The 72,089-nt window shown below is 40.6% G+C and overlaps 3 protein-coding genes across 4 annotated transcripts; 1 reads left to right on the forward strand and 2 right to left on the reverse strand.

The window, feature by feature from the left end:
* Positions 1 to 14,644: 14,644 nt before the first annotated feature.
* On the reverse strand, positions 14,645 to 25,198 carry exoc5 (exocyst complex component 5). Its single transcript, XM_078276818.1, has 18 exons — positions 25,004 to 25,198; positions 24,513 to 24,607; positions 22,544 to 22,691; positions 22,224 to 22,418; positions 20,779 to 20,843; positions 20,507 to 20,535; positions 20,298 to 20,407; positions 20,022 to 20,066; positions 19,790 to 19,930; positions 19,623 to 19,705; positions 19,317 to 19,526; positions 19,042 to 19,189; positions 18,813 to 18,921; positions 17,445 to 17,565; positions 17,224 to 17,310; positions 16,994 to 17,102; positions 16,572 to 16,787; positions 14,645 to 15,274 (listed from the first exon to the last, which is right to left on the reverse strand). Exons 1-18 carry the CDS (start codon positions 25,028 to 25,030, stop codon positions 15,086 to 15,088), a joined length of 2,127 nt encoding a protein of 708 aa, XP_078132944.1. The 5' UTR covers positions 25,031 to 25,198; the 3' UTR covers positions 14,645 to 15,085.
* A 41-nt stretch (positions 25,199 to 25,239) lies between these two features.
* Positions 25,240 to 31,727, forward strand: ap5m1 (adaptor related protein complex 5 subunit mu 1). 2 transcript variants are annotated; one of them, XM_078276819.1, is made up of 8 exons: positions 25,241 to 25,489; positions 25,622 to 26,282; positions 26,384 to 26,611; positions 26,694 to 26,833; positions 27,799 to 27,884; positions 27,987 to 28,099; positions 29,921 to 30,017; positions 30,098 to 31,727. In XM_078276819.1, the coding sequence occupies exons 1-8, from the start codon at positions 25,422 to 25,424 to the stop codon at positions 30,178 to 30,180; spliced, it is 1,476 nt and encodes a 491-aa protein (XP_078132945.1). In that variant the 5' UTR covers positions 25,241 to 25,421; the 3' UTR covers positions 30,181 to 31,727. The 2 variants fall into 2 exon arrangements, with proteins under 2 accessions (XP_078132946.1, XP_078132945.1); XM_078276820.1 differs by lacking the exon at positions 29,921 to 30,017 and having other exon boundaries at positions 25,240 to 25,489.
* Positions 31,728 to 40,264: 8,537 nt separating this feature from the next.
* slc35f4 (solute carrier family 35 member F4) lies at positions 40,265 to 57,752 on the reverse strand. The gene is made up of 7 exons (XM_078277880.1): positions 57,524 to 57,752; positions 42,978 to 43,278; positions 42,296 to 42,515; positions 42,066 to 42,191; positions 41,762 to 41,954; positions 41,045 to 41,134; positions 40,265 to 40,506 (listed from the first exon to the last, which is right to left on the reverse strand). The coding sequence occupies exons 1-7, from the start codon at positions 57,750 to 57,752 to the stop codon at positions 40,265 to 40,267; spliced, it is 1,401 nt and encodes a 466-aa protein (XP_078134006.1).
* Between the last annotated feature and the right edge of the window lie 14,337 nt (positions 57,753 to 72,089).

The raw sequence follows: 72,089 nt of genomic DNA on the forward strand, positions 1-72,089 counted from the left end.
TGGTACCAATAAGAGCCTCCAAGTGGTCGATTTGGGGCCCGGGCCTCCAGTAGATGGGCCCTCCAGGGGACCCACTCTAAATTAAATCCTCTGAGGCTGCCAGGCTACTATGACGCTTTCTGTGTGCCCCACGCCCATTCTTGACCACTGCCTCCAGCCAGCCTCACTTTTGTTCCCCAAGAACAAGTTTTCCTCCTTAATTAATTCAACAAAAAGTAATTAAACCTTTGCATTTTGCCGACAAGCCTCGTCTGCCCCCACCCTCACGAGACACAAAGAAAAGGTAGTATGGAGAAAGGGGGCGCAAGAAATTAAGAACACTCAGTGCCAAATGACCGTCGGAAGCAAAACAGTATTAGCCCCCTGAGTTAGTAGCCAGGACTCATAATAAAGCAATAACAAGACCAGGCATAGAGCTGAGATGAATGCTCTGCGGTGGTAGTGCAGGTTGTATTGTTTGGCGGGGAGGTGGAAGCTGCTGAGGTGGACGGCCCCAGCCACAGAGCCCGCTCTTAATTTGCTGAGTGATGTAAGCCCCCAGGGGTGCGTGTTGTTTGGCCCTGAGGGATAATAATGTACTTGGCAGCTTCTCCTCGTCTCCCCTGCATTCACCACTTTATGTGGAAATTGAAAAAAAAAAAAGTTTCCTCAGTACTTATTAACTGCTCTTAAAAGCTCATAATATATATTGTTTTTATTTTCATGTATTAAAAAACATCAAAAGGCTGCTTTAGCACTGAGTGTCTCCAGTGGTACAGACAAAATTAACTTTTATAGCATGAATACTTTAATTATGCATAAATCTAACTAATCAATTAGTTAATTGGCTGAAAAGTAATCAGCAACTACTCAATATTTTTTTCATTTGTCTGTGGGTATATTTGGACTGTTAGTGGGACAAAACAAGCAGTTTGAATATGTCACCTTGAGCTCTGGAAAATTGTTATGACATTTTAAATATTAAACAATCGATTAATCGAGAAAGTAATCAGCAGATTAATCAATGATGTAAATGATTGTTAGTTGCAGCCCTACAAAGACATACTGTATAAAGTATACGACATATAAATATGCCTTTTTTATCCATATAATCAATCTTTTGAAATTAACTTTCCAACATTTTATAGTTTTGTATGCGGTTAAGTAGTATTAGTATTTTGTCTAATTAGTAATAATAGTGATAGCACTATAACTACTACTATCATAAAACTAATACTCAAGAATAAGAAGTTTGAAAAGAAGTAGTAGAAGAAGAAGCTCTTTGGATAAATAAACGGCACCAAAAAAGGATATACTGGATCAATCCTTAAAGTCAAAAGTATTTCAACCGTAAATCACAAGGTCAGTGGTGGAAATCAACAAAGTACATTTACTCAAGTATTGTACGTAAAGTACTTTTACTGTACTTAGTTATTTCAATTCTTCCAAGCTATTTTATATTTCTACTAGACTTCCATTTCAGAGGTTAATATAAGACTTTTCACTCACTACATTTATTTGCTTTAGTTACTTGTTACTTGTTACTCTGCACATGACAATTTTACAAAACGTGATCAGTTTATAAAATAGATGCATTTTTACAGATTACCCAACATAAAATATCAATTTTAATATAATGTATAAAACAATACAATACTTGCAGGGCCATTTTTCAGCTTAATTTACTATTTTGAATACATTACATTTAGCTTATTGTACTTTTGTACTTGTACTTAAAGTTACTATGTAACTTTTAAATGTTTCTGAAACTGTGTAATTTTCCATCCGATGATCATAAATGGCTGTAACAGCAAACAATACTAACAGTGAAAAGAACGCTATTTTTATATAGTTTTTATTAGTGCCTCTGCCCGGGTCCGATTTTCCTACAAACTCACAATATGATTTACAGCAGGTAGCTGGCGCTACAGAGTACACATTCTGATGGGTCACAGATTTCGGTGTAATACCGGAAAAGTCTGTGTTATTGTATCCAGCCAGGTAAAAGGTAGCAGGAGATTTCTTTATGTAGGCCTAATTGTATTTTAATTTGATTTAATAAGTTATCTGCTGTAGTTATGGCTGATACTGGGGCAGGGCCATCACAGAAAAGAAGGAAATTAAACGAAGAACAACTAAAAGCTAGAAGGGAAAGGGAGAGACAACGGGCGAAAAACCGAGTCAATCTCGGTCACTTTCAACGGATGGAGACAATTACAGGATTGTAAATGGTTAAAATTTAGATTGCGCGATGTGGTTGTATGCCAGTAGCCTAGATTAAATTACGTCCCCCTTCCATTTGGCGCGTTTTATTCCTTTTAGTCCGTGTTTGTGTTGGCCTACTATTTTCTTTTCACTTGTCCCGCTATACTTGTGTAAAGCGTCCTTGGGTTTCATGAAATGCGCTATATAAGTTATCACTATGTTGGTTGCTACAACAATCAATACTTAAGACACAGTGACAGTGATATCTGGTTTAGCTCACAATACATCCAAAGTAGGCTAACTACGACTACGATGCATGTGTAAGGTATTCTCTAATTGTAAATGAATGATTTTCTGTCTGAGCAAAGAATTCATTGTAGCTATATGACCTCCCGTTAATGCTAATAACTCAGTAATCTACAGTGGGCAATACAGCACCGTAAAGAAAAGATCTTTACGACAGCATGTGTGGTAAAAATACTACTGCTTTTGTCCAAAGAGGCCGCTAGACTCAACACAAACTGAAAAGTTACATATAGCCACTTTAAGTAACATTCTGAATATATGAATTGTAATTGTAGTTTTACATTGTGGCATTAATACTTCTACTCAGGTAAATAACCCAATTCTTCCACCACTGCACACGGTTTGTCTTTCCAGCAGCCAATGTGAGTTTGTCCCCACTAATCCACAGTATACATGTTTACGTTCTTTAGACCCCTCTAGTAATTACCTCAGTGTCAATGCAGCACATGACCCATCAACACTTCACTTGCATTCTCAGCATTTCAGTATTCAATATTCAATATGAAGCATATTCAGTGTGATCAGATTATTTACTGTTTAAATGCAAAACTACATGAAATTTGGATTTTTATTCTCACTGGAGGTTATAAATGATTTATGGCCTGTACTGGGTGTGGTCTGGGGATGTCTTGATGGTTTGTCAAGTAAAGAGAAAAGTTGGTTAAGCCCATGTCTTTGAACTGTGATGTTGGGTCAGACAGCCAAGGCAGATATTTGCCCAGCAAATATTTTAATCCCCAACTAATCACTTGGTCAGTCCAGTGGGTGGAGGTTTGGGGTTGGGGGGGGTATGAGGGGGGCTTCCGTAGTGGCCTGGCACATTCTTCCTGTCACTGACACGCCCTTTTTTCCAAGGGGATTGTGGGAAGAGTCAAACAGGGCGACCTCTGGAGTGAGTGGCTGGATGGCAGGAGGCGTTGACTTGGGCCATGCAGAAAGGCCACGTGGGTGCATGCATGTGGCACACACATCCTTGCTGGCATTTACAAATCCACCTGAACTCCACTCAACAATCGGGTGCAATCAATAAGAGAAATGACTCCATTTGTCATTGATCTAAATGTGAAATCTGAGATAAATGAACTTTATGAGTATGCGTCTCTTTCATCTTCAGCATAAACAACCCTGCCCTCTAGAAGCCCCACTCTTTCTGCTCTTTGGATTACATTTCCTTTGAGTGAAAATGCTGTGCATGCACCGCTCACTCTAAACATTCTTTCCACTGATGCAGAGGAACACGCTCTCTCACGCTGTGGCACTCCGGATTCCTCAGCCATTCGGTGACTCTTGGCATTTGCTTATTATCAGAATATTCTTAATCATAGTGGAGACAGTGCCAGTGGAGAGAGCGAGCCGAGAGAGACACGTCAAAACATCTTCAACCGTAAAGGACCAGACAGCAAGCGTGATGGGCAAATTAGTCAGAGGCACTGCCTAAATGGATGGTGAGGGCACAGGGGGAGAGATAGGGAGTATGAGTGTGTGTGGAAATCAGCGAGGGAACAGAAAACAGAAAGAGAGGAACCTTCTCTATTTCACCATTCAGTGGTGCCTCCTATTCCCGAAGCACTTCGCCAGATCACAACCCACTAACTGATAGAGAAATAAATTAAGGAAAGGCTGCTCAAAAAGATATGATTCTGAAGAAGATTTAAGGAGTGGAACTGATTGTGCATGTCTGATTTGGGCGCTTCAGAGTCCGCACCCGGGGGGCTTGGCTTTCAAAGCTGAGTGACTTGCACGGAGAAACACTCCATTAACAAAGTTCAGCTCTCCTCTGAGCTCCAACCCCCCTCTCTTCCCCCCTCACCTCCTTCTCCCACTACTGAAGACCTCTCCCAGGCAGCACAGCTTTTTTTCTAATGATGTTTTAGGGTGCCGTTCCTTAATAAGTAGGAAGAATGTACATAAGAGAGCAAACAGATGACTGATGCATCTCCAGGCCGGTTGAAAGGATAATTCCAGTTTATTACAACTTGGGTTGTATTTTCCTAGTTTTGGCCATTATTTCTTTCAGTTATGATAACATTGTACTCACCAAGTTAATTTCTATGGGAACTTTAGCATCATGGTAAAATGAAGTTGTTGGGGCAAGAAACACAAGCCGTCAGATGATTAGACAGATTGTTAAAAATCCAATAATTTAGCAGTTATCAGTATTTGCGCCAATACTGATGTGACAGATCCACATTAAGCTAACCGACTGCTGTTCAAGCTTTAGCGTACAGATATGAGAGTAATTGATCTTCTAATTTACAGTCACTTTCATCAAAAAACTGTTGAACTTCAGTCTTTTAATTACCAAAAGAAATGAAGGACAAAACTATTAAAATAAGACCCAAGTTGTAATAAACCTTAACAGTTCTTTAACGGCTTTCTCTGCCTTTTTTTTTTGCATCAGCCCTGTCCACTTTAGTGATGGTAACAATTAATTTGCATACAGATTTACAGAATTGTGCTAAAGTTCAGCGAGACAGAGGGGCATTGAGCAGGCAGCATGGAGGAGAGCAGTAGCTTGGGTCCCGAGTCCCAGGATTAGAGTCATGGGACTAGGCAGAGGCAGGACCATTACCTCTGAGTGGAAAGGCTCAAACCCAGTGACTCCTTCTTAGATCAGATGGAGAGAAAAAGACTCAAAAAGAAGAGAGAGAAAGAAGCAGAGAGGGATAGAAGGAGGGGGTATGCGTCCGAGAAGAGGATTGCAGAAGTGCAGAGCAATTAGGTGTGGTGGGATGGGGAAGATGTGTTTTTTATGGTCAGAAGAGAGTCTCGTGATCATTTTGAAAGAGTGTGTTCATAATCTCTATAGAGGGGTTACTGTGGTGAGAATGATTGTGGTAATGGAGGTCAGTTTCTGGCTGAGGAGCCTGGATGGCCATGGCCACTAAACTTCATTTAACTTAGTCCTGAATCCATCTGATATGAATCCCCTAAAAACCATTCATAAATCCCTGTATTATTCCAGTGGGTCTGTTATCACCTGAATATGTTGCAACTTTATCACTCAGCTCATGTCTACGACTGTTGACCATTAACCCCTTTAACTTGTAAATATGGCATTGGAAATATTTGAGTTTTTTTGCATGGGCGAGAAGAAGGAAGAGGAAGCTAGGTGAGTGTGGATAATCGAGCAGTCTGCAGGCATGGAGTCCAGAGATAAGTGAAAGAGTCAGAAATTGAGTGTGATGCTGAGGCGAGGGCCGGGCCCTTTATTTGATGGAGAAAAGACGAAATGGGGAAAAAGGAGAGGAGGATGTCTCTGAGGAGCAGAGATAGACGCCAGCAGAGCGAGGGACTCAGAGACAGAGAAGGGGAAAGATATGGATAGCAGGCAGCAATTACTGAGACTGACGCGCCGTGTGTGTGTGTGTGTGTGTGTGTGTGTGTGTGTGTGAGTGTCAGTATGTGAGGAAGAGAGGCACAGAGCGAGCAGGGGGAAGAGGAAGAGGGAGGATTGAGATCTCTGCCTGCCTGGGCCCCTGCTGACTCTCGTACAGGCAGATCACAGGCTCATCATGTCAGCTCTGTTTGTGGAAATCCTCCCTCATCAAATGACAAATTTGCTACACGTTTACCTTTATCAGATCTGGGAAGAGAGGCAGAGGAGACGAGCGAGGGGAAAAGGTGTGTGTGTGTGTGCGTGTGTGTGTGTAAGTGCCTCTCTCTGTCGCTGCTACTGTCGAGGGGCCAATTACTTGCTCCTCCGAGAGCAACTCTGCCATCTCAGGCCTTTCATTCAGCCTCCCGCTCTCCTCCTCCTCGTCCTCGGAAACATCTGTCTCTGAATATGCAATGAGCATGTCAAAGAGAGTACACCCACGTCCTGTACAAAGCTAATATTTGCTAACATCAAACCTGTCTGTTCTGCCTCTAGTGCCGTGTACGCCGCTGGAGCAGGATGCCACCGGTGCTGCTGGTGCTCCCCCTCCTGCTGTAAGATTACCGGCCTTGTTACTGACACCATGCCTCGCTGCCCCCCCCGCTTACTCTTCCACCTCTCTGCCTCCCCTGGCCATCCTCCTCTTATCATTCAGAATGCCCCTTTTTCTTTTATCTCCTCTATTATGGTTTAATGAACAGGACTTGGGCCTCATCAGCCTTCTTGAATAAACATCAATATTGACCCAAGTTTTGCATGTCAACCTAGGCTATCTGGATTTTCATGGCTTGTCGATAATGAGTACATTTAAACTGCCTTTACTTGCCTTTCCTAAATAGGAAACTATTCAGTATCTTCTGGTATTTTATTGGCTTAACTATCTACATTGAGGACAAGCCTAAGTTTAGAGAGATGTGAAGATTTGATTAAATCTATAGGTTTTTGTCGTTGTGAAAACAACTGTATTTAAAGGAGTACTATTCTAATAGACTTCTTAATTTATTTTTCTTCTATGTTATTTCAGGTACATTGACTTTGCAGATATTTATCTTATTTGTTATTATAATTAACAAGAACTGTTAAATAACTAGTGGACGCTAATTTGCAGTCCCCCTTCCGGGATAGGCTTTTGAATTCAGGTTAAAGTATCCATTATAAAGCAGCTAAAAAAAAACAACTGCTACATCAGATTTAGAATATAAACAACAGAACAGATAAAAAGAGTCAGACATGATTGTGTATGCACTATGTGTGCAAGAGTGTGTCGAAGAGTGTAAGTATATAGGCATACATCATGTGTGTGAAATGGATCAATTGTTCATTTGTTTAAGCCACTGTTTTACTTCTGTTGTGAATATTTTAAATGTTGAATTATTTAATTTATGATACAACAGACCATTGATACATAACAAGTATTAAGAATTCATGAATATTGACGTTTGTTCAGCTTCGTTCTCCATGCCACTCCTCAACCCAACCACCTCCCATCCCCACCCTTCCTTCACTATTAAAAGAGTGCTCTACCGATGACATTGTCGGACTCACGATGGACAGTTTAAAACAAGATATCAAGATAATGATAAGATATCATATGATATAACATTTGAAGCTGCAAGGAAAATAAAGAACACCTCTCGATTGAGCCTATTGATCCTAACCACAGATAACTCTATCCATGCACTTCACCATCGATAAAGTTTCCAGCATCTTTAAAACCTTGATTTTTATTATTAGCTGTCTTGGCTCCCTCTTCTTGAACATTTGATTTGCTTTTGGAGATTTTGGGAACCAACGCTTCATGAATGAGATAGGAGAGAATAGCGAGCCAGAGAGGAGCTGCTTTGACAGGATACACTCTCTCTACACTGTATCTGTCTCTGCTGACTGATGAAGATTAAAGAGACAGAGACACAGAGAGAGGAAGATTATAAGACTGCGAGAGAGAGAGAGAGAGAGAGAGAGAGAGAGAGAGAGGGTGAAAAGGGAGAGAATGGATGATAGCAGGCTGTGAGAGAGAGAGAAAGAGAGAGAGAGAGAGAGAGAGAGAGAGAGAGAGAGAGAGAGAGAGAGAGAGAGAGAGAATTTGCATAATGTCCTCCACCACAGTAAGTCCCTGAGGCTAGCCATGCAGGATAACAGAGGACCAATACTCTTAATTCAATCTCTTTATTTTTCTAATACTTCAGAAATTAATAATTTGTCCCCATTCCACCCACAGCCACCCCCTCTCGTCCGCAAACCACCGTGAGCGTTGAGCTGAGCTGCCTAAGTTTGTAACTTTAACCCAAGAAATTGATGTGAGCAGGCCTTGAGGCAGACCTGCTAATGAATGGATAGAGAGAGAAAGACGAAAGTTAAAAGATGGTCTTTTATAAAGTAATTTAAGAAAATCCTGTTAGCTGGATCAAGTACAAGAGTATAATTTCTCAAAATGGGAAAAAGAGGAGCTTTCGCGCCTCTCCCGCACACTTAATAACAAAATTAAGGAGGTAAAAAGATAAAGAGAGGGAATCAATTAGGCCAGGCCTGGTAAACAGTGCTAAGAGGGTGGGATGGCCCATGGAGGTGGGATGATGGGTGCGATGCTGAAGTGCTCACACCCTCAGGCGGCCTAATTCAACGCCACCTCCCACACTGACACCCTGGATGAGAAGTGGGCTGGGTGAGGAAACTCAGGACAGGTAGAGACACACAACTCTGTCCATACACCTGTCCTCGCTGTCATGCTAGATTTAGATTTTTTTAGAGAGGAAGTGCAACAACACACATTTAATTTGCCCATTTATTCCTAAATGAATCTTACATTATTTGTTTTTTACATGTAAAATTGTGTGACTCATACTCAAACATATATGATTATGTATTCCCTGCTGTAGCCTTCATTCACTAGAGTACTGCTCTTTTTTATTAGGTTCATGATGACACTATCATTCCCCTATGGCGGAGGCGTGGAGAGACACCTATCAAGTAGACAGCCTGTTAACCAGGCACTAAACACACTGGAGATAAAAGGAGATTATCGTTATTGTTCCAAAGGGGAGTCCTCTGTCACAGAGACTTGGCCAGGCTCAGTCAGTCAGAGAGGAAGGAAGGGATGTATGGATGGTACAGTATGTTGTGGTGGTGGTGGTGGTGGTGATTATTTAGGGGGAAGAGGCTCCCTCACTATCTCTCCCTTCTGTTGTAAGCATAACCTTGGCAGCACTGGCTCGGGGGCTCAAAATCAGATAAATATAGATGAGGGATATTTGACATTTGTTTTGAAAATGACACCATTGTTCAAAATATTTTAAGTGTGGATTTGTGTGTGCATGTAAATAGCTGCATAGCAGGGGCTGTGCGTTTAATGCAATCTTTTGTTAAATCATAAGGTTTAAACCCCTTAACAGCTTTTGTTTCCCCTTAAGTAGTTTTGATAAAATCATCTTATTCCACACTGTGGGTTAGTTTCATACACAACTCTTCATAAGACGTATGTATTGAGACGTAGATGTATTGTATATATCATACACTGAATGAAATTTTCAAACCCATGTTTTCATGCTTTTATGGCTGCATAATTTCTTTAAATGGAAATATTGTAGATGTATCATGCATCATTTATACACTTTTGAAGGTCCACTAAAATGTAAAGATTTTGGTTGCACAACATGAGTTCATAATATCTGACATTCTTGATCGGGAGTATCTCCTTTAAATATCACATTATCATAATATTGGTTTTTAGTAATTATAGGATTACCTCACACCTTGCATCTAGCAATATTCATACAGAGATACAATTCTTATTAAATTATTTTTCCTTAAAATAATATATTATATTATATTTTTTTCTTCTTTGGGAATAACTGAAACAATATAAAATGAAATTACTAGTAATTCCAAATTCATTTGTCAGTATTGGATATACTGTAATTAAATTACAGATAGAAAGTGGTGTAATTTTGCATTTATAATACTCATTATTTAAAATTATAATTATGTACTACTATAAACATTATATTAAATGTAAAAGACTAAATTAATAAAGTAAAGTAAATTAAAAGCAACATAAATGATTATGAAATCTTAAAAATCCAAATATATGTGCATATGCAGTATTAGATGATATCTAAGCATATCATTTATTTATCTTACATTATAAATCTCTAACTCTAATTTGCACCTTTACCTTACACTGAAATGTGACCTCGTTCACCTTATATCCTGTGTTTCACTTCTGTTACTTCCTCAGTAGATAAAAGCGAGGATGGATGGTCTCTGTGGGCATACCAAACACTGAGCATTATTTGATTCAGACTCCCCTGGGTGTTATGACTGAGAAATAATTGTACATATTTGTATTTGTTTCTTTTTCACTGTGGTGTGCTCTGGGTAATTCTTAATACCTTCCAGAGATTATACGGTAACTCCCAAACTCCCATCATTATAATTAAGCCTGACTTGGTTATAAAATGAGCAAATAGCAATTTAGTTTTGCATCGTGTGAGGGAGCATCTCTGTGTGTTCCTACGTGTTCTTTACATTTCTGAATATACTTGTGATTGTGCCTGTGAGTTTGAATATGCACAGGCATTGTGTGTGTGTGTGTGTGTGTGTGTGTGTGTGTGTGTGTGTGTGTGTGTGTGTGTGTGTGTGTGTGTGTGTAAGTGCTACACAGGAAAGGCAAATATAGTACAGGGATGTTTGGTTGAGTATGGAGACTGCTATCATCTTCCTTCTGGCAAAAAAAGAAGAAGAAAAACCCCCACAAACATTCCCCCATCCATTCTCTTTCTCCTCCTTATTCTCTATCTTGCACTCACTCTGTTCAGCTTTTTCCTTCTCTCTTTCTGTATCACTTACAAAGGCAGCCGTTTCCTCCAAAATGAGGCCACGTACGGAAGGTATGCAAATGAAATCATTGCTCGTGGATTAGAATGGGACACCATATACCCTAAATCATGATTGTCAATCATGGCTGGGGATTAAGGGATATGGGCTCACAGACCTAAAAAAGCAACATTTCCCCCCCTAAGGCAGATCCCTATTGTGAGGAGCTCTATGGAAGAGAGGGCTCCACAGGCAAGGAGAGCAACACTGGAGCACTAGTGCCCCCTTCTGTCTGATGTTCACCACACCATTTCATCATCAAACACCAGCCAGTCTGAACAGAAATAGAGGCTGGCACACACAAGCCTATTCATTTACATTCACTGTAGCCGCAGGCTAAAGCTTGATTAGACAAATGCACATGCTTTGGTGATGCAGTGTTTCATCTTCAGTGGAGGAGAGAGAGACCTCATTTGTTTCTCTGGCATGTGTGCAGGCTTGGTTCAACATCAGTGGGTTAGGAGGGCCATAGGCCTTACAAACAAACAGATGTTTGTTTGCCCTGTGAGTGAATGTGTTTAACACTGAAGTCCCTTAACCATCAGAATCAATTTGTTCTTTATACTGTCACTGTGTGATTTTAATATGTTAAGGTAGAAAGTATGCATTTGTATGTGTATTTGTACTGTACATCTGCCAATTTAACAGCCAGTGGGAGTATGTTGTATGATTTTAAGCATGCATGCATGCATGTATATTTTATCAAGATAGCAATACAAATATGCATTTTTGCACTTTTAATTATAACGTATATTGCTGCTACTGCTACTACAAACACTACTAAAATGATAGTCATACACTTTAATAATTATGAAGAATAATACACGAGTAATTTTACTTACAGCTTATTAAATAGGCTTAATTTGTGGTAAATCAGGGCTCCATATTTCGGAAACAGTGCAGCTCCTCACACAGAGACATGTTTAGTGGATTGTGTGTGCAGACCCTGGAGCCCTCAGCTAGAGTGCCAGTCTGTTCCTGTGGAGCAGTCAACCAGACAAACCCAGCCAAGAGAGAGCAAGGCACAGGCACCGAGCCAGGAAATAGCACTGGAAAACACTCCACTATGGCAGAGAATTATAGTAATAGTGTTCTTATAGAAGAGAGCGAGAGGGGGGAGGGTTTAAAAAAAGGACAAGCACAGCAGTTTAGCATCATTAAAAGGATGGTTGTGTATTATTGCGGGAATCAAGGGAGAGTTTCATTAAGCCCCATCAGACTAGACCTTGATAATGAGAAAAGTGAGCAAAGGAGGAGAGTTGGCACTGTTCACATCCTGCACAGTGCAGCTCCCGGCTGCCCAAGACTGAAGGTGGTGCGGCACCTGTGCCATTTTGGCCCCGGCATCGTATGGGCAGGAGGTCAAGGCCAGGGCAACATCTGCATCACATCAGAGGGCCTGGCTGTGTGCCCACATAATAAAAGTCTCTTACAGAGAAATCCTTAAGAATAGATTTGAAAAGGACAAAGTGCTTTCTGTGGTTACTCAGTTTATTCTTAACTCAACAGCACAGTATTATTTTCATGATTTAATCAAGTGTTTCTTGCAGCTAAATAATCAAACAGTTGACACTGATCTGTTTCATAATTTAGGTCAACATACTCTGCAGTGTCTAGTCACAATTACCTGACTAATTTTAACAGGGGGATCCTTAAACCATCCCTGTCTGTCTGCTACAGCTAGACCACCTGAGTCATCTTTCCGATAGCGTAAATAAACCACCGAAATTGATACGAGCAGCCAGCACACTAAAGAGCAAATCATTATGCATCATTAGGTGAAGATTTAGTTTAAACGTGTTTAGCTGGAATTAAGCAAAGCTGTTGTTGACATGGATTGACTGCTGTAATGCTTTATTGTCAGTGCTCCAGGAGGCAGAGGGAGGGCCGGCCTAGTTGGTGTAGCAGCAATGCGCCGAAAGCAAGGATTTATGGGATGTTGGAGGACTAGCTGGGTGTGCAGAAAGAGTGGAAAGACAGCAAAGTATGGTTGGTGATTTGGCAGAGGAGACAAAGGGAGGGAGATGTATGAAAAAGGGAAAACAAATGAGGGCATCTGTGGTCAGTGGAAAAGAGGATTGAGTTGCAGAATTTTGAATCTTAACGTGAATATGGTTGTGTAAGTGTTTTTACAGACTCACATGAGAAGCTCCCATATAAATCTAAAGATCAGATGATTTGTGCTCCAAATGGCAAACATACTGTTTCTTCAAAACATTTGGGTTGGGGCCTCATTGTAGGTTTCATTTTTTCCTGTTTAAAAAACAGGTGGATTATTGGATAGGAGTCACTGTACAGGTACAGGTACTAATTCAAGGCTAATCACTGTGATATTAGGAAGGTTTCCTATTATCTGAATGACTACAGGAAACATACTGACGGTGCTTATTAAGTGTTATTGGCTTTATGGAAGGATGTGGATGAGTAAAACTTCTGCAGATGGAAAAAGCCTCAACAAAATATAGAATCAAAGGTGGAACATGAATAACTTGTCCATGGTCAGTTCAACCACAGATACGTATCCCTCTCCTGTCCTGACGCCCCTGTGTTTGTATGTGTTGGCGTCTTTAGGTGTCTGAATGTGTATGCAAGAGCTGCTCAAACCAACGAGTAAGAGAGGACAGTCTTATCCAGCTCTCCAGTGTTGACAGTATTACTAATCCCCTCCACCTGCTCAAACACCCACCCCAAAAAACACATCCCTCCCCCTCTTTCATGTGCCTGTGCTGGGAGTCCCTGGGGCCAGGCTGCGCCTCTGCCTTCGTCTCCACACCAGTTATCGTCGCTGGCCTGGCTCCGCTCCCCCAACCCCTTCCTGCACCACGCACATTAATCGCCGCAAAAACAAATAGTTTTCAAATGTTTGGAATAGACCCACTGTTTGCATCAGGGCCTAACAAAATAATTTTTACAAGCTATCCAGTTGTGATTAGGACTGAGAGAATTGAATTTATGTGGCATTGATAATATTAATATTAGCCTAATTAATTATGTTGTTTGAACTTGCACAGCATCGTGTGTACCTTCTACACAACACTAACCAGCCGGAGCTGGAACTGAGCTCTCAGGCGTCTCTATCTCCCCGGCTCTCCTCCAGTCCATGACTACTGCACACAATTCATCAACTCGTAGATATCTAATCCCCTCTGGCTCTGCTCACTTCCCGAAGTCTAAGAAAGAACTTTACTCTGGTGGCAAGAATTCCCATGAATACATGATGACTTCCTCAGAAAGGCAGACTTCTCACTTTGAAAGTGACATTTGTTTAGAGAACTGGCCAAACTTTCTATTCACAGCTCCCCATTTATTAAGGATGACAATTATAAAATGCAACATATTTTTAATGAGTCACTAATTAAGGTAATCAGCAGTACAGTGGGAGCAGCAGCTTTGCGTAGGAGACATTTTCAGGCATCAGGGACATGATCTGCCTTCTTGTTTTAGTGCAGAAGACAGTGACTGAGACCAAATAAGCCCTGTGTGAAGAAGTCCACTCTAGTTTGTTTCCTTAATCAGCAGAGGTGAACATGTCAATGTCCCCTGACTCAGAAACACTGCAGATCCAGCCAACAATGTCTTTGGACTGTGTGCACCACTGGATGAGCAAGTGTTGATCTGTGCAATTACAGAGACACATATTCACTGACCCATCACACCAGTCATCTTAGCCTAAGAAGGGACCACCCAAACCTCCAGAGAGGTTCTCAGACCTGTTAGTAGTTCAGATCACACTTCTCTGTGATGGCCTCTTGACCTGTACTTTGTGGTCAGAGGTCAAAGGTTAGAGAGGTGGTCATGGGTCCCTTTTAGCCAGACAGAGCTCTATATCTCATGCTTGGTTGGAGCCGTCTCTGTCAGGTCCCCTGAACTTCATTACAAAAGGGTAGCTGTTCCCAACACACAGTATATCTGACGTTACAGCGTGATTGTTGACAGTTTCTCTTTACAGCAGCTTTAGGGACTATACCTGTGCACAATTGCAGCCACAGAATTTTTATATTTGGCACAATCGATTTTTGCATAAGTACAGAAATCAATGCTGTCATTTTACTTATATGTCAGAAAATCTTAGCCATGGTGGTGGATTAGTATTTAAAAACAAGTGAAAATCTTAATTCAATGGACATTTAAATGTCCTTAGTTTGGAGAAATAAACAATGAACAAAGGTAAAATGCACATTTCCCACATTTAAGGAGCAGTCTCCATGATGTACAAAGCAACCCCAGTAAAGTCTGTATGCTGGGGCCAGGCTGATGCATTCTCTGAAGCAGGGATGGGTATCTCCAAGGTGCATCGTCTCATCAAAGCATGGGTTACTGGACGGAGGGCAGTGAGGTGAGTCATTAACTGAAGTGTCGGCCCAGTCTGGCTGAACGGTAGTCCACTCTGAGCTGGACGAAGGCGTGCAGGAGATTTCGGTCCAGATTGGTGAGTTGCTCACCTGAACACACCTGCTTCAGGTTGTCAGGGGCAACGACCAGGAGGTTACAGAGGGCGTGGAGTGTGTCAAAGAGCTGCAGCACCAGAGGGACCTGGAGAACAGACAAGCACAAACACTATTATACTTTGTAAACTATAAACACCAAGGTATTCCCTGCATACACACAAGGCTGTCTCTGTCTCAACGTTCTGGTCTAAATTATAAATCACAGGTTGCATTGTATTGTGACTTAGTGAGCAAAACATGATGTAAACCCTTTATCTAATGCCCATATCTCTACGGCCACAATCAGGGCTGTAGTCAAGTCCACCTATGTCGAGTTCAAGACAAGTCCAAGAACAGGACTAGTCGAGACCGAGCCCAAAGAGGTTCGAATTCAAGTAAAGACCGAGTCCAAATGAGAGACAGTCAAGACAGAAAAAAAAGAATCCTCTTCAAGACCACTTATGTACCTCTTCATAATTTTATTTATGTGACGTGAGAAACAGTATATCTTCTATTTTAAGATGATAATTTTGCTTTATTATTTGTAATAATCAAAAGTGCAGGGTAACACACTATAGGATCAAATTAGGCCAAATTATTATTACTTTAATTATTAAATGGAAATGTTCCTTATTACTTGTCCTGAAGAATCCATAGTACAAAGTGCATGCTGACATTGTGTTTGTGGCCAAAATGAAAATGATTGGAGCCTGATGATTGAGGTATATGATGCTTATACCAGGCGACCAATGTCAATGCCCATTCTAGATGGATTTTGAATTAAACTAATACCCGTTTACTGAACGAGCGTGCTTCATCAATGGTTTTGTTTTGAAGGAGGAAGTTACTTTAGAAAAACAGCATATAGTGCTGGACTCGGTTGAGACCAACTAGAATATTTGGCGAGTCCAATAGCAGAGTCCGAGACAAGTCCGAGTCTAAATACCAAAGAGTCCAAGACAAATCCGAGACAATAGACTCTGGACTCAAGTACTACAGCCCTGGCCACAATGCTTGACATGCCCCATCTCCTCCATTCCTGCATCTACTTGTGTGTAGTGCTGATATGACTGGACAATTAATCGTTTGGTCAATCGACAGAAAATCTCTCAACAAGAATGTTTTATAACTTAATCATTTTAAGTTTATCAAATTAAAATGTCAAACATTTGAAGGTTCCAGGGTCTCCTACGTGAAAATTTGAAGTTTTTTTTATAATATTTGTGCCATTTTAAGTTGCAGCCCTTTTTGTACGTATTTGAAATAGTTACAATTAGAGCACTCACCTAAATTGACCTAACCTAATAACAAACACAACAAGGTTCTTTGTTGGAGGAGCCATGTTTTGCCCTGTGACCAGTGTATCCTGGACCTATGCCCCCCCCCCCCCACCCCCCCCTCACCCTGAAATCCTTGGCGCATCGTCGGTATTCAGCCACATCACAGATGGCCAGCATGCCTCCCATTGAGCTGTAGCTGTACTGCTGTAGGTGCTCGTGGATGAGCCGGTGGAAACGAACGCCCAACTCCGTCAGCACTGTGTCCACATTTTTCCCATCCATGGACTTCCGCACATGCTCCACCTGCCGACTGACGTAGACGCATACCTTGGAGCAGGCCTGCCAGGCGGGAAGAAACACAGGGACACATGGACAACATGCTGGTAAAACAACTGACAAAAACCAAAGGCATTTCAAAAACTATCAATGTTTATTCTAAGAACAACAAGATAATCGGATGTAAGTGATTTGAAAGTTGCATATGCTGATTTGTTTTGCTTTGCATATGAGCTCAGTGGTGGAAGCTGAGGCCTTGTATCTCTTACTGTAGTGTACTGGATCATGACGTTGTTCTCGTCCTCAGGCCTGAAATCAGTCTTCTTCTGCTCTGTTGCCAAGATGTGCTTCATTTGTCCCACCATGCAATTTATTGTTCTGTATGTAGCAAAACAATACATTGGAAAATGTTTTAAAGACCATTGATTGTTCTATTATTGGTTTTTGTTTGCACGTATGAAACACGTTACATGTAACAGCAATTTGTAAACATACTGACCTGTCGATTCCTGTGTCCAGTTTTACTTCCATCTGTTCAATCACCTCTTTCTTCTTGTGCAGGCACTCTGCCAACTTTGGAGATGAGCTGGAGACATTTTAAAAAGGTAAAATCAAATAAGTATATAAATCTAAAAAGCATGTGATGATGAGAGGCAGTGGCAATAGAATAACCAAATACTATGGAATTTATATGATTTTAAACTTTGACCTAGAACTGACCTTATTAGAGGCATGAGCTGGTCATTAAACTGCTTGTCAAACAAGTGGAAGATAGAGTTCGCCTGTTGAACGACATCCAGGAAGTACAGGTTGGCATTCTTGGCATCTGATGAGGGAATTGCTGTAGATCAAAGAGAAAAGGGAGAGAGAAAAGGCCAGAAAAAAAAAAAACCCAAGGGGAAAGGATAAATCAATATGATTCACATAGGGCAGAAAACCACTGTTGCCTGCTCTCTATGGGTTGATACCACAGAAATATGACGTAAAAACATTTACAGCAATGTTCTGCTTCTGCATCAGACAGTGAAAAGAAAGCAATCAAACTACAAGGACATCAGTGTTGAATTTCTTTGATGAAGAATATACCTTATGAACTGAGCACTGGGAGATGAATAAACATGTTTAGTTCCACTGTAGCTGCCTGAAACTGATAAGCTAGCTCCTGTATTCAGCTACATATAGAATGAAAGAAATGCCACAGAGGCACCACCTGCAGTGCATCAATGTAACTCGGATCATTTCTCTTTTGTTGTTAACTGCGATACAATTTGTTGGTTGTATCATTAAATGGTATCCATAGCAACAAGCATCATCTGGTTCATGACAAAGGGTATAAACAGTAGTAGGCACATGTAACTTCCCTGATAGTGTATTATTTTATGTAGTATCTATGGATGAATGGCAGTACCCAGATGTGAATTTTACAGCATGTGTTTCCCTTCAGGTGACAAAGGCAAAACAACTGTGGTGACATCGCATGATGCCTCTTCATCAGAGCAAGACCGATTAGGTTCCTCCACATGCAGGTAAGAAATGGAGCTATATTATAATAGAGATATTTGCCAGATATTTGCCTTCAGGTAGTCATGAGTAACTGGTAAGTACACAAATGAAAAAGCCACTTTAGAATCTACATAGTGAACCATCTGTTCCAAACTCAAACTGTTTCTCCTTGTTTGTTGCCTGGATAGAATAATCACTGGATTTACAGACAAATAGAACCACTGACCCAGTACATTACTTCCCAGTTGTCCATCTTGTGTTTATGTAATACATGATAACTTGTATTGTGATTAGAGTATCATCCAACTTGCATGGAGTTGACTGCTGTTATCTACTGGAAATGTTACTTTAGGAGTTGACAAGGACTACCTGAATGCACAGTTAGTTTTAGTCTCTACGACACTGGACTGTCTCATCTAGAAAGGAGACATAGGCTGAGTCTGGCATTTGGGCCCTGTGAAGGACACACATTTGTGGCCTGCATCCCTCAAAGAATCCATTCCCTGATTTGGGACACAGCTAAAGTGAGCATCCAAACATACAGCAAGTACAGGTTACGGTTATACTGAGCAGAATTGGATGTACCTGAGAGGCCAATCTCTAGGGCGTAGTCGATGTGTTCCACACACAGATGGTCAACCAGCAGCAGGAAGATCGAGAAGGCGTTCTTGGGCAGGTCTGAAGGATCTGAAAGCTGTGTCACCCCAAATGGAAAGAAAGGGAACACGTTTAACTATTCTAGCCCAGCAGGATTTTCTCTCTAAAACTGCTTTTCTCAGCAGAAAAAAACCCAACTTATTTTTAGCAGCCTCACCTTGTGGCATCTCTCAAAGGCATGACGCGTCTCCTGCAGCAGGTTGACAACGAGCTCTGGGGACAGAAAGGTCTCCCCATGGGTGTCTATGACAGGGCCGAGGGAGAGGTTTGTGCGCTGTCTGATCCGCTCCTTCAGTTCTTGGATACTGCAGAAAGACACAGATGGTGATTCTTTTGTTACACCATTATTATTTTTATTCTTCTGTAAAACATATTCAAATAATTAATCCTATCGGGTCCTGATGTGGGAAAAAGTGAGATCCAAAATCTGACCTGCCGGTGCCAATTAGGCGTTTCTGGTGATTCTTGGAGTCGTAGTAGCGCTGCAGAATCATGGCACCTCGAGAGCGAAGGTAATCCCTCTCCATATCAATGTAGCTTTCCAGGTATGAGGAGAATATGCTCTTAATCAGCTTGGACAGGAAAGTGTGCTTATCTGAGCCCAGGTTGAACTCAGTCAGTTTGGTGGCCAATGCTGTGGTCCTGAAAAATGTGTAAAAGAAGTGTGTAAAAGTGTAAGCATTAAGGTTACTGTGTAGACAGGAAGTTAATCAAAAAATATGTGAACAAGTTAAATACCTGGTGTAAAGGTCATAGAGGTTCTTGAGGTACTGTTCTACATCAGAGTGTCGAGTCTCATCCAGTTTTTCCTTAACGTGGGCCTGTAGACACAAAGGTGTCAAATGTAACATGACAAATAAGGCATGTCTAAATAAAACTAACTAAATGAGAATTAATAGAAATACCTGTAATTTGTTTTCAAAGATGTTCTGGATGAGTTTGGCCATAACAGTCTCTGGGCTGCTGAAGACCTCGCCCACCTGCTTGTTGACCCTCTGGCAGAGGACCGCAGTGTCCTCAAACACATCATTCCTCAGGTAGGCCCCCTATGGAGACACACAAAGGGTTAACAAGGAGTCTGTGGATAATACTGGCCAACAAACAAGTGGAATATTATGTATAACGTTTTACACTCACTTCCTGACACTGCTTGATATAAACATCCACACAGTGTGCATAGCCCTTGAACCAAAAGATACAGAAGTTACTTTTCTGCAAGATTACATCACTCAATGGCAGATCCAAAGCAACATTTAGAGATGAAAAAGAAGAAAACTTGCATGTTGGTATAATTAGTATATCATGTATGAAGCGAGTGACTATCCCAATTATCAAAGACTGATGGTTAAATGTGGACTAAAAATCAAATGTAGACATCAAATTGATTTATCAAATATGATTCTTCCAGGTCACCTTGAAATGCAATAGAACCGCTGCCACCTCCCGCATACGTCCAATCTCACCCCTGCGCTGGGCAGCTGTGAACTCCTGGATTAACTGCCGCTCCAGGTCATGGTACTTACCTGGGTAGTAACACAAACAAACACAAAATAATATTATCATTTGTAGCTAACTTCTAGTGTATTTATAATAGGGACATGATTAGTTTTTAATTAACTTACTTGCAATTTTTGCCTTGACATCTGCAAATCTGTCAGAGGAAAGGATCATTAATCTTCAAGGAGACGATTACACATTATATCCCAATATACATTTTAAAAAGTAAATGTGTGTTTAATTTCTAGAAACATGATACTGAATTAAAATACTATAATACTCGATATATCCTGTGGTGGGTTTACACTGTGAGTAGTAGTCTACATCACTAATACACCACCTTTCCCTTGTTTGACAGTGCTCCTGTCTAAAGCTGCCTCCAGGATGCCTGACTCACCTGTCGAATGGCAGCTCCTGGGCAATGAGATGCAGCTTCTGAATTATATCAGCAGCCTCCTTAATCTGAAGGAGAGACAGAAAGAGTGAGAGAGAGAGCGAGAGTCAGGTGAGTGAGGCAAAAAGAGCACGACAGGACCATGAGAGGGGACATCTAGACAGAAAGCTGGCAGGCCGCCGGCGGTGTCTCCACTTGGGGGATCATCATTTTAGAGCTGCCCTCCTCCACCTCCTCATGTTGAACAGGGAGCTGATAACAGACAGGCTGTGCTCACCTGGGCATTGGCAGCAGCAACAGTCCTGATTTAGCAGCACATCCAACTCTATACTGGCATGCCTTTTATGAATGGGCTGTAATCCCACAGGAGTCTAAATCGCCTTCAATAATCTGTCCGGCCAGGGATATCTGTCTTAAAAAAAGGGGCCCTGTCGGCAACCCCCCTCCCCCCGCCTCTCCTGACATACACACTGGCTGAAAAAGCCACAGACCTACGAAAGGCCCGCCGTCCGCAACTCCTCTGTTCCCGCAGATGCCTGCCTCAGCTAACATCATTACTCTGCTCCCGTGAGGAGGATCCAGCCTTTCTGCTCGGCGAAGGTTTTCTAAGTATCTGTCCCCCAGCTAAGATTAGCTAAATCCCATGTAAGTAATGTAGCCGTCTCCCTGCAGTCAGGGTTTAGCAGCACTTGTCTCCACGCTGGCGGCCCAGCCCTCCCTTTCAGAAGGATTAGCAAAGCCATCCCCCTTCAGCTATTCACTTGCAGCTTTCCTCTTTCCCCTTGTCTGGAGGTATGCTCAGGAAAAGGAATCTGGCCAGATATTTCTGCATGCCTTTCCTGAAAACTAGCTCCATCTCCAGCTCTCGTCTCTGGGATTGACCCCCAGACACGCTGCTCTGCATCCACTAATGATGTTGCTACTAACAGGAATTAATCTAAAGCATCCCCAATCCCAATTTCACTACTGTCACTAAGAAAACGGCAAAATCTAACTTTCAGGGGTCACTTGTCTAACATCAACATGGTCCCTGTGTCGGCAGGAACTAAGTAAAAGTGTGCATCTCATCTTCCTGCATGCATGTTATTACCACCCTTACATGTACCATAATGCCACAAGCTCTATGCTGCTGTAATGCGACACAAAGCTGAGGACCAACCAAATTCTCACTCCCAGACAACTTTCTGTAAATGCAATTAGGGTTGACATGAGCATGTTGACATCCATGCTAGTCAATCAGCCAGCTATTGTCAGACAGCAAATGACAGTTTATTAATCCAAATTAGCCGAGGGATCCAACTAAAGGGATAAATTTGACAAATTAATATGGATGGTTTACCTCATAAGCCTGTTCATTCTCACCTCCAGCAGTGCCACAGCGGGGGTCCTCGTCAATACACACACACACACACACGAGTGAATGGAAGGAACGTATGCAGAATACGCACCTTGTCTGGGTTATTGAAGACGTCACTGCGTAGGTCTCCATCCAAGAACTCGTTGAAGTAGGTCATCAGACGCTGAGCTTCCACAGCCCTCTGCCGAGGCGTGTTCACCCCCTCCAGCTGGTCGCCAAGGTGACAAACCTTGGTTGCCACATAGCTGATATGCTCATCGAGCTCCTGGAAATGTTGAAAGGCCACCTGAATTGACAAATAGCAGAGGAAATGTAATGAAAAGAGTCATTCTGTAAAGTAATGAATGAAAAAGAACTTAAAGGTTAAAGACACAAGGTGGGTGTGAATGGCTGCTTGACCATACAACAGACCTGGTTGCTCCTCTGCAAGTCTTGAACTTTGTGGGCAAATTCCTTGGCCTCGCGGTGACACTGATGCTCAAGCTTCTCCACCCGCCGCTGGATCTTCTCATCCAACTGCTTCAGCTCTTCTATGTGGTTCTCAAATTCTTCCAACAGCCTATCACAGAGAAAAGAAAGACTGTAGATCATCACAGTGGTTTAATCAACATACACTACAAGTAAAACGTAAACAAAATGCTCTTACTCTGGAGGACTAATTGGGTACCACAAGGTTAACTCTGTCCCACTAACCTCGCTGTTATAGTTACAGAATAGTGCCGGAGGCTTAGTTCCTGGGTCCCCAGACTTAAGAAGCTCTGAAAACTAGCAACTTCGTCAGCTGCATTTTAAGTGCCATCAGGACTGCAGAGCAAATGTTCTAAGTCAGCACCACATTTCACAGAGTAGGAAACATCCCAAAATGATGAGTGTATAATCTCTTGACTAATTCCCTCAGCACTGGCTACAGCTTAAAGACATCTCCCATCCCTTCCCAATAGACACTCATTCCCTGGCTGGTGACTCACAGTATGGTGGCCTCCACAGATATGTTGTCTCTGACTCTTCGCTAAGAGCTTCCGAGGAGGTGGTGGCAACGGTTTTGTGGAGGAAGTAGATAAGGCAGGATGGATCCACAGTATAGTTAAACTGTTATGGCGTTTTTGCTTACAAGAAATAACTCGGTCCCCAAGTGTAAACATAACAACAAGCAGTGAAAATACCATGAAACAAAATCTTAAAACATAGATATTTGCTTTTTTTCCCCAACCCAACCATCAAAAACACTAACTTAGCATAGAAGAGACCAAGCTTTGAGCTTTAGTAAGTGCAGGAGGACTAACTCAGTTTTACTCCGAGTATTTAGCAAGTTGATACGGACAGCTGCAAATAAATAAATCGTAATTTATTTTAAAAGACTTTCAACTTAAAAAAAACATCTAATTACACATCTTATTATGTTTGGAAAGCTGAAACCAAATGTGTACTCTTAACCCCTTTAAAGGTTGCCTAGAAGTGCAGACAAGGCTGTAGTTAGAGCAAAAAAGGCTTTGGCAGACTGTGGTAAAGACCATAATATAATGTAAATAGAGATGGGTATTTTCTGGTTTATTAGCATGACTTGACTTAATAGAGGAAGAATATCTTATTGTCAACATCTATTCAACTTCAATGATAATTTGAAAGGATGAGGTGTAAATCACATTATGGAATAGGCCAGGAAGACAGTAATAAATCATACCAATTATCTCTCTGTTGTACATTGGGATTGTGTAAAAATACTCTTGATAGGGCAACATTGGTGCATTGTTTTTAAATTAATATGTTAAATATATTAATAAAAATGTATTTAGTAACCAGGTGACACATTGGCAATGATTTTTATCAAATTGTCACTTCCGATTCGCAGTGTTCGATTGGGCAGTTAAGGTTAAGGGAAACAACTTACATTGCTGAACGACTGATCCTTCTTTTTTGCACCTCTTACTGTTGTGAAAGCCTGTTAGATATTTTAGGTAAAGCATTAAAGTTGTCTGAAACCCACTTTAAAGATTTGTGAAAGGTTTATTCTATTTGTGAAAATGCAATAAAATGGAGATTTTACTGTTTTTTTTTCACATGAGGCCCAGTTTGAAAACCACTATACCTAGACTTGTCCAATCAGGACTACATTATCACAGAGAGGCTAACGATTATTTAAAACAGATTTGTAAAAGCTTTATTCTATTTGTGAAAATGCAATAAAGGGAGAGTTCACATCAAGCCCACACTGGACCAGGTTAAAGTAAAAAAACACTCCACCTAGACTTGTCAAATCAGGACTACATTATCCCAGAGAGGCTAAATATTCTTTAAAATATATATTCTACAGAGTTACTGACTCATGTTCAGGGAAAGGAAGATGTGTACAATAAATGTGAATGACAAACACCAACAGTACCTTTTAGGGTCAAATGCCTCAGCTCCTCCTTTGGAGCCTCCTCCAGGTGTCCTCCATGCCAACCTTTCGATGTACTCATCGGCATCAAAGGGCTCCTAAGGGGGAGAAGAAGTGATGAGTGTACCGGTCATTACCTCACACACAAAAAAAAATAAAAAAAAAATAAATAAAAATAAAAATCAGCAAAACACCAGTTATCATATAGAAGAATAGACTTAACCTAACGGTACTACACACTGCATGTTTTTTAATGTACTGCACACTAACGTTAACAGTCAATAACATTAACCAGAATAACTCCAATAAACTATATATGTGTCCCTATTCTTTCTATCTTACGACAGCTGTGCGGGTAATTATTAATCCTCTATAACGTTACACACTCAGGAGAAATGACTCAGTACCGTTAAGCTACCGTTAATGATAGTTAGCAACCAAACGTTAGCTAGCCTGACAGCTAACACAGCTCTCCGGTGCAGCAGTCATTTTACCTCGAACAGCTGAGCAGTTGTCGCCATGTTCAAGATTCAGCTGGTGGCGTAGTGAAATGCAATTTAGAGGAAGGAGCTCAGAGTCGGCAATTCCGCCGACTTCCACATGGATTTGCTGATTTCGTACAGTTTTGCCCTTTGTTGACAGCTAGCTGGTTAGCAGTCCAGCTTCCTGTATGGGTGGAGAAGGGTGGGAATAACTGCTTGCAAGTGCGCAAGCGCTAATGTCGTGTGATTGGTGGTTATTGTCACATGAGACAGCAGCAGGAAGTAAGTTACTGCGTTAATCACATATGTCTATGGTTAATCAAATTCGAATACAGTGAGGAATATCTCTGAACTGCACGATAAGATGCGAATATTAATATTGAAGTCACAGAATAGTCTGTAAATTGAAGACGTCAGTGCAGCCGGATAAATGAGTGTGCGTGCTTTGTGGATTCTTTCTCACGAGAAGGGAGAAAATGTGTCAATACGCTTTACAAGGTATGTTATATGAGTTATAATGGCTCTAATATTCCACTTCCTGTTTACAATAATGTAGAAGACCGTAGCAGCGCTCTAATCTCTGCTGTATGCAGTGTTTTGTAATGTGATTCTTGTGTCTCCCACCCACAGGAGGTTTGCTACTGTGGAGCGCCGTGCAAAGATCCTGGCAGGTTCGTCATATAGAGCAGTCCCAGAAGACAACACTGTGCTGCAGCTCCTGCTCACTGAGTTGGGGCTTTCAGACTCAGACAAGTCCTATGTAGCTCTCAGAGATGATTGCCTTCATCGTCAGCGCCTACCAGCCCTGGAGCTGCGGGTGGACGGTCCTGGAAAGGGATTTCTTTGGCCAGTGTTGGCCATCTCCCACGGGCCTCTTACTCTAGCTTGCCTGCCTTTAGTGGATGTCCCTGCTGAGCCACGGCCACCCCTTGCCAGCTTGCTGTCTGTATCCCAGGGCCTCACACTCTTGGCAGGTCTGCAGACGTTTCTCCTCGGCTCTGGGGGTAAGCCTGATAGCGAGGGGCTGGCCTCTCGCCTGGCGATGCTGCCCTCTGTACTCTTGCAGGTTTGTCCACTTGGCACGCCCCTGGATGTTCCACTACTGGGGGCACCTGCTACACCCACAGTGCCCACTCCTGCGGGGAACCAGAAGCAGCCAGCCTGGAAGACGGGGCTCCACCGTGGTCGAGCTGTGGTGAACGTAGCACTGATAGAAACAGTGCGCTCCATGCAGTATGGTAACCAGAGCAGACAGGACCTGTGGGATGTTTATGGCACTGTGACATGCAAAGTAAGGGCACAGTGTAAAGGAAAGCAAGCAGTGTTTTATCTTTGTTTTGCCTGTTTCCATTGTTTTCCTTCATTCTACTTTTTTTGTCCTTCTGTCAACAGTGTGAAGTGGAAGGGGTGCTCCCAAATGTAACAGTGACCCTCACACTGCCACCAAATGGTTCTCCACTACAGGACATCCTGGTCCATCCTTGTGTCACCTCACTGGATTCTAGTATTCTGACTGCCAGCAGTGTAGATAACTGTGATGGCTCAGCTTTCTCTGGGCCATATAAGTTCCCCTTCTCTCCTCCTCTGGAGCCTTTCAGACTATGCAGCTATACATCTCCGGTATAAAACATACATACTAACATACTTCTAATCCCACACATTAGTGTTAATGTCTCAAGTGATTCCTGCAATTTTTCATTAGGTCCCCGTTCCACCTATCCTTGGTTCGTATCAACTGAGGGAAGAAGAGAACCAGCTGCGTGTGTCAGTAACCCTTAAACTTCATGAGAGTGTGAAGAACAGCTTTGAGTACTGCGAAGCACACCTGCCATTCTTTAACAGGTACGCAGCACAAGGTGTAATCTTTTAGATCTGAACACCTGCCAGTGTTTGTTTCCTGTAGAGGTTTAATGCCTCACAGACACAGTCCATGCTGATATCCGATCAGAAATCAAGGTCATTTACAATTTAGTTTTAGTGTTTACAATATTAAGAAAACTATTTTATGACAAATTAAACCACACCATTCTGTTTGAGAGCCTGATAATTATAAATTCATGTAGTTGGATTAACCAATCTACATAGGTGAAAAATATACATTTTTATTAACTGATGTTTGCTAGCTATGCTGGCAAACTAATGTCAAACTAATTCCAGCTGGCAATCAAATGCAAAAGTATCAATGAGATAAAGAGTTTTTTAAAAACTGTTAAATTACTAAACATTTATTATATTTATAATTAATTATAAACACCACTTATTACACTTTCTTCCATTATTTATAACAGTTTATCACTTTTAATTATAACAGTCTCTTACATGGGCCTTTTTGTAAAATGGAACAGAGCCGTCTTCCATCCTTGGAAAACACCTGCAGTGGTCTCATTACAGTGCACTAAATAAAATAAATAAATAATGAGTCCTCCAACATCCAAGTCATAGTAACTTAGTAACCTAATCTACAAGTCTCAAACTTAACTTCATATGATAAAATACTACTCTCACACAGTTTGCAGAAACATCCCAGAATTCTTTGATTAAAAACCCTTAAACACATCTATTTTATCAGTAGACCATTCTGCTGTCCAGTTCACATTAAATACACTTACAGTACACTGTCGCTTTGGGTTTTCTTGTAGACCAGCGAGGATAAAACATTTTAAAAATGACCCATCCAGATAAACAGTTCTCCTGTGTCAAATCTGTTTTCATAAGTTGCCTCCCTGTTGCTTGAAGTGGTTGAACTCAACCACCTTAATCAGTATGTTTGCACTAACATCTGCATGTCGGCTCTGCGTCTTGTGCAGGGATCAGATGGGTGTTGTGGATGTAAAGGTGAGCGCCGGACAACTGGACGTTTCAAAGGAGAAGAACCTGTTGGTCTGGGGCCTGGGTAAGCACTGTGCTCCTGAGCATCAGTGTTAAAAAAAATCACTTTAAAGCTGAATATTTGAAAAAGAAACTAATGAGTAGTTTTTTCCTCACTCATATTTAGGACAAAAGTTCCCTAAATGCCGTGAGGTCACAATGGAGGGCAAGATCAGCTTTTCTGGACCGACACCAGGACCTACTGACCCCCTGTGCACAGAACTTACAGCCTATATCAAAGTAAGTGAATACGTGTGGTGATAATCGGAAGCCTGATTCATGATCCAGTTTGTTTATTTACAGCTAAGGCATGTTGCAGCAATTATTAAATGCATACAGTTGTGGTCAAAATAATAGCAGTGTGATTTTAAAAAAGTGAATAATGCTCAAAATCCTTAGAATAGCTTTTAATTCCATAATATCATTGCATTGGGAACACTGCACATTCAATTCCAAATCAAAACATGACCAAAATTGATCAAGTTTGTGTTATACCTTTACAGAAAGGAATGTTAGGCTGTAATATTTGCATTTTTCTTTACAAACTCAAACATTTACTGTATGAACTGAAAAATGTCTCAAGGGTTTGCTTTACTTTGAATCACTGCACTAATATTTAGTTGCATAACCATTATTTCTGAGAACTGCTTCACATCTGTGTTGCATGGAGTCGACCAACTTCTGGCACCTGTGAACAGATATTCCAGCCCAGGACCATTGAACTACATTCCACAATTCCTCTGCATTACTGGGTTTTGCCTCAGAAACAGCATTTTTGTTGTCACCCCACAAGTTTTCTATGGGATTGAGGTCTGGGGATTGGGCTGGCCACTCCATAACATCAATCTTGTTCATCTGGAACCAAGACTTTGCTCGCTTACTGGTGTGTTTTGGGTCATTGTCTTGTTGAAAGACCCATTTCAAAGGCATTTCCTCTTCAGCATAAGGCAACATGCCCTCTTCAAGTATTTTGATGTATTGAAACTGATCCATGATCCCTGGTATGCGATAAATAGGCCCAACACCACAGTATGAGAAACCGATGATTTTTGCACCACCATGCTTTACTGTCTTCACCGTGTACTGTGGCTTGAATTCAGTGCATGGGGGTCGTCGGACAAACTGTCTGCGGCCCCTAGACCCAAAAAGAACAATTTTGCTGTCATCAGTCCACAGAATGTTGCGCCATTTCTCCTTTGGCCAGTCAATGTGTCCTTTGGCAAATTTCAACCTATTCAGTACATGTCTTTTTTCAGCAATGGGACTTTGCGGGGGGCTTCTAGCTGATAGCTTTGCTTCACATAGCCTTCTTCTGATCATAACAGTACTCACAGGTAACTTTAAGTCTTCTTTGATTTTCCTGGAGCTGATCATTGGTTGAGCCTTTGCTATTTTGGCTATTCTTCGATCCATTCGAATGGTAGTTGACTGTTTTTTCCCACGTCGTTCATGCTTTGGATGCCATTTCAAGGCATTTGAAATCATTTTGGCTGAGCAGCCTATAATTTTCTGCACTTCTTTATATGTTTTCCCCTCTCCAATCAACTTTTTAATCAAAGTCCGCTGTTCCTCAGAGCAATGTCTGGAACGACCCATTTTGCTGAGTATTTCAGTGTGAAATGCACTATAACCAGCATGCACAACATTTGCTTCCTTCCTTCCTTAAATATGGGCCATAATTGACACCTGTTTCTTCACAGAATCAATCACCTCACTAATTGAACACAACACTGCTATTATTTTGAATATGCCCCTTTCAATTACAGATTCAATTACACAGAATGAGCAGCATGCATGTCATGTCTGTTGGTTTTCTATGACTCTACAACACTTACTAGTAAATTATTTGCCATGTAGAAATATCACTTCCACCAAAAAATTGGATTTATGAGGTTAGTAATGTTATTAGTTGTTAGGACTGCTATTATTTTGAACACAACTGTAGGTCTGGCAATGCAAGACTATTAAACAGCTAATGATAATGTCAAATGTATAAGGGATCTATTAATATATAATAATTAGTTTGTAAAATGATGAACACCTCAACCGTTATCTTCACAGTTGTATTTCAAAGTGCCTGACATGACGCTCTCTGGGTGCTGTGTGGACCAGCATTCAGTGCAGGTTTATTCCTCTGCCAAACCACGGATTGTAACATGTAAGCTTACAATAGGTTTTGTATGAAATATTAGGCTGTATGCACGTTTTCTGAAAGTAAATTTTTTTTCTTGTTTTCAGCCCGAGAACTTCAATCCAAAGAGTACTTCATATGGAATTCAACAGGAACTGCTCCAGTAGCCTGTGGGCAGATGATGCTGTAGCATGGATACATGAAGAGTAGCATGGTGGAAAAGTGCTCAGTTCACTATGCTGTAATAGGACTGAAGACTGTCGAGCATATGCAGTGATCCAGACCGGATATGTGACCCTGTAAATTGAAATTGTTACTGTCTTCTTGTTACTGCAGATCTTACAAATGATAGGACATATAAATAACAGTCAATATTATTGTTATCAAACAATTACATATAAAATACCTAATCATATTGCTTTCACTGATCCTTTTTTTTTTTTTTTTTTTTAAATACCTACCTCCCTCATCCAACTTCTTTTATCCCCCAACCTTTACCCTTCCTCAAATTTATCCCATTGTTGACACAAGGCCACCCCTTGCTCTGACAGTCCCACTTCAGTGACTCTCCATCAACCGGATAATTAGCAGCTGGGGCCTTGTCATCAGCTGTTGTGGGCCTGGAGGAGAGGGGTGGCTGGGCTGTGAAAGGCCAGGCTGCTCTGGCCAGTGTCTTGGCTACTAAAGGCTCCTCTTTTAGAGCTGGCAGGAGTCCTCGCCCCCTCCACCAGTCACTCCCCCACCCCTTTGACCCCATCCCCGCCCTGTCAACTAGTGGCTAGTTCAAACACTCAACCTCTCCAGCCAGACTGTGATTGAGCGCTGACCCTCTGGCCCTCTGAGGATTTAAAGCAGGCGCTCACATTCAGCAAACAGGACCTGCCTAATTGGTTACAAAGTCACAAGGATGGGAATGGTTGGGTCGCCTCTTGAGGTTGCATAGGTGCCTTAACTTAATTAATGTAGAACTTTAAGTGTATTATTTTGATCTTAATTGTTGTAACACAAGTGTCAGTGCTGACATCCCTTTATAATCAATACTTAATTATGATGAAATTATTTAAAGAGGGGCATGTGATTCCAGATGTTTCTCACTGTTAACTATTGTTTTACCTGAACTGTGATATTTTTACTATGAAAGCTCCACCTCAGTGTATTAAGGTAAATGAATAACCAGCCGATGAAGGGTTAAATCAGAGGAGATGGTGCCTCACTAGTCCACGGCAGCCAGACTCCTCTGAGTGCCCTCATTGTCTGCTGTTGGCCTCTTGTGCCCCTTGATGGTCCAAATGCTACGTTCTCACGTGGATTTCCACTCAGAAGGCTGACCATGACAAATCCTCTGTCAATTGGAACCAATTGCTCACACGGCATCCTTCACCTTCTTTTTATGTAGCAGTACGGAGTGGCAGACACCGAGACCTCTCGGCTCTCCCCCTCCACGATGATTTGGCTTTAAGGCCCAGTGTGTGTGGCTAGCGAACTGGAAAAGGAGAAGTTTTTTGAAGAGTTGGGGCACTCTAAATCTCCTCAGTATCCCAATATGTGGTCAGTCTGGCTCCTCAAGTCTGCAGTCAGTGGCCTCTCACTGGCAGACTTTGTTGGTTGATTGAATGACTTGCTAAGTAGATGGACTCATTTTAATGTGTTGCTCTGCTCCAGTTATTTCATGATTGTTGATTAACACTACAATAATCATCAAAATAACACAGGCCAAAATAAATTTGTGAAAGTAAAGCAGCTGTGTGGATTGTCATAAATTATGTTAATATATTACAAGGTTGCATAGCCTTACATACTCAAAATTATTGTATATACCAAAACATTAACTGAACTATTATCAACACTGCAACTGTTATCCACATAACTGTGGGAGTTTACTTCATTGTGGCCCTCAGCCCGATAATGACACCCAGTGGTTAGACCTTTGTTTTCTTTAATACAGTTTATTGCTCATTTCATCTATTGAAATTGTTCTACTCAACCACTGCCAGATAATCTTTGCTTGTTTAATTCCCGTCCAGCCCCCTGCTGTGCGATGTGATTCCAGCAATCTTCATCTAACTCACCGTGCCTGAGGACCAGGCTTTTGTCGGCCTCTGTGGCCCCAGGTGTTTGGTAGGAATCCAGTTCCTCTTAGCCTCTCTAAACCCGCTAAGAGCCGGCCTCAGGGAGACCTCTTGAAGAATGATGGTACAATTAGCAGTTTCCTGTTTTCAGTCTAATTATTGTTCAAGAGCCACAGATCTTTTGAAATAATGAGATGTCTTTATACTGAGGGATTCTTTTGTGCTAATTTCTATAACAAATGCCCGATAATAGAGCAGAAGCTTCAAAGTTGGCTGATTCGAATCCCAACTCTTTGAACTTAATATAAAATGTGTTTTTGGATGTTTGCTATCAATATTGTAGGAAGGCTAAATGAGCTTCAGACTCACTGCTTGGGCAGCAAGTGTTTTCACTGCTTTCACCTATAGAGGGCAACATAAACTCAGGCATGTATGAAAGTATCCCCAGAACATCAAGAGTTTTGTTTATATTGCAAGTGTTCTTAATCCAGCTTATTGTCCCAGATCCCTTCTGCACCTCTTATCCTCGCTGTCTGACAGCTTCTGTCTGACTCAGGCCACATCCAGCTATCCCTCTGTGTTTTACCCGTCTTCTATTTTCACTATTTCCCTTTCAGTTGTCCAGGCTAGGTTTTGGTCTAAAGACAGTCCTCTGTGTCCAGTTTGTTGAGTTCTTTCCTCTCTGTTTGTGGGACCTTGAGTTCGATCTGTCTGGATCTCATCTTCTCTGCTGCACAGAAGCTGTTTGTCTGGCTGCTTACGCTGTCTGGCTTCACAGAGGTGAGGCAGAGATTTTGAGTCCAGAAGGCAGCTGGGGTCTAGACTTTCTCCTGTGGTCTCATCCAGGAAGATGTACCTCTCTGTGGACCTTCTCACAAGTTTCAGCCTCTGGATGCCTTCTGTATTTGTTTCTCCAACTAAAGGCCCAGATGAAATGATATTGGAATCAGTAGTAATATACAGTCAGGTCCATAAATATTGGGACATCGACACAATTCTAATCTTTTTGGCTCTATACACCACCACAATGGAGTTGAAATGAAACGAACAAGATGTGCTTTAACTGCAGACTTTCAGCTTTAATTTGAGGGTATTTACATCCAAATCAGGTGAACGGTGTAGGAATTACAACAGTTTGTATATGTGCCTCCCACTTTTTAAGGGACCAAAAGTAATGGGACAGTTGGCTGCTCAGCTGTTCCATGGCCAGGTGTGTGTTATTCCCTCATTATCCCATTTACAAGGAGCAGATAAAAGGTCCAGAGTTCATTTCAAGTGTGCTATTTACATTTGGAATCTGTTGCTGTCAACTCTCAATATGAGATCCAAAGAACTGTCACTATCAGTAAAGCAAGCCATCATTAGGCTGAAAAAATCTAAACAAACCCATCAGAGAGATAGCAAAAACATTAGGTGTGGCCAAATCAACTGTTTGGAACATTCTTTAAAAAGGAAGAACGCACCGGTGAGCTCAGCAACACCAAAAGACCCGGAAGACCACGGGAAACAACTGTGGTGGATGACCGAAGAATACTTTCCTGGTGAAGAAAACACCCTTCACAACAGTTGGCCAGATCAAGAACACTCTCCAGGAGGTAGGTGTATGTGTGTCAAAGTCAACAATCAAGAGAAGACTTCACCAGAGTGAATACAGAGGGTTCACTACAAGATGTAAAACCATTGGTGAGCCTCAAAAACAGGAAGGCCAGATTAGAGTTTGCCAAACAACATCTAAAAAAGCCTTCACATTTCTGGAACAACATCCTATGGACAGATGAGACAAAGATCAACTTGTACCAGAGTGATGGGAAGAGAAGAGTATGGAGAAGGAAAGGAACTGCTCATGATCCAAAGCATACCACCTCATCAGTGAAGTATGGTGGTGGTAGTGTCATGGCGTGGGCATGTATGGCTGCCAATGGAACTGGTTCTCTTGTATTTATTGATGATGTGACTGCTGACAAAAAGCAGCAGGATGAATTCTGAAGTGTTTCGGGCAATATTATCTGCTCATATTCAGCCAAATGCTTCAGAACTCATTGGACGGCGCTTCACAGTGCAGATGGACAATGACCCGAAGCATACTGCGAAAGCAACCAAAGAGTTTTTTAAGGGAAAGAAGTGGAATGTTATGCAATGGCCAAGTCAATCACCTGACCTGAACTGATTGAGCATGCATTTCACTTGCTGAAGACAAAACTGAAGGGAAAATGCCCCAAGAACAAGCAGGAACTGAAGACAGTTGCAGTAGAGGCCTGGCAGAGCATCACCAGGGATGAAACCCAGCGTCTGGTGATGTCTATGCTCCAGACTTCAGGCTGTAATTGATTGCAAAGGATTTGCAACCAAGTATTAAAAAGTGAAAGTTTGATTTATGATTGTTAATCTGTCCCATTACTTTTGGTCCCTTAAAAGTGGGAGGCACATATACAAACTGTTGTAATTCCTACACCGTTCACCCGATTTGGATGTAAATACCCTCAAATTAAAGCTGAAAGTCTGCAGTTAAAGCACATCTTGTTCGTTTCATTTCAACTCCATTGTGGTGGTGTATAGAGGCAAAAGATTAGAATTGTGTCAATGTCCCAATATTTATGGACCTGACTGTAGGTAGATTTTTTTGTATTAAGCTTGCTTATTTGAATAACAATTTGCAGTCTTACCATTAACTGAGTAGACAACCTTATGTCTTCTGTGCACTCTGGCTTGTCGGAAGCGAGCTCACCGATGCCGATGAGCCTGTTGTGTGAGAGCTGTCTGGGCCTCTAGGAATCCTCCCTAGAAAGACCACAAGGCCATACAGTACAAAACCAGTGGTGGAAAGTAACTAAGTACATTTAGTACACTCTAGCACTGTACTAAAGTACAATTTGAGGTACCTGTCTTTCTATTTAATGCTTCTTTATACATCAACTTCACTATTTCAGAGGGAAATATAGACAATGTTATAAAGATTAAGCCAGTACTCAACCTTTTTGGCTTGTGTCCTTTTACAAAAAAGAACAGTGTCATATGCCCTTGTCCCCCCCTGCCATTTACACATATTACAATGCATGCTTTATGGGATTTATGGTATTTATAGTTTAGTAAAGATATTTCCTATGGACGTACGCACGAACCATTCTATAGAAAGAATCATGTGACTGTCAACACTTTTCTTTGTGTTTGCGACCTTGTATCTAATAGTGGGGGCTTTTCTGTTCCCTGTACCCTGAAAATAGATCCTACTGAGGGCCAGTCATGGCTGTAGAACGCCCTACTTTCCACTCCATAGACACTCAATTCAGATCCACTGGGACTGGAAGAGCCTACACACACAGCTGTCTCCCTCTCTCTTCTCCCTCTTTCTTTCCCCCATCTCTCGTCAGCACTGTTGCATATTTTTAATTGTGGCTTAACATAGAAATGCATGATCTGAATTATTGATAGATGCACTTCAGCTTTTCCGTACTTTGTCAAGATGCTTTACCTGAATCATTCTGCCGGTGCCGGAGTGTCCTGTCTGACCGATTGTAGAAAACAGGTGGACACCCCCGTCTCTGCAGTCCCTGCCCTACAACAAACACCAAATTCCTTATTGGGGTTTGAGATGGCATGGGGCAGCCGCAGTGACACTGGGACAGTCAGCAGCGATATGTTTCTTTTTTTTCTTTTTTATTACCATGGCAATTTGACTGGCAGTGCTTGTGTGGCCAATTTGAAGGGCCAGTGGTTGCAATGCCTGAGGAGAGATAATGATGACATGTCTGGGTAAAAATCACAACCAGTCAGGAACAATAATGCAAAATTATGTTCCAGCACAGGATTAAACAGATGAGGAACTTCTCATAAGAATTAGGCAACAAGGATAGCCTGTTATTAGGCAGCTGATTTTGCTGTGCTAACCTGGGGTCTTCGGGGTGGATGGGAGTGAATGATGCTTGAATTGTTACTTTGCTTTGGTGGGGGGTTTCCTGCAAAGCATGGTTCGTACAGCACACACATGGACACGCTGTTATCTACAGAATCAGTATCACAACACAGAGTGGTCTGTAAAAATAATAAAAGCCTGAGTGGGAATGAAACATTATAGCCAGGAGACTTACTAACCTGAGAATGAGGAAAGAGTTATCTCGTGTCTCAGTGGAGGTAAGGTTGTCTTCCTCTGTCCCAGAGATCCTGATGGCTGCTCCACAGTGACCGGTAGAGGGTCACTGTGGTTCAGGCTGTGCCCCCTCTCTCTGCAGGCTATTACATGGAGCTACTTTACGCAGCCTGGGTCTGGAGCCTGTGGAGCCCATTGTCTCACTCCCTGTTCCAATGCTGGCATGCTGAAATACTAAATTCTTCTCTATTAATAGTGAAATATGAAAAACGTTTGAAGTTAGTATATCTTTCTTCAAGTTTAGTGTTAATTACAATTACTAATCTCACCTTTTTAATGTCTTCTCATCGGACATGTAGGCTCTGTCACTGAAGGTCCACTGGTTATATTAACTTTCCATGTAGGTATCGATTCCCTACAGATTTTTGGCCTCTCCTATGAAAAACTTTGTCAATTACAGAATAACTTAACAAACCTGGTGGCCCTCACATCTCCCCTGCTGGCGAATTTAAGGTTTGTCCCGAAGCATCTCTGTCTGGTGTCAGACAGAGTACAAATGCAGTAAACACTTTTGGTAGTGGTTAAAGGAGTAGGTGTGTACTTCATCTCTGCCTTCATACTTGACTTCATAATGAGCTGGGTTTCTATGGAAACTCTCCCTACAGGTTACTTTGTAACTCATAAGTTAATGCTTGAAAGAACCTGTTATTTCCCTGCACCCCTTCCATATTAGAAAGCCCAGAGTGATGAGTAGAGAGTCAGGTTCTTGGGTAAATTGTTAACAGAATGAAAAATGTGACTTCATGAGTAGTCAGAAAACCACAGGGGGTAGACAAACACTGTTACAAAGGTTGGTCTTATCAGGCTCCATGTCAGGTAGTTTTATCAGTACTTCATATCACTGCTGGTTAGTTTAAAAATGAGACCTCTGTTCTTCTTTGTTGGTGTAGTTTGTATGTGTTTGGTAGCCTAGATTATGTGGTGATAGTTTTCAAAATGGTTCCCCTTTATATATTACATTATTTTGGTTATTAGCCATGCAAACGGCATGGCTCTAGGGAGGGCATTACTTTGGTCGAGACTGAAATATCTTAACAACTTTTAGATGGATTGCGGTGAAATTCAGTGCAGACATTCATGGTCCCCGCAGGATGTATCCTACTGACTTTGGTAATCCCCTGTATTTTCTTCTTGCAAATGTCTGTTAAATACTTTGGTTTATGAACAAATGCATGCAAAACTAATGACATTCCCATCAGCCTCAGCTGTAGGTTGGATGTAGTGGTAGCATGCAAACACACTAAACTGCTATATTGTTAAAATTATACTAAACATCAGCGTGTTAGCATTGTGAGCAAGTTAGCATTCTGATGTGAGCATTTACCTCAAAGCTATCGACAGTCAGAACAGCCTGACAGAGCTGCTAGCCAGGCTGAAAACTCTTAGTCTTGTTTAGTTTTCTATGATAGTAAACCATAGACTGTTTAAAATAGTAGTAAACCTTGTTTTTACAGTCTATGTAGTAAACTGAATAACTGGGTTTAAAACGTGGTCAAACAAAACAAGCAATTTAAACAGCTTGGATTCTGGGAAATTGTGATGACCATTTTTCAGTATTTTCTGACATTTTAGCATGCTGACAGTCTTATCATTTAAATTATTTATCTTCTTTCATCGATGCATCTGCAGTTTGAGCACTGTTTTTGGCCCCTTTGAAGCACTATTAGTTGTCTCATGTTACTTTTTAAAATGCTGATTGCTGGCCCTTTTTTGGCAAATGATGCAGATTGGCATTCAACCTGTAATATGATAATACCTTGTAGCAGGGTTTTGTAATTTTTGTAATTTCTCCCTTTTCACATTTTGATCATATTCTGTCTACCCCTATCCAATAAGAATGTACGAAAAATCTGTTATTGCGGCTAAAGCTGTATCTTACATCCACTTCATAAGGCCCCTTTCTGATTACCATCTCTTATCAGAATTCAGCAGAACTAATGTGTCGTGGAATTAAGATTTGAACATAACACATTCCTCTGCTTCTTCTAGCTCATTTATTTTAATGTGTTAAAATGCCACTGCAGTTGTTTAGCTGAAAGTGTCACCTCAGCAAATGCTTCATTAGAGATCTCAACTCACTGACTGCACTCCAGCAATCATAACGGCACTGTGGTGTTAGACTCTTGGGAGTGTGTGTGTGTGCATGTGTGTGTGTTACGACGAGTGATGTAGAAAGACACAAAATAATTCTCTTGACACCCTCATCATCTCAACAGCACTATTTGCACTACATTTTTGCAACCATGTTATGTGACACTAAAAAGCAATTTTGACAAGTGCCTATCACAGTGTTACCTCTACAGGCACAACATGTCCCATGGGCTTTTTCCATTGCCAGGCAGATAGGTATGCATTATTACCACAGATTGTGTGTATATGTGAAAGATAAATGATAGTATAGACAATCCTTCTTAATCTTCTTCAGTTTGCAGTGCGTGTGTGTTTGTGACTGTGTTTGTGTTTGTGTGTGTGTGTGACAGCTAAGTGCAGCACAGAAAAGCATTGCATAATATATTATAGCAAGAGAGTGGGAGAATTCTGCAAAGTCATCGCTGCTAAATCAATGCAATGTACTTAACAGATTACTAATATTATATAAACCACGCTGCTAAGTTCTGCTAAAAATATCTGGTCATGATACAAAGTACATGGCTGAAACAATGTTTGTCTGTTATACAGTCTTATAGGGCTGTTTCACAGTTTCAGTTTTGAAAAAATCGTGATCACACCTTAAACCAGGGATACTCAACTTGCTTTGCCCAGGGGGCCACTTTTGCAAAATGACAGTCAATAAACAAACATTAATAATATTTATCAGATACAATGAATAAAGATTAAAATGCTCATAACTTATCTTTCTTTGAATTGAAGAATTTCAATTCAATTCAATTCAATTTTATTTATAGTATCAAATCACAACAAGAGTTATCTCGAGACACTTTACAGATAGAGTAGGTCTAGACCACACTCTGTAATTTACAAAGCCCCAACTATTACAGTGATTGCCTCAGGAGCAAGCATTAGCAGTAGCTATTGCGATAGTGGCAAGGAAAAACTCCTTTTTAGGAAGAAACCTCGGACAGACCCAGACTCTTGGTAGGCGGTGTCTGATTTCAATTTAACTGAGATCAGGTGTACGCAGGGGCGTTTCTAGGATTTTGGGACATTTGGGGCTTAGGGAAGCTCCGCTCTGGCACTTCTTTTTATAAACAAGCTCTATTTTTATACTTTTTAATGCACTTTTTAATACTGAGTCCATGTCCACCCCAACAGCACAGATAAAAAAACAGCATTCATAATTATAATTATTATAATAGTAATTTTTATAAAAGTAAACAACATAATACAAACGTATAATGGTAATTTATTCAGGGGTGTTTGCGAAGCTTTGCAAGCGTTGTATGCATCCTTGTCAGTGCTGATTTAGGCAGCACTTTACTGAGAAAATGAAAGATGTTTCAATATATTGTTAGAAACTCAGGACTGAGCCACATTCATGTGGTCATTAGTTAAACAAACAAAACAGTGCTATAAATGAGAGTTTTAAGTCTTTAATTATAAAACCAAAAGAGCCTGTACATTACGCATAGTATAATTGCCATTCTTGTATATAATACTATTCAATAAGACTTAAAATAATGCTCTTATTGATACAGCTCTAAACAAATATCATAAATACATATAAGATTGAGCCAAATTGGCCCTGCCAATATTTATATTCACAGAATACAGTCCGCAGAGCAGGTCAGGAGAGGCCAGTCAGCGCTTGGTTTGGGTGCATGCGAGGAACATGACTGAGTGTGGCAAGTATTTCAAGAAAGTAAATTACACTTTCCACCCTTTCAATTAGCAAAAACCATGAATGTTCTTCATTCCATTCTGCAGTGAAGTGATGGAGACAAAGATGCATCTCCAGATGGAAGTTCAAGACAATACTTCCTGTCTTCCTGACAGGTGAGAGTCCATGTGGACTGAACCTCCCGCCACAGAGTCATTGAGGAACATGAACAGACAGGACTTTAAGACTGGTTAACAGAAGCTACTAGCAGAGCTCAACCATGTCATGCCAAGGGAATGGAGACAGTGCCATTTGCTCGACTGCGACTTCGAGTGTGGACGCTGGACTCTGTGAGTTCCTCGCCATGTTCCTCCGACTTCTTGTCTGCGATGTTGGCCAGGAAACGCAGCGTGACTGAGTCCCACTCCTCTGGCAGCAGCAGGAGCAAGAAGCCCAGGCAGATGATGCAGGTGGCTGCCAGGCGCACCACACTGAAGATCACCTCATGTTTCAAAACATCTACAGCTACAGCAGGTGAAAGACAGGAACAAAAGAGGGAGCCGAAGAGCAGAACAGGGAAGGAGGGTGGGGGAGAAACAAAAACAAATTGAGATTAATTACATAAAGTAAGATAAACCACAGGACACTGCGGCTGTAGGGGATAAGTGTAGCAAATGCGGCTTATAATCAGCACAAGCCATCCACTTTATCCTCTGTGTCTTTGCGGTCTGGAGCCCTTGGACAAATTGCCGTAGCCCACTGACCTTCATACAGTCCATCGTAGAACTCATCTGCAGGCATTTAGTATCGCCTTAGCAACCTGATCCTCCCTCAGCGAGAGGAGAGTTGCAGGTTCTGTTGAGGCACATTGATGATTGGGTTTCCAGGACAAGAGAGGCAGACTTGCTGTGTAATCTGTTTGCTACAGTGACCCTAAGTGCTGACATCTCATCACAAAACCACAGTATGTGTGGCCATTTACTCTCATTTTCACAATCATATTAATTTCCACCATAATATTCAGAAAGCTAGGTAATACTTGAGCCACATAAAGAAACCCTACCTGCATTGCCTGGCACACTGAGCAGTGTCCCTATGGAGATGAGAATGGGGTACGTCAGCACAACACCAACATGGACCAAGATGTTGAACACTGTAAAAGACATCAATAGGTTGAAAACATTGGAGTACGAAACGATTGGTCGATTAATCAATAAGTCAATCAGCAGAAAATTATTTGGCAACAATTTTGATAATCGATTAATCATTCAATACATTTTTTTCAGCAAAACCACAGAATAGTCACTAGTTCCAGCTTCCCAAATATGAAGATTTGCTTCTTTTTGTTTGTTTTCTATGATAGTAAACTGAAAATCCTCTTGTTTTGGACTGTTGGTCAGGCAAAAAAAGCCATTTAAATATATATGTATCACAGGGTATTGATTAAAGGTACCTTGTGGTGTTTTTTTAGTAGTAATATGGAGCAATGTTTTTAGTCGTGGGTCCCCTAACCTGATATATTATGAGGAAGAAAATGCATTTAACACATTTGTTCCTCAAGGATCCACACAATTCATTTTAGTTAAAAAAACACTAAAAGTCTGTTTACAAGACAACTCCACAAGGCACCTGCAATAGAGAAAATAATTGGCAAATTAATCAACAGTGAAATAATTGTTAGCTGCAACCCTAAAATAAATTCAAAAAGCTTTGATGGAAACACACGGGTTAAACCATGATCTTCACTCTTCGTCCTACAGAGATGTATATGCACTCTCACCCAGCCACAGTCCTGCCATTCCACACAGGTACCCCCAGGGCAACGAGGACAGTGAGCCCCAGTGCTCTACCTTGGTGAAGTAGAGGATGAGGGGCACACAGGAGATGAAGATGAGGTTGAAAAAGCCCATGGTCGAAAGGAAGTGGGCCACTTCGCCAAGGCTGGCACTGCCCAGGAACATCTTGAACATCACCTGGATGATGAGGAGACAATTAATTAATTTACACCAGTGAGTGACTATACAAGTATTTAAAGTAAATTCAAAGGCAATCACACAAGTGGTTCAATTGTAATGTGGTCTAACCTTGTAGAGAGCTGATGTGGAGGCCGAGCCCACAGCCAATGCCACGCCCACAAAGGAATCGCCATGGAAACCATCAGCATAAGCCATCATGACAATACCTGTGATGGCCATGATGGCTGCCACTATCTGTAGGTAGAGATTCAGAGCAATCAGTGGTATCAGTACTCCTCAGGAGACAGAAACACAGTTCTTGAAAGTATTATTATCATTGTTGGTGTTTTCATACAGACCCGAACACCCATGAAACGGTCCTTGAGAACAATCCAGGACAAGAGAAAGACAAAAGCTTTGTGGCAGCAGTAAAGGGCAGAGACATCAGTGGCAGTCAGTTTCTTTAAGGCCATGAGGTACAGGTAGTTGGTCAGTGTCCACAGGATTGAGAAGGGTGCTGTTCTCTTTACGAAAAGCTTGAGAGTCATCCCATCCTCCCCAAAGAGCTTGCTGCACTCCCTGTTTGAGAGAACAAACCACAGAAGGTTAAAGGAAGTGATGTCAACAAGTCTTTTCCTCTTGGAACAGCGTCTTTGTTTATTTGCCTTGCTATCAAGAAGACCAAGCTTTTAGGATAGAAATGTTAGTTGCTTAGTTGCCTGGTTCCTCATGGACAGAAGGGTGGTTTAAAATGTGTCCCAGGTGAGTGTAAAGTGCTTTTAAGCTGGTAATTAGCATACTGTAAAAAATATAGTCTTGTTCTACTTAAACTACACAGTTTACATTAGGATTATTACTTTAGTTTGTTAAACATGAACACAACTAGATGACTATTCCTCTTTATTTTGATGACGAACTTCACTGACACGTTTATCTTCTGTCTGTCTGCTATAGCTCTATAGATCTATATAGATTAGCAGATTTTGCTTTTCTTAAATAAATGTTTTCTGAACTATTAATTATTATTTTTTGGCAGTTTACCTGAATTTCTGTATGGGAGTCTGTTTCTCCCGTGCGGTAACCACGAGTCCCGAGTAGTAGATGGGGAAGAAGAGGATGTTCCAGTTGCTGCTGAACCAGGAGATGAAGAAGGGACAGGAGAAGGACTGGAAGGTCAGTTTAACCACCTGAGTGGTACCCACCCAGGAGGAGGAGACACCCAGCACCAGCAGCAGACCACCCAGCACCTTCAGAGCTGTGTTGGTACATGCCTGATAGGACCGGCTCTCTTCGCTGGTCTCGCTGCCTGGTGTGTCTGCCTGAGACTCTGAACCATCCCCTCCTGATGGGAGACAATAGGAGAAAAGACAATAATATTTACTGCATTGCAGCATCTCTGCATGTGGCCTCTACTTCCTGTTCAAAGGCCAATAATGACTTTGATTGCCATGACATTTTGTGCAAACATTCATGATGATCCTTCTGACCATGAGGTTGAAAGTTTTTACTTAAACGTCTTTACTTAACCATTTGACGGATTGCTTTGAAATTTGGTACAGATACCCATGGTGTTGAAAGGATAAAGCCCAATGAATTTTGGAATCACCTGACTTTTCCTGTAGTGTCGCCATGAGGTTCACATTTGTGATTTTCATCTGTCATGAATTCTAGTAACTTTGAAAATCCCTAACTTTAAATCTAGTGCCATCATCAGGTCCAAATTTCAATTCGTACCAAATACCTGCAAAACTAATTATATCAGCCTGAACTGGACTTTGTGTTTTGTGCTAATTAACTAATTCTAACAAGCTAAGCTGACATGCTAAACTAAGGTGGTGAGCATGATAAACATTAAACGTGCGTACTATAACATTGGCATGTTAGCACTGCTATTGTGACCATGTTAGTATGCCGACATTATCATTTGCTCAAAGCCCTAGTGGCACTGCTGTGCATACAGGATCTAGCTTATGTCTCCCTAGCTGGGGTCCAGCACATAAGCATTTATTGATCAATTCCCCTTAGTGATCACTCCCACACTTTGCCTTTTCCTGCTGTCAAGGTGCTGATGCATAAGGCAAGGCTTTGTTAAAAATGTGTTTGGTTAGCATTGTGGCTTTGTCGCCTCATGATGCAGCACGTATACTGCACACCCATCGTAGTCAGTTGTGCACAGAAACCTGATGCCCAGAAAGCAAGAGTAAACCTAACCACATGACATTCCACAAGAAAGTCGTGTCAACCTTGGCAGCCAGTGTTTGGACTGTATGTACATTCCTGCTATGAAAATGTTACCTTTGAGATATATTGGAAAATGGAAACGAAAATTGTATAGAGTAACTGGGAAAGCGGTACGGTATCACCAGATTAATTACACCAAAATTACATATAGATAGATAGATAGATAGAGGGGACTTATTTCTAATCTTATGCCACAGTGACGCATTGTTGATCTGGCCCAGTGCCTTAATGGACTGCGGGACTTCTGGACATTAACTGTGGTGTATAATATGTGAAGTGCTGTGTGTGTGAGCATTTCCAGAGAGAGCTCAGATCCATTCTTTAAGAGCACAGTGTGATCAATTTACACCAGGGCAGGAATAAAAGATGACATGTGCTGGATGTTTGCTGCCTGTGCTCTCTTTGCTAGCTCAGCATTTGAAGCTCTGCCGTTTCCACCATGGCTACAGACACTAGAGCCCTGCAAGCACTGGAACTTGTACCCGTAGTATCTCCCCTCTAGCAGGGCATCTCAGGGGTGTCATTATTGTATCTGATAGTCTTTTGTTTGCAATGAGACCTCAGCAGAAGATCAAGCATTAGGAGTATAAATAGTGTCACTACCAGGTCTAATGAAAGTGGATTGTACCAACATGTAAATAATTATTCATTTCATCCAAAAGAAACCCAATGTGTGGAGCACAAACTCTTTGATCAAGTAGCCAATGACAAGAATAGTGGTAGCAGTTTTGTTTGTCTGTGTAAAGTATTTAGAGTGATGACATGCCACTTTGTGTCATCTAAAGTCTCTGTATCCACCCTGAAACTAAGTTGACTGTTTTCCAGCACCATTTCTTTTGTTCAGAAAAGAACTCTATAGTCTTGCCAAACTTACTTTAGAAGCTAAATGAATGCATGAGATCATCGCTGGCACCCAGTAAGAGTATTAAAGCTAAGTCATGACTGTAACTATTATCCCTGAGTAAGAATGGTGAATATAAAGTTAAAGATTAGAGTCACATTAGTGCAGTGGTGGAAGAAGTAGCCAGATCCTTTACTTAAGTTAAAGAACCTACACCACAATGTAAAAATGCCCCATTTCAAGTAAAAGTCCTGCATTTAATGTCCTAATAAGGTACTTGTTCTACAGAGAATTGGCCCCTGTGACTGATATATTATATTATTTTACATTATTAGGCTGTAACCAGTCATGTTGGAGCTTGTTTTTACTACTTCATATACCCAGTGGTTTCCAACCGAGGGGTCAGGCCACGTGTTGTTCAGAAATAACAAGGTAAGCCAAAGACAAATTTTCACCAAGTGTATAAATAAGTCGTATCTATCTATCTATCTATACATCTGAGGGGTCGCCAGAAGATGAATGTGGGTTGAGAGAGGAAAAAACTAACTTCCGCTACACAAATTTGTATTCATATTTTGGACTTTTCTCTAATATTTGCTTTTTTGTGAAATTTTGGAAAATTCTACCTCTCTCAAAAACATACAATATGAAATGTAGTTGAGTAGAAGTATAAAGTAGCATAAAATGGAAATACTCAGGGCAAGTACAAGTACTCCAAAACTGTACATAAGTTTGGTACTTGAGTAAGTTTACTTAGTTACTGCGTTAGTGCAGCAGTGGCCTTGAGTCTGTCCACACTGCAGAACTAACATTTCCACTCACAGTACTATGTTTCAAGCAAGAGACCAAAAAAACCTTTAAACTATAAGTCACAATGAAAACCTTTAGCATCCAAAAAGTGTAAAACTAACAGCTCCCACTGACAACTGAGCAAGTTCAGTTTAGCTCAGTTCATTAAGCCCTGATCATCACCTCAGAAACCTCAGATAGAATGTGGTGAAAGCATAATGTTCAATATCGATACAGTTTGTTTTCTACAGGATCATCTATGGATTTGGTCTAATTACATTCTGTCACAGCAAGGATTCTTAAACAATCTAATGAGCCTGGTGGTTGCTAGCTGGAAAACTGAGATCTGATATTTCTGCAAGAGAGAAGCAGCAACTCTTATTCTTTTTTTCTTTATATCTGCTTCTCCTTGACCACCAAGCAAAATGGTTTGTGTGTTATAGTGCCGACAAAAACCTAAAGCTTTTAGTGTTGGATACAGGCTCTTCAGTCCTGTGGAAGAAGCCACTACAGGCTGATCTGGTGCCAAGATGCAGTAATATTATAACTCTACTTTTCCCATGCCTCAAAAGGCAGCTCTCCTGGACAAAATTGTATTCTCATAACAGGCAGAGATATTGCTGACTAGAATTGCTGCTAAAAAGTTGCAAAGGAAACAATAATGCCTGACAATCAGTATGAATAATTGCCTAAATATTAAAATATAGACTCTTCACAACACATCAAAACACTAACTAACTAACTAATTTGGGACAAGCTTCTTTCCACCTTTGTCAAACAAGAATACACATAGTTTATACTTTTAAGGCTATATCTAATAGTATTTATATTAACACATCGAATAGTTGACTAGTTCAGTATAGCTAGAAAAGTTTGAAAGCGTGAACATTATGCATTACAGAAATCACAGCGTTGCATAGAATCACTCACAACTGGCACCCACTAACTAAGCTTATCCAGTCTGTGTGACGCACTATGCTGCTCGAACCTCACATTTCAATCCATTTAGTGTTTTACCCCCCCTGCCACTGACACTGCATGCCAGTGACATTGATGGAAGGACCCCTGCCAAATCCAATATGAAGCTCACAGTCATGTCTGCAGTATTAGGCAGGCTTACTACAGGTCAAACAGCAATAAGCCTGTATCTAAGTTAGGTCTAAAGATGTGACATGGTAATGATGATAGTGATAAAAAAAAAGAAAGGAGATTAGCGGTATCACTCTGTAATCTCTGTTGCAAAAGTAAAAGGTGGAGGGATTTAGGTGAAGTTCAAGACTTTTAGAGATGAGGATGCTGAAGAGTGGGGAGTAGAAATGCTCAGTTAAATGAAGAAACACAGGTGAAGAGATGTGAAAGCAGCTGACTTGGGCCTGTTTGGTTTTATTTTACATTGGTGCTGGGCAGCCAAATACATGCTGCTGCTGCTGCTGCTGCTACAACTACGCTTCCTGTCAAGCCATTTAGCTTCTCAACTCTGCCAGCAGGAAACTGAAATAATACAAATGTGTGTGTGTGTGTGTGTGTGTGTGTGTGTGTGTGTGTGTGTGTGTGTGTGTGTGTGTTTTTTTTAAACCATCCAGAGGGCAAAAAGTCCAGGTGGAAAAAATAGTTCAATTCAATAGCTGCAGTTTGCTGATTTTTCTTAGATTTTACTTTCTGATATCACATGATCTACTTAGAACACATCATATGAATTCCCATGCACTCTAGGCCTATATGATACTTCAGCGCGTGTGACGCCAAATATGTTGTCAACTGTAAAAGCTGTAAAATAAATAAATAAATAATGTATACTTCACAGTTTTAAGCAGCCTATCTAGACTAATGCTGCCAATAACTCCATTCATGTTAACACTACACATAAAATATACATAGTTTAGTATAAATGGCGTCCTGGGCCTCTCTGCTTCTTTCAGTTTACCTTCAGAGATGGGGCAGGTCAGGACCTGAGTGCTGTACGAGCTGAGAGGAGCCACCCGGGCTGAGTGCTTCTTCATCCTCCACTGGGGGCACAACACACTGTCCTTCCCTGAGAAGTGTGTGTGTGTGTGTGTGTGTGTGTGTGTGTGTGTGTGTGTGTGTGTGTGTGTGTAAGTGTGCCTGGGCTGCTGCTGCACGCTCAGCAGCTCCTCCTGCTAGCTCCGCGCATCCCAGACTCCTCCGCTTCTTCTTCACGCTCTTGATTGGCCCCCTCCTCCCAGCTCTCTGTCAAACTCTTCTGTCTTCTTCCCAGCACTCCAGTCCTGACTCTCTGTTGCTCTCCAGCTTAGCGCTGTCACTGTTTACTGTTACTGGTGCTCTGTCTCTCTCTCTCTGTCTGTCTCTCTCTCTCTGTCTGACTGGGTAGTGACACAGTTTAGTGGAGATAGCTCAGTGGAAGTGAAGTGGAGACTCTACTGTTGCCCTGTCATGCCGTGATTCAGCACTGCCACTGTCTCCAAGGGAGATTGAGCTTCAAGTGTGTGTGGCATGGTGCAATCACTCCCTTCATCTCTTTCCATCCTCCCCCTCCTCCTTTCTCACTGTCTCTCTTTCCCCTCCTCTTCTTTTGCTCCACAAATCAGCAGCTTTGTTTGGAAGGTAACCAAGCAGCCTGGGCTAATTATGCTGCGTTAGCTGCTGCCCCCTCCTTTTCTCCCTCCTCCTCCCCTCCCCTCACCTCTCTACCTGACCAGGCTCTTCTCACTCCTTCCCTCCCTGTCTCTCTCTTGTCCTCCATCTTCCAATGACTCTCTCTCTCTCTCTCTTCTTGGCACATATCCTGCTCTTCACTACTCCTTGAGAGTCAGATTATTAGTAGAGCTCTCTCCTGTTGCTTTCACCACAGCAACATTAATTAATAGAGCTATGGAAAAGACCACTATCAAAGAGACATGACAGTCCCATACATACATACATACAAACTCTGTCATTTGTCTCAGTCTGATCATGTTGCTTTTCCACTGGACATATCAGCACTTTTTGCACCTGCATGTTTGCTTTTTTCTCTAGCAGTAGTAGAAAGGAAGTAGCATGTACTCAAATACTGCTCTTCAGGCAAATTTGAGTTTGTATATCGTCTGGACTATTTTCACTGTGTGAGACTTTACAGCATTACTACAAGGAGTGGTACTACAGTATTTATTTCACCAAAGCCATCTGACAGCTGGGAGTAGAAGACTGTACATGAAATGTAATGTTGCTTGTAGAAAGCTGCATCTCCCACCAACTAGCTCAAGTGAAGAGGCACTGCTGGAGACGAGTTGAACTCACCGGGGTTCAGTTAGGCCTGCAGTGGTACTTAATTCCCCTAGACGTTAACAAAAAATCATTTCTCCAGTATGTGAAAACAGCAAATGGTTATACAGCTAGATTTGGACGAAAAATCTCTGCTTTATGAGGGAGCTCTAGCGAGGATTCTGCTGGGAGACCTAATCCCTTCTTAATAAACATACTTGACATAACAATCTTAGTTAAATCAGCGATACCAAAAAAGAATATGGTGTGGTGGTTGAGCGCAAACAGTGTTGGCATGAATGTATCAGCAAAGTAATAGTGAGAAGTATCACATTATGTTGGCGGCACTGCACCCCTGCATGAATATGATTGGACGTCGCTAGTTAGCTGATAGCCACACAGCTGTGATTGGGCCAGTAATTGTGAAGCATGATGGAAACAGCTTAATGCAGGCACGACTTCTGTGCTCTGCCTAAACAAATGCTATGCTTCATTACCATCATACGCACTTTTGACTGGTGCTTCTTTACTATTATTTAAGTAAAATATTCTGCACCAGACTTTTCTTTTTAACACAGACTAACAGTAAGATTTCAATATGTTTTTCTGACTGTTGAAGAGTCAAGGGAAACCCTCTCATCAGCAGAAGGTGTGGACCTGAGGAGGGTCAGTCTGGGCCGTGTGCGTCACCCTCAGGACTGTGGTCAGGAGTTTCCATCTCAAGGAAAGCCCTCCGGCCATTCTATCTCCAGCTGTGGTTTATCTGCCTGGAGGTTTAATGGACCTAGATACTGCTTAGGCCTTTATATCAACGACATATCACTGTCTCGTGTATGCAATCAGACACATAAGGCCTTGCAGTCCGTAATGTCCTCTCACCAATAAAGTCAATACTAGCCAAGCCAAAGACATTACCACCATGACCTGAAATAAGAAGCACTCAAATAAACATGCAATATGGTAAATGCAATGTGTATGTTGGTATGTTAAGAATACTAGATGAGTCACGTTTGCTCCAGGTTTTCTGTCATTATATCAGTATCACCCTGAGCCCCCTTTCTGTCTGTCTGTCTGTCTGTCTGTCTCTCTCTCTCTCTCTCTCGCTCTCTCTCTCTCTCTCTCTCTCGCTCTCTCTCTCTCTCTCTTTCTCCAATACTCATCAGCCAAATCTCTGGCATGTTTATAGAGAGCATAGCAGATCAGAGTACTTCTCTGTGCATTCCTCAGGCTGTGAGAGACAGCACAGCTATTGTTTGGCTATTTGGTACAATAGAAAAAAATGCAGGGCCATGTTCCAGTAACACAGCTTTAGAAAAAATGTCAAGGTGCAAGCATACTTATTTCCCATGGTCAGTCAGTATGACAGAATGAGTATAACACTAGTGCATTAAGTGATGTTGTGAGAATGAGGCTTGATTAAAATGTTGGCTCAATGTTTGGTCAGGTGTAATTAGGGAATGAGCTTGGGGCATGAATCCCCGAGACAAGGAGGGTTAAACTTATAAATAGCCTTGCTGATGATGAGCCAACAGCTAGACAGGAAGGGGAACAGAAAAAGACCCAGTCAGCAGAGCCCAGGATGCTAATCATTATCAGATTAAGAGAAATACCTGGAGCATGTGCACTACAGGAGGCTGCAGTTCAATTTCAACTATTGGACTGAAAGTGATTGTTCTCTATTGTGTATTTCTAATATTTGTTTTTAAGATATAGGTACCTTTAGCTTTACATATCACAAGTTCATTGCCAGCTCACAAATTCACTGTTTTGTTTTTCTTCACGTCAGCAGCTGAAAGACCAGAAGATTATTTATTGAGTCTCTTCATTGGTTTTCTGTCTCTTCATCCACTATAATTCAACAGCACCATAAACTACTGCTCCAAAATCACCATAAAGTTGAATTAATACCTCTCTAAAACAACTTCAGTACAAAATGAACATCATGATGATAACATAACTAGGTGTAAATAATCAAACAGAGAACTGAGTGTTGTAACACAATGGTAATGTACTGTTGCATCACAGATCAAAGCACAAAATAGCACAGCATCCTCTCTCTTTACCTCCATAGCAACAGTGGGTCTCCTCTACTGACGCACTTTCCCGATTCAGGCTCTTTTGTCATTTAGATTAACCAAATGCTCCTCAGTTTATGGTGCAAGCTCCTTTGTATTTAGCCCTACTCTTCTACTCATCACATCTCACTGAGGACCAGGAGCAAAGGAGGAGGATGAGAGATGAGAGACACAGGCATGGATGTTATCTGCAGCTGATATTAGCTGTAGTGGAGACTGGACACACTGCTCAACTCCTGACTGTTAGTTTCCATTCACTAGACCTCTTATCATCAACTCAACTCAATGTGGTTACATTGGAAGATGAGGACACCTAGTGGTGAATATGATGGATTGCGCTACAGGTGCATGGGCCATGAGGACAGATATTCCTAAACAAGACTATTTGCTCAAATCATTTACCAGTCAATTCAGTCGGGTGTCACTTATCCGGCTGTCACTTATCCTTAGTGGTGTCTTGTTATGCATATAGTTTCAGTTTGATGTAGTGAGGTTTTGATATATATACTGCTGAACATTTTACTACCACTAGTGGAAGTAAATGGAATTTGGTTTGTGGTTCTTAAAGCACTGAAAACATGCATTTGTAAAGTTCATCAGCAACGTGTCTTTCAGGAACGATGTTGGATAATTCACAGACATCACTGTAGACAGTTTTCATAGGGCATATTTCTTCTGTAGAAAGTAGTCCTGAGGATATTTATAGTGATGTATGTGCATTTAGCCCCAGTGGCAGCCTGTTAGGGGCCCCAGGGCAAAAACACCTTCCAAGTAATGGGTGCAACATTTCTCCGTATAGGAGTTACAGAACTGCTGACCTGTACCCATGCCACTGTGCTGTTGGTCACGTGTTGTAGTGCTGTATGTCAGTGACTACATATTTTTGGCTGACCCCAGCAATTCACTGTTGGGCCCCTATTGTGAATTTGTGTACGAACCCAGTCACCCCCAAGTTACCATCAAGTACATAGCACACAGCAGACTATACTGGAAATGGCAGCTTCATTATTTGCCCAGAGACCAACCAGTACTCCTATGCTGGAGTCTTACCTGGCCCTGTCTGTGTTTTCACAAGACAAAGTCACATGATTATTTAATAATTCATGACCTGTGTTAGTTGATAGTGTACTCATTTGTTTTGTCCATTTAGCCTGGTTGGTAATTCAGCCAAAACTAGTTGTTACTGAGTTATTCAAATGCCATTTTTCATCCAATGCTTTGAGTACCACAAATTGAATTCCTGTCACCTCTGTTGATTTGGAGTAACAGCAGAAATATTAGGGACACACACATCTCGAAGCTGGTGCATCTGAATGGCTAGATGTTTTTCAGTGATTTGGGTGAAACAACCCTTCTGAAATAGCCTAGAAATCTAGACGCACTCTATCGGCAGCAAATGTAATTTGATCATCATCATCACATCAACATCTTGATGTGGGTCTTGCTTGTCACGCTACTTCTGAAACATAGCAGATGTAAAATTACACAGTGTGCGATACAATACTTTAAATAGCATCATTTTAGCTTTTGCAGACACAGTGAGATGTATAAAAATATATATTTATCTTTTCATGCTTCACAGAGATAGTAATTAGACTAAATACTAAGTACTGACATTTTCTGTCTGGCATTTCATTGGAGGATGTGGAGGTTCACTTTATTGTTGTTGTTGGATTTACAGACCACAAGAGGGCAGTGTTAGGCTGATGACGAGACTGTTGGTGTACTCAGCATGATGGAAAGGCCATTACAAACCTTTCACTTACTGTGCCCTTCAATTATTTAATATTACTTTTAGATTACAGAAAATTGCTCACAGGAAAAAAAATGTCTCAAAGCCAAAGCCAAAATATCTGACCAATACCACAGTGTCATGAGTACAGCTCAGCAGCTCCTTAGGTTTTTGCTCATTCCCAGGAGCATGTGAGAATAACAGCACTCCAGGAGTCGTTCAGGCAAAGCTCCTATCCCATTCGACGCTAGGCTAGTTATAAATAGCTGTGAGTGAACAGGCATGGAAAAGGGAAAGTCCAAAATAAGTCCATGCACATACATAATGTTTTAGGCAATGTCTGAGGAAGACAGGGAATTCACCTGCTGTTGACACTGGGTATAAATGGTTTCAAAAGTGAATGACCAATCAGTGCAAGTATAAATGGATTCAAAGGCACGTCTATTTTTCTTTGTATTTCTCTCCAGACTTTCTCTGTAGACTGAAGTGCACAACAACAACACACCCCATTGTGATAAATGGTTGCTTCTCACACCCTTCCTTCAAAATGTTCCTCGGAATGCCTGTGTGTTGTTGTTGTCTTGCTGTGATGCCGGCTGTGAACAGTGCTGAGTGGGACTGCCACTACAAGAAGTACCTGTCATTTCTCCTGCACCATACATATTTACCCAGCGGGGTTGCATGCCAGCACTACAGAATTGCCCTTTTCGAACAAATAGCTACTCAAAACAAGATACACAGCAAATTATTGTAATGGTTTTCTGGAAGATGCTGAGGAAGCATTTACCTGCTGTACACACCATTGTTGTTTGCTCCAGCAGGAGCCAAGTGGGTGCTATAAGAATATGTTCTTTTCTTTTTTTTTCATTTTATTTAAAGTCAATTTCATGTCATTTTGTTTTTCTTGAGCAAATGTTAGTAGTTGAGCTATCATGTGCATAAAGTGGTGCAATAGGAAATATTGCACCTTGCTTGTTTAGAAGGACATTTACCTTATTACTTACTTGCAGCATTATATCATGACCATAATATGCATAACAGCCTGTCACCAAATGTAGTCCACAATCCCCCTCAAAGGCATCTTCTAATTCAACGCAGATGGCAAGTGGCAATAATAAACCAGAATCTTACTAAATATATCATTACCCCAAAGGCTTGGCAGGGTGAGCCTACTGTTCTATTTACTTGCTCCTTTGTCTTACTCTATGGAAAATGATACTCAGCAGATTATGGGGAAGTGTGCTTCTCAACTCAAGATTTACAAATGTGTAAACAAAACAAAGTAAACAAATGTGACGCTTTTATAGGCAGCAAGCAGCGTAAAACAAGAAGTGACTTTTCACATTCTTGTTTCTAAAAATGAGCAAATACATTTAAGAGGAAAATGAGTGTGTGCACATAACCAGACTCCTTTACAGTGAAAGCAACAGCATGTTTAATAGCTATGCAAGCAGGAAAAATGGTGACAAGTATGTTGCCCTGAGGAATACCTTCTGTTGACTCTGGCATGCATAAAGATCAGTTGATGGATAGATGGAGAAACACAGGGCTACAGATGGCATATTTCATCAGAGAAATGGGAAATGTCTCTCAAATCAAATAACCTCTTCGCTTACACTGGCTTTTATAGGCTTGGTGTGGATGCTATTACAATCCACACCTGCTCCTTCTACCTGAAATTACATCACAGACGACACCCCATCTTTCATTTTCGTCTGCTTCAGTGGACAGTAGGCAAAGAGATGAGACAGACAGAGGCTTGTTATACTGGGAACAAAAGGCAACTAATGATTATCTTGATCATGAATTATTCTGCCTTTTATTTAGCCTTGTATTGTATTCAAATGTCTTGTTTTGTCCTACCAACAGTCCAAAACACCAAAGATATGCATTTTGCTATGATATATATCAAAGAGAAGAAGCAAATCTTCACATTTAAAAAGCTGGAACCAATGAACTTTTAGCATTTTTGCTTGAAAAATGACTAAAATTATTAATCGATTGTCAAAGTAGATTTTTATCTGTTGATCAATTTATCAATTAATCGACAAATCGTTGCAGCGCTATTGGGAATAATATTATCTTATCAGATCAGCCCTTTGATGATAGTGTATGTGACATTTTGGATCTTGCCATTCAAGCATCACTTAAATAAGCAAACTTTTAAACTTTTGAAAATTACCAATGAACAGCAATGAATTCTGGCTTCTGTAGTCTATAGCAAAAAAAGTACACATAGCCGTGACCGTTGTTTCAGGGGCCCTATTAAAGTTGTCCAATCCATTTTTAATTTAAAGTTTTGAGTGCCCCACGTTAATAACATATTCTTCCAATAGATTAATCTGGACAAGTAGATATATTCGCAAATGAAAGTGTGATTGCATTCATGGTTAATCTACTGCAACTGACACCCCTGATAAACAGGAGGCAGTTAATAAAAGACATTGCTCAAGACAGCTCATTTCCTTTTCCTCAACCTCTGTCTAAAAAAACATTGAGGTGCTCTTAGCTCATCTAACAGAGCCTCAGTTAAAACTGATTGAATGAGGCCCTGCTATCTGCGTGCTCACTTTTCCTCTCAGACTAAAGTGCTCATATTATGCTTTTTGGCTTTTTCCCTTTCCTTTATTGTGTTATATATCTTTTTTGTGCACGTTATAGGTTTACAAAGTTAAAAAAGCCCAAAGTCCACCCCAAAGGCACTTACCATCTCCAACAGAAAACTGTTCACAAACTGCTCCCAACAGCTCAATTGTAGTCCAGCCTTTACTTCCGCGATGAAAGAAAGATTTTTTGGGCATTTTTAGGCCTTTATTGACAGGACAGCTGAAGAAATGAAAGGAGAGAGAGAGGGGGAATGACATGCAGCAAAGGGCCACAGGTCGGAGTCAAACCCTGGACCACTGCGTTGAGGAGTAAACCTCTATATATGGGGTCCTGCTCTACCAACTGAGCTATCCAGGTGCCCTGTGTGTCACTTTTTAACACGTTATAATGCTTGCCTAGCTGCTAGCATGGCACGCCCTCATACTCTGCTTCTGACTGGGTAGTAGTCCTTACCTAGCTACTGCGCATGTGCGACTCCCAACAAAGATGGAATAAAAGTGTGATGCCTCACTCTGTAGCTAAAACAGAGAGCTCAACACAAAGGGTGAAAAGATGAGAGGAGCTGCAGCAATGTGCAGTACAACAACAATATGGTGTTTTTTGAAAATTAAACCATGTAAACCTATTCTGACATAACCTTAAATACAATTATGAACCTGAAAATGAGCATAATATGAGCATTTAAAACAAGTTTGTAAGCGTAATGTGTTCAATGTGTCACAGTGTACCAGGGTTGATAGTTGATCTGAGCAGGAACGTCATAATATTGGGAGTACATCTCTTTTCCAGACAGGCATCTCAAAGTCATGAATTTGAAGCAGAGCTTTTACGTAACAGCCAGAGGGAGATGTAAGGGAGCTTACATGACAAGTCAAATTCATTTGGGGTGAAAGCGTACCAGCATCTGAAACACAAGAGGCTCCCAGATAAATGACCAATTTGATTTTTGGGGATTGATTTAAGAAAAGCGCCAGTTCAACCTTTAATAAAGAATGATGACACAATGCAATGAATAGGCCACAGATGTGAGAACATGACTTTTCTAATGCTACAAACCTTGTGAAATCCTGTTCTGCACCCCTTGCTTCATTACCATAAAGCCATTTGTAAAACCACTGATTAGCTGTTCACAGAGCATTGTAATGTTTGTTCTTTTCCCTTGTTTCCATTGGCACCGACAATACTTTAACAAAACTGGAGGCAAATATTTTATAGATCATCCCCGAACAAAGTGCACCATCAGCTCTCTTCTCCCAGCCCAGCCATTGCCTCAGAGTCAGTGAAATTCAGAGCATTGCTCTATCAACACCTTGTTGACAAATGAAAATTATAGAGAAGCTTAAAGTATTGAAGCTATTTCTCATGCACGTCAGGAGATTGCTGGCAATATTCACATGCGTAACAGGAGGAGCCACTGTGTTTGTCATTTGGGAAATTGATTGTTTTAATTACACATTTGTAATTCAGTATGAGGCTGCCATCAAAGTGATTGTTCACCAACATGAGTGTTTGATTTGGACAACATTAGGTTACAGTTTAAATAATTTACTTTGAATTTGAATTGGAAAAAGCCAGCGTAATTTGTGCACAGCCTGATAGTGTTAGATTTGTTTTGTATCTCTCTTTCTCTCTCTCTCTCTCTCTCTCTCTCTCTCTCTCTCTCTCTCTCTCTCTCTCTCTCTCCAATGTTGTGTAGCAGAGATGGATGGGCCAGCATCCCCCAGCCTTCAGCTCAGAGTGGCAATGATTGACATCATGCTGCTCCATAATAGCCATTATTAAACCCAATTAGCTAAGTTTGCAATAGTGGATTTTGCAATAGCCTATTTAAAAAGAAAAATCAGATTCGCAAGATAAGAAGATTCGTGCATTGTTTTCTTCTTCCACACACCACTGGCACAGGCTGAATTTTTTGTTTACTGTGTAGCAGAATATATAGCTGTAGGCTATTTACATCACAACATTCTCATAAAATGGTGTTTTTTTTTTTAATTCACGCCACCTAACACCTGGCAAAGAAAAGGGTGAAATTGTCGCAACCGCTGACAATGCAATCACTATACTTTGTTTTCTTTACACTCACTTCTATGACTGGAGTATCCCGGGTTGTAGCCGTAGTAGCCGGTTATCCTCAGAATCCGGTCCTCTATGTCGTGCACCCCGTTGGCTGTCACTTTGGTGCTGCCGTCCATGAAGACAGCGCAGCTGCCACCGGTCTGCGTCGCCTTTCCCGGCAAGTGCGTGTTCATCAGGGGCTCCATCCGGATGCAAGGCTGGTCTCCACTCTCCAAAACACTCTCAGTGCTTATCATTGTAGGTCCGTACGGACAGAGTTTCGAAGAGAGCGGGAATGAGCCCAGATCACCATGCGAGAGACCCTCGGGGCTGCTGCATCAACAATTAGTAGCAACAAGAATCCACATTCACATTCCTTCAGTGATGCTCCCGGACGCAGAGCAGGGTTATCACACTCCAGGAGCTTGGCAGACATCAAACACTAGGGGGCGTGTTACTACTATCACATGCTTTGAATTCAATTAGGGAAGGAAAAACGTGGCTGTAGTTTGCAGTGTGGAGCTAAGGAGCCAACATTTATTACCGCTTTCATAAAAACAAGTTCCTAAACACAAAAAGCTTTATGGCATCTGACATCATAAAATACTCTGTGGTTTTTAATGAATGAGTTACTTATGGTATTTTTATTCTCTTATAATGTCTCTAGTCTAGTTTGATGGGAGCAGTTGTACCACCTTCATATTCTTGTAATATTCCTGTATTTTATATAATATTCCTCAATATAATATTTCTCACATGTGACGTTAAAGTGTCCCTTGGTATCACTGTGATATTCCTGTAATATTTGGGGTTTGATATTTTCTTCTTTTTGAAGTGAGCTTTATTGATCAAAAAACAACCTACTCTCTCAGGTACTTTTTTGATCTCTAAAAATAAACCACCGGAAATGAATCAGTCTAAAATAACTGTGCATGTCTGCAGCTGTTTTTAGGATAGAAACATCAAAAAGATTAAATAAATCTTAAGCTCCAACATGATCACCAAAAATTTATTTTTAAGACACTATTTTCAGCATCCATTCACTGTTTCTTCCTGGTCTCTCATATTTGTGGACTAGTTCCACTCCTTTTCTACTGTACCTCTCTGTGATGTTCCCATTTGCTGTTCACAATACAATATGTATGTGCTTTTGAAAAACAAATTTGGCACAGGTTTTTCTCACACTCACAGCTATTGGGGCTTTCTGACCGGAGGGATTTTTGCAGTTCTTAGAACTAAACGTTCCTAGAACACTTTTTTCGTCGTGTTCCGACAGGAAAGATTTGGGGATTTTTAAGTTCCTCTGGCCGGTTCCTCAGTAGTGTACGTTTTTAGCTCCTACTTCAGAGCAGGGTCTTTTCCCTTTTCCCTTTTCCTAGGTGTACTTGATTGGTCAAACTTATAAGTCACGCCCACTGCCAACTCGGAACTTGCAGACAGAGCAACAACCAACAACGGGACATTTTTAACAATTTTCACCATCTTATTCATCATTAAATTCACTTCTGACAACTTTTTAGGCGAGAAATTAACTGTTGAGATTTTGAACATAGGCAGTCTTGTGAAAATTGATGCCGATTTTCGAGTTCCATGAAGTGAGGCGACAGCCAGCAAGTGCCTGCCCCGGCCTCTAGCTCGTCGCTCGGCCAGTCATGCTCAGACACCTCGCGGTAAGCTGGAGGTCTCTCAGACCGCTCTCGTAAATAAGAGGCTTTTATTTCGCCGTTGACGGTTCGTTTGTTTAAATATCACAACACATGTCCATCATAAGATTTTCGGAGTTAAACTCCACAAGCGTGTCCTGCGGCTTGCCGGCCGTCACACACACACACACACACACACACACACACACACACACACACACACACACACACACACACACACACACACACACACACACACACACACACATGTCCACACGCAGCAGGCAGAGGCAGGGTCTGTTCTGAGTATAATAAAGCCCCGTCTGTGTTGAGAAAAACATTACGTGAATTACTACGAGAATGGACGGAATGCTGCTTTGTTGTTGTTGTATGTGGTGCTAAGGTCTAGTGACGATGCTATAAAGACCGTTGCCGTGCTTGCGTCACTCCCTTACCCCTCCTACCAGTCCCTATGGCCACTTGGCCAGTGGGAATGCAAACGGAAAAAAAGATTTTGGGGGAGAGTAGTTCTTAGAACTGCTTAGAAGTGTACTATCCAGTCGGAAAGCACCAAGACTCCCCTCTACACTTCCTGTAGGCTAAGTATAATGTAAAAGCTTACAGATTATGAAGTTTGTCCACATTATTTTATGCCATGAATAAAGTTTTTCTTATTATTTTCAAAAACTTATCATACCATGAATTTTATTCTAGAGTTAAACCCAGAACAATCTCTTTTCCTCTTCCCTCTCTTTTCCTTGGCCACAGGTTCTGTGGCTGGCTCGGGGAAGCTCCACTTGATTGGATCCCCCAGCTTGCAGATGCTGCGCAAAAAAAAAAAAAAACTGGGCTCCAAATCCAAGAACACAAGATGCAGTATTTCAGTGTCTCTCCGATACGCCTCTTTCCAAGTCCTCCACTCTCTGTGTGAAATCGATTCCCAGTGTGTGGAGAATTTGCGCCCCTGTTGGCATTGTTGTGCAGACACACGCTGGGGTTTATGATGCCCTTGGACTCCAGAAGTGCTTCCTCCCCCTCTCTTACTTACTAAACCAATCTCCACCTCTTGTTCTTTTGTTTCAGTTTGTTTGTGTTCCAAAGCACTTATCTCACACATTCAGTTCAGGAACAGCTTTGTGGCTACAACAATGAAATGCCAATTCCCAGAAAGTTTCTCCACACTTTTCGAGAATTGCTAATTTATTATTGGACCCTTTCTTACAAGTCTGTGCATCTACAGTCCAAAGAAAGTTTTCTTCAATCACCCACTTTTGTTGCTTTACAATTCCGCATAGTTTATGCAATACAAAATGTAAACAGCTACATTAGAAGATTATGAGTTGGTTACTTTCTTTTATGTCTAAGGTACTTGTCTAAGTTATTATTTTTTCTCAGCTGCTAATGCATTAAAAAAAAAAAATTTGCTCAAAGGGAACATTGCTCTCTGACAGCAGTGGGCTCATTACAAGTCTTTGCAGCCATAACCCACATTAAGAAAGCTGTTTATGCGTGAGCTGTAACAATGCAAGTTCCGGCTTTTAAGATTTTAAATGCACATATACTGCAGTAAAGTGCATCACCGTCAAGTGATCTCCATAGAAATCATTCAAATCTTGGAGCGATATCTTAAAAGCAATCATGAAAGGAAAATTCTCGTATCTTCTTTAATTTCATCTTATTGTCCCCCAGCCATGAGGATGGAATGAGGCTGACTTCAATCTCAGACAACATAATTAGCATTCAGAGCATCCCCGGACACAAAGCCTCACCTTCTTCTCCTCTAACCTCCTCTATTTCAGGAGAATAAATCAAATGGCCAGAGCATATTTTCATGTTCATTAGATCCCTTAAACATTTCCCATTCTTTGTTTCCCTTGTGATGTAACAAGCAATTTCTCTGTTATTGTACAGCTGTGTTTATTCTGTGCAGCTTGTACAGTTAGTGTGTTCAAAGAGTTTGGCTTCTATTTTTAGATCCTGTATGATGTATTTTTGGAGATAAATCAAATGATAGTTTGACCATAACTGCCTGACTCTACAGTAATAGATCTTTGACTCTTATTCTCAGTGCTTATGGTAGGCATTCAACCATAAACCTAATCCTTTGCCGAATTGGAGTAAAAGGACACACTGAGGAGACAATATGTCCCATGTGACTTCATCCCAGGCCAACCCCAGTGCACCAGCAACCCCCACAGAGGCTCAGCAAGTCACCTTAGAGATCAGTGACCAACTCCCCAGCCACCTGCTGTATAAATATTCAATGTGCACTAAAGATAACCTGGCTCGTGCAGCAGGAAGAGAGAAAGAGGTTCTGTTCGGCAGAAGAAGGGGCTGTCATTTGAATAACGTGAACTCAACTGTGACTGCATGGTGTGTTGGCCTGCAAAGGTGACATTTGAAAGCTTGGTAAATATTTAACAACTTTGATCACCAGGTCCCTGTGGTAATGTACGGCTGTAATTAGAGGAAGGGAAAGGAATGTGAGTACAACGAAGAATAAATAATCCTATCAGAGCAGATTTACGGGATGAATAATCACATTTTTAGTCAAAGAATGTGTGATCGTTCCAGAAGAAAATGTGATAATTTTCTCCTTACAATAAAGGCCATTTTCTTGCGTAACAACAGTGAGTGTTGATTTTACTTTCTGCCTTTGTCCATTGTGGCTGTGCACAAGATGAAATATCATAATGTCCTTTAAAGCCTCGTATGACCTTTCTTTGTTGTCACCATGCAAAGAAAAGCAGTCACCTGCTCGTGAAGTCTCATAGAGCATTGAGCAGCCTATAAGGTTTCCTATTTGACTCTCTTCAGCAGCAAAAGTTGATTTGCCTCGAGGGGGCGATTGGCGAATTAGCCTGCTTGCTCTCTTTTAAGGATGCCAGTCCGCGTATAAATAAAATATACAATGACCAGACTCCATTTTTAAAAATAGACGATCCACAGATCTTTGCTTCTTTGTCATGCCAGTTCTCTCGCTGCAATGTTTCATGCCTGTTTGAACATGCTTTTAGTAGGAGACGAGTAGATACTGTATGTGCGGCACCAAACTGTAGTTCACAGAAGCATGTCACCACTTTCACATGTACTGTACTGTACAACAGACCCAGCAGGCAATTAGTCTGAATATCACATCTAACTGGAAGTGTTTTTGCAAATTAAATTTTCATAAGCAACTGTCTAGGCATCCACTTTTCTGAATGTCAGCATCCTCACATGTGGCCATGCATTGTTAAGGATGTACACATGATTTAATGTCGCCTGGCAGGAAACGCTAGAGGCGCGTCACTGAAACCGTCAGCAAAATCCAAATGACTGAATGTTATACTAAGGCTCTCCATCCTATCATTAGGAGATTGCCAAGGAGAGGCATGTGTCTACAGAATACTGCATGAACTTTTTAGATTATTCATTGCAGTGTATTATGCAGTTTTTTTGGTCATTCCTGTATATTTCTCTGCTCTACATATTATGTCACCGTCTTTGACTTTGTCTTAAGTATATTTTGATACATTTGGTGATAGTATACATGTCCATTTATGAGATGGCGATAACTTCAGAGCTTGTCAGATGTAACAGGGGTTAAAAAAAAAACTTCTCTCCGGATGTATGAAAATACTTTGCTTTGAGAAAGAATTCATGTCTGATATTGTTTTTCCACAAAGAAATTCAATAACTCAGTTAAAATCCACAGCATGCTTGTGTCAGTTGCATATTGGACCATGATTGACTTCTTGGTTTTCTGTTCATTAGGGCACACTATTTGTCAAGAACAAGTTGACCAGATATTTGAGTTATTATTCAATGATATCATTCATCTTTGAGATAACATACAACACTAATGTAAAACAGCTTTAACTTAGGAATAGAAGTTTTCACATCCTGGTGAAAACTGTCTTTGGTTCAAAGCACTAAAAATGACAGCAGACTCATATGCACCATATTGCTATTTACTCTCCATGATATCTACACTTCCCTTATAGGTTCAATCATATTACCATGATGCAGGGTGTTTCTGTTCTCATTTAATAAAAGTGGACAAAGGCTGTGTTCCTCTGGGTGAAGTTTAACTTGATCTCACCGGCTGAATCTGGGAGGAGGGGACTGCTGGAGATTTATGGTCTCTGGAGATAACACAGTTAAATCCCTCAGCGTAGCTTTTCGGCATGCTTCATCCCTCCTCACTGCAGTCAGGATGATGGATTATGCTGCTATGTGAGGGGGCTGAGGAGCGAAGGCTGGACGATAACAGCAAGGGCGAGACATTTAGTCTGATTGACCAGGCGGGATTTTGTTCACATTGATATTAGCTTAGGGACTGTCTCACCCGCTCCGAATTTAGGTTATTTCAGGCTGTTTATTGTAACAGATGCTCTTCAACAGATTTCCTCTGCAGATATTTTATTTCTATTGCACCATCAGGGTGTTGACAGAAACATGACTACATATTAATAGTAAACAAACATGCCTATGCTGAGATGAACAATGTTTTGAGCTATAATACAAAATCTGGTGCCACTCTCCACTGTTTATAAAGAGTTGTTAAGTTTTTATTAATCGTAAATAATTAATTTATCAGTGCTTTTTAGATCACTAATAAGCCATTAATAAGAACAACTTTTGGGTTGCCAGGTTGTGAAAAATCCCTTTGCTCGTTCACTTTGATAATAATGCAGTTTTAAATGTTTGTTTCTCACCTTCTAATAAACCATCAAATCTGCAGTTATAAATGTTAATAAATAATTAATAAAGAGTTATTATTCCATCAATTCTGCAGTAACATGGATTTTTGTCCAACCAGTCAAAGTGATTTTTCACAACATGTAACTGATCAGATAAGCCCCACTAAATTAGTTTTAACTCTTAATAAAAACTGACAACTTCTCATTACCCCTTTGTAAAAAGTGGCTTATGAGAAAGTGTTACCATAATTCCATTTACCGAGTCACGTTGAGTCTACATCCGAAACGGCTCTGTGTAGTACTTAGGCAACATGTCGCTTACGTCAACATGCTAACATGCTCACAATGGTAACATGGTTAACATGCTGATGTTAAACAGGTATCATGTTTACCATGTTCACGTCTTAGTTTAACATGTTAGCATACTTACATTTGCCATTTATCAACACAAAGAACAGCTGAGGCTGATGGGATTCAGGTATTTGATCATAAACCTCATAAATCATAAAAGTATTGGACTAATTGAACTTGTGACCTGATGATGGAGCATCAGGACCAGAGGGACAACAGCCCCAGATCCGGTTAGTCAGATGGGTCTAAATTGACAGACAATCAATTAGGACATTCACTTCCATCCAACACACATCAGCTGTTGAACCACAGCTGACCTCAATGTGGATGGTCAGTATTTGTTATTATGATTTCTGTAGAGATACTATAGGTGTCCCTCTTCTGTTCCACAGCAGATTAATGCTGCCATTGAACTCTCAGCCTAAAACTACTCTCCCATCTGTGGCCGGGTTGGCTCAGTTGGTGGAGCAGGCGTACATATACATAGAGGTTTGTGCCTCGGCGCAGAGGTCCAGGATTGGAGTCAGACCTGTGACGATTTCCTGCATGTCTTCCCCCTCTCTCTCCCCTTTCTCACCTAGCTGTCCTGTCCATTAAAGGTGGAAAGGCCCAAAAAAATTATCTTTAAAAAAAAACATTATAGCCTACCTAAAAAAGATATTTAAAAAAAAAAGAAAAAGCTACTCTCCCCTCAGCTCATTAAGTATGATCTAATGCGGGGGGATACCAGCCAAGAGGGTCCGTTCTCAGAGTTAAACTTGTTGAACTTGCAGATGGCACGCTGACACTGGATATTCTCCACAGAGCCCTCTGTACCGGTCGCCTGTCCTTTAACGAAGAATGGGGAAGGGAGGCCGCCACTGTTCTAGAAGATTTGTCTCCAGGGTGAGGTGTTGGAGACGCATGCATGAACACACGGCCCAGTGGGTCAGAACCGGTGTCGCTCTAAATCATCTTCTCCCAGCAGCTCCAGTCACACCATGTCCACTTTGATTCATCATGCTCTGGTTATTTGTGGTGCCTCACACACATACTGTAGAACCACTGACCAAGGGAATAAGTGTTGTCAGAAAGTGCTGTTGCAGTTTTTTTTGTGTGGATAGGACAGCTGAAGAAGGGAAAGTGGGAGAGAGAGGAGGATGACATGCAGCAAAGGGTCGCGGGTCGGAATCGAACCCCGGCTTCTGCGGTAAGGAATGAGCCTTAGTGCGTGGGGTGCACACACAACCAGGTGAGCTACCAGGGTGCCCCCTGTTGCAATTTTTGTTCGCTGTGATTGGCAACATCCCCAGTTTTGCACTAGTTTTGGACAGAATATGTTCTTAAGGATGTATTTATTCTCAACTTCGAGCTGCACATTACAGAAGGACCATCAACGGATAATTCTTCTAGTTTTTCTGATGTTCCTCTTAACTGCATTCAATTGCACTAATCAAAGCTGTATCAATTATTAAATTAAATGTCCACTCTGTTTCCAGTTTTTGTACAGATTTTCTAACTGGCAGCTGGCAGTAGCTCTATACATAAAGTACAAACATGAGTGGTATCAATCTTCTCATCTAACTCTTGTTGAGAATAATGTCAAAACTCTTGATAAGCATGTTCTTTTATAACTGTAGTTCTGCATGGGTATTTCCAATCATTTGCTTGAGGAAATATTGATCCTAATCCCCTCTGACTCTGTGCCCCCTTGAGCATCACCCATAATGGCCCTTTCGTCCTCAGATCCAGATTGATTTGCTTAGTTCATTAAGATGATAAATGTGCAGGGTCACTCTCTTTCTCTCATGGTCATTGTCTCAGCAAAAAGGAGTTTACAGAGAATCCATACTCACTGATAGCTTAGTCCCAAAGGAGTTTTCTGAAACAGGAAATGGTCCCGAGCACCCGCTGTGCAGCAACAACTGACCAATGACACCTGGTGGGGTCATTGATAAATTATTCATGTATGTGCAATATTTAATGACATTAACATTAATCAGCATTGACTATACTACATGTTTAGAGAGTCAATAGACAGCTCTCACAGAAACTAACCAATCAACCAGTAAGCAAAAGAAGATTTAGGGAAATATTGCTATAACATCTTGTTGTGTTGTCTTTGTCCTCATAGAAAGTATTTAGATTCATGGCGGCAGGCAAATGCTGTCACTTCAGAAGCAAGAGTGAACTTGAAACCTTTACAACAGAATTTACATGAATAATATCATGTATAACTTCCAATACAAACACGTGGTTTTGATCACAGCTACAATCTCTAATTCATGCTGTTATCTTTAAACTTCCACTTCAATTAAATATTAAAAATTGAAACAGCCATTACCAGGTGTCATCTCATTAACTTTAATAAATAATAGCTTGTGAGATTTTTTGCTCTCCACACTGCTGAATCTCAAGCACCAGAGTATTTCAATCAGGAGTGACTTTATTGCAGATATGCAAGATTTATTTGTAAGTTACTTATGCAAAATATGAATTGTACATAGTCTTTGGAGATTAGACTCCATCGTATAAAATGTATATGTTTTAAATGGTTAGAAAAACCCAGACATATCCCCCGATGAAGTCTAGACACTGGTGGTGGTGGTGAAGGGGCATGAAGACCGGACCGAAAGAGTCGAAGGGAGCGGTCAGCCGGAAGAAGACCGGGAGTGCCGTGGGGGAAAATGCCTGGAGGTGGAAGGGGAGGAGGAGGGTCCCACACTTGCCTGAAATGACAACTGACAGCCGCAGGGGAGGGAACAGATTTAAAACATGGATGTCATGCTGTGATTAGCTTGTGAAATACATGGACGATTCTGATTGGTTTAACTGAAAAGTGACTCCCTCGAAAACAGCTGATCAGTTTAGGAGAGAAGTGATAAAGTTATTGAAGTCTCCCTGAAAGAATGTACGCTGAGCTACATTAGTATGATGGTGTTTTTTTATGTGTTTTTTATCATTGCATGACACCGATTGTTATGCATCCTTTCTTGTATGTTCTGCAGATAACACTGCAAGGTACTAAATGCATTTCTTTAGCCTACTGAAACACTAGTGTCATAACACATTGTAATCATTGTTCTGGTGTGTATATTTTTATAATGTCTTGTAAATGTTGCAATAGACATCATTGTGTGTTTGCAGAAAATCTGTTGTTACATTTGAGTGTTACTAATTCCAATGAGTTTCACTATAGCTGAATCCAGGATTAGTATATTTACATGACTTTCACAGTGTGAGTATAATGGTGGTGCTATATTTATTCTTTCTTTCTATTACAAGATATTATGTTGTTTACCATCATTTTACAGCTGTTACCAGAGTGCCACCCTCTGGTCAACCTGCTAATTGCACAACCAGGACCATTCCCACAGGCACTGAAATATACAGTATAATGGAAAGAAGGTTACAGAGTTTGCTCAAAAATGTTTAAGATGAAGAAAAAGCAAAGTCTTGTTATGGTTTGGTGGGTTTTGCACTTTTTTCTGGACAGAATATGTTCAGGATGTAGATATTATCAACTGGGAGCTGCACATTACAGAAGGACCATCAACAGATAACTTTGCCGGTTTGTCTAATGTTTCTCTTAACTGCATTCATTTGCACTAATCAAAGATATATGCATTTTTAAATTCAATGTTCACTTATGTAAGAAACATTAATGTCATATTCACAGAGATGTTGTCATTTATAACAATAGTTTTCTTTTTTTAATTTAAGGAAATCAGATAACTGCCTCTAGAGGACACAAGAGTTGTTGTGTTGCCTGCATACTACTGCTTTACAGGGCTTCCAAACACCAACTTTTCTTTCTGGTGTTTTTGTGTTTCTAGATTTTATATTTTCAAAAATGACTTTGATCACTTTAGCAGCATCGGAGAAACCACAAATGATCTTGTGTTTCTTCTGTGAAGTGGGATTATTATTCATTAAAAATCTTTTGTTTACAATCCAAGAGAAGTACAGTTTAAAACAACACAACTAAAAAAACAACACCATTGTCAGTATGCACTTTCTTTGTGAGACTGAATTTTAATTTGTGTTTGTTGCACATACCCATACTTTAAAATATTTGTAATTTTCTAATTGTATAGGCTTTGTCAAAACTGTGAATATCTCAGAGAAATGTAATGCACACTAATGGTGAACTTAAACCTAGGCTACTAATGTCCTACTGTTGCACTTGTACATTTTGAGTTTTTGCTGTAACAACAACAACAACAACAATTTGCTGCTAATTTGAGATTGCATCAGTCCTAGTTGTTGAAGTTCTGAGACTATTGTTATGAACTCATTAACACCAGACAGCTTCCTGTGTAAATGCTAATTTGGTATGTTCACATTGAACAATAAAAATGTGCTATGCCAAAGTTTACAAGGTTATTGTGATTGTAATGGAAATTAATGAATAAGGCTTTGTTGACAGGCCAAGAGATGTGAAGAGGTACTGAAGAGGTCATTTTGCAGAGAGGGCCCAGCTGCAGTGAACTAACTGTGTCTTAGTGATTAGAGTATTACTACACAAATAAGGTGTTTCATTATCACATGTACAACAACAGTACACCAGTCAGTATTAATGCATTCTATGCCACCTTATAATGCAACAGTAATATTCCTATGACATGAATAAAACATGCAAATCCAAGGGAAGAAGATCAACTTTCTCTTGAAACAATTTAATGCAGAATGGCAGATACACTCTGTAAGAGAGAGAAGTCAGTGCCTGGCTAAAGAGGCTGTCTATTTATACCTCCCTTGGGGGATTTAAATCTAAAGCTTTTTAAATTTTACAAACTGGAATGAGAGCTGCTTCAACTGCCATAAAAACAGAACGATGGATGCATAAAATATGGTATTAAAGATTGAATTTAAGGTTAAATCCTAGTGCTCTGGTAGACTATGTTCCTTAAATGAACACATTCCTCTGGTTTGTAACACATGTTAAAGAGCCAGTTCTATTCCTATTTCTTCTGTATAAATGTATTAAATTACCTACAAACCCTATGACCTTATATTCAACAGCAGATGAACCTTTATCTGACTTTCATATCAAGAAGTCTCATGACTCAGTTATCCCAGAAAGAAATGTTGCCTCTCACTCCTCAGCCTGCTGCATCAGTGCTCATTATGGATTGACCCGGCTTTCTTATGCATGCCAAAATTTATCGCATTGGCACCTCACATAAAACATTTACTGGCTGGGTAAGTCAGGGTGCTCCAACTGCACAGCGATACCATTTTCTGGGAACTGAGAGGCGTAATTTAATGTTATAGCAATTGCCAAGTCTCCCAGAGTCTGAGTCCAAACCCTAGTTTTGTATAAAGAGATATAATCTGTCTATAAAGCATGCCACATATGGAACACACTGATCACTTCAAAATGAAAATATTTCTTATGACAGACTGTATTTAACCCAGATATACTGTTGTTTATAACATGGTCATTAGAGATATTAGATCTACCCAAATGAGAGGTTGCAATTTTTCTAAATAGCACAATTTCTCACATTTCAATTGGTGATGCTTATGGACTGTTAATACGCATTGACATCACGGATGTCTACTGACCTCATTTATGTCCTGGCTTTAGTGCACGCCCATTTTCAAAATTCATACATGTTAGGCCTATAGTCTAAGACAATTCAGAAATATTAGTAAACATGAACAACTCTCTCAAAAATCCGAAAACTAGAGTGCTAAAATTAAATTTTGTGATATCATCAAATATAGTGTGGAAATGTGGAACTGCTCCATAGACAACAAATTGGGAAAGATGTTATAAACACTGAGAGCACCAAGGGGAATGTTCTCAGTATTTTAGTAGTTTTCACAACTGAGAACACTACAATAGAATAAAGCTCATTGGGGTATAAAATAAGAAAACCAAAATTCTGCGCGTCTACAAAATCTGTCTCCCATGTATTGTCTAAGGAGCCGCGCCAGACTTTATACTTGATATCATCACAAGTTTGAGACTTACTTCTCTGGTTTCTGGTGTTGAGAGTGTATAGTTCATGTTCACAAATATTGATTGGACTTTCCTAGGCCATGGAAATAACATATTGGAATTCTTAATTAGGCAGTGTTCCCCTTTAACATGAATATACAGAGACTACACTGTATATTACAACTCTTGTTTTACTTTCTTTGATTCGTTAATTTCCCTTAGCACTGCATAACTGACTCTGACTCTCCCCTAATGACTGGCTATTTTTCTGACTTTATTTTTTGCCGAAAGAAAACTGTGTGTCCTTTTTTACTGACATATCATTTACACAACATTTCTTCTTAATTGCATTTTATTAAAGTTTCTCTTTGTTGTTGAATAGCACAGTTTGTGAACTGCTGAACCTGGAAATGTCTGTTGTCCCCGATGGCTCATTCTTATTTTGGTTAATAAGGCTGACACTGATGATATATGTTTATTCTTTTTATTGAAAATGTGTTTACCGATCATATGGCCTGCTGGCCTTTGAAAAGGCTTTGAAGCAATTGAATTCATTGTTTTATTGAGCTCACATAGTTTATGTGCTTGAGACAGATGCTTATGATATGATATTTTAGATTTTTATAAGCATTATAAATATGTCATTTAATTATTTGCAGAGATTTGTTATAAACAAAAACAAAAAATATTCACCGGACATGACTGGTTTTCTATGTGTGCTCCAAATCTTTCATTCCAACATCCATTACTGCGCAGAGCACAATGTTTTTAAGCACCATTTGCTACTTTACTTGAGGTAAATAAATTCTCAAAAGGATATACAAATATACAATACACATTATGAATTCTTTTTTTTTTTTAAGTCACAGCAGAAAACTGTCTAAAATAAGCACCAAACAGCATAATGTCTTCCATGAGCCAGTTAATGGGAATGCCCACTTCTTGTTAATTTGAGGTTTATTTGCTTACAGTATTTCCCATATCTCAAGATTATCTCAGATACCATTTCCTTTGGAAAAGAGTGTAGTATTTTAGCTCCTATCTGCCTGCATCTTTGACATTCCATCTCGTTTCCGCAGCAAGATGTAACTACAAAATGCATTTAATGCAGAAAATGCTTGTGAATGCTGAAAAGTTAAATTGTTAAAGCTAAACTGGATTGCTGGCATAATTGCGTAAGAAGAAGGTGAAGTAGTGAGAATAGTTGGAATAGTGGGAATGGTTTTGATTAGTACCAATTTCACTGAAATGTTGAATAATACCAAAAATGTATTTAACAACAGAGGAATATTTTAAGTTGTTTTTTTTAAAGAAAAGTCATAATATAGCATGTTGAAAAGTCATAATATAGCATGTTGAAAAGTCATAGTATACTCTAGGTATGTTGAATAAAGTGATGAAAAATTTATAAAAAAGTCACTGTATAGTATATTGAAAAAATACATAGTATAGTATGTCGAACAAAAGTGATAAAAAAGTGATAAAGAAGTCAGTATAGTATGTCAAAAATGTCAAAAACAATTGTAAAAAAGTCATAGTATAGTGTGTCATAAAAAGTCATAATATAGTATGTCAGAGAGTTTCATAAACAAGTCATAGTATAGAATGTTGAAAAAAGTCATAGTATAGTATGTCAAAATAAGTGATAAAGTCATAATATAATAAGTCAAAAAAAGACTAAGGATTGAATGTTGACAAAAAGACATAGTATAATATGTCAAAAAGTGATAAAAAAAAAAGTCATGGTATAGTATATCGAAAAAGTGATAAAAAAAGTCATAGTATAGAATGTTGAAAAAAGTCATAGTATGCCAAGAAAAAAATAAAACAGTCATAGTATAGTGTGTAGAAAAAAATTATAAAAGTCATAGAAGTGTGTCATAAAAAGTCAAAATGTAGTATTGCAGAGAAAGTCATAAAAAGTCATAGTATAGAATGTTGAAAAAAGTCATAGTATAGTATGTCGAAATAAGTGATAACAATGTC

The sequence above is a fragment of the Sander vitreus genome, chromosome 20 (assembly GCF_031162955.1).
Source record: "Sander vitreus isolate 19-12246 chromosome 20, sanVit1, whole genome shotgun sequence".
Classification (NCBI taxonomy): domain Eukaryota; kingdom Metazoa; phylum Chordata; class Actinopteri; order Perciformes; family Percidae; genus Sander; species Sander vitreus.

Bases quoted from the DNA above. Each gene is read 5' to 3' on its own strand.
- exoc5 (XM_078276818.1), bottom strand. From the start codon at position 25,030: ATGGCGACAACTGCTCAGCTGTTCGAG. The intron at 22,692-24,512 runs GTACTGTTGGTG...TCTCTGTGATAG, and splicing joins GAGGCATTTGACCCTAAAAG to GCTGTTGGAAGAATTTGAGA. The intron at 19,931-20,021 runs GTGAGTGTAAAA...GTGTCTCCATAG, and splicing joins ATATCAAGCAGTGTCAGGAA to GGGGCCTACCTGAGGAATGA.
- ap5m1 (XM_078276819.1), top strand. From the start codon at position 25,422: ATGAGTGTGCGTGCTTTGTGGATTCTTTCTCACGAGAAGGGAGAAAAT. The intron at 26,834-27,798 runs GTACGCAGCACA...CGTCTTGTGCAG, and splicing joins CACCTGCCATTCTTTAACAG to GGATCAGATGGGTGTTGTGG. The intron at 30,018-30,097 runs GTAAGCTTACAA...TCTTGTTTTCAG, and splicing joins CAAACCACGGATTGTAACAT to CCCGAGAACTTCAATCCAAA.
- slc35f4 (XM_078277880.1), bottom strand. From the start codon at position 57,752: ATGATAAGCACTGAGAGTGTTTTGGAGAGTGGAGACCAGCCTTGCATC. The intron at 43,279-57,523 runs GTGAGTGTAAAG...GTCTCCCATCAG, and splicing joins GGGATACTCCAGTCATAGAA to GAGGGGATGGTTCAGAGTCT. The intron at 41,135-41,761 runs GTGAGAGTGCAT...TGTCTTTTACAG, and splicing joins AATGGCAGGACTGTGGCTGG to TGTTCAACATCTTGGTCCAT.